The 72,089-nt window shown below is 37.4% G+C and overlaps 1 protein-coding gene across 2 annotated transcripts; it reads right to left on the reverse strand.

Annotated features, from left to right (window-relative positions):
* Positions 1-16,371: 16,371 nt before the first annotated feature.
* Positions 16,372-47,494, reverse strand: LOC756515 (transcription factor Sp9). Of its 2 annotated transcripts, none has more exons than XM_003725900.3 (2): positions 46,527-47,494; positions 16,372-19,071 (listed from the first exon to the last, which is right to left on the reverse strand). In XM_003725900.3, exons 1-2 carry the CDS (start codon positions 46,530-46,532, stop codon positions 17,680-17,682), a joined length of 1,398 nt encoding a protein of 465 aa, XP_003725948.1. In that variant the 5' UTR covers positions 46,533-47,494; the 3' UTR covers positions 16,372-17,679. The 2 variants fall into 2 exon arrangements, with proteins under 2 accessions (XP_003725948.1, XP_011675138.1); XM_011676836.2 differs by lacking the exon at positions 46,527-47,494 and adding an exon at positions 25,592-26,578.
* Positions 47,495-72,089: the final 24,595 nt, after the last annotated feature.

Raw genomic sequence — 72,089 nt, forward strand, 5'->3', positions numbered from 1 at the left:
ATGTGCGTTAAACTATTGTTTGCTATATTTCACAACTCTATCAAAGGAGGATGACTCGTATGAAACAGATTTTTTAAAAAAATACATAGGCCGACATGGGGATACACATAACTAAACACACGTCCATAGACACAAAACAATAATAAATATGGATTTGGTAGATAGCTGATAATTTTATGTAAAAACATTTACATTAAGGTATGTATAAAAAGAAATATATAATATGTAAACATATAAATATATATATATATGTAGGCCTATATGTAATAAATTAAATAATTACATGATGTAGTAACAAGTAGAAAGAAAAATAAGTGAAACATATGATGAAAATAATTGTACTTTAGAGAATAACAAGATAAATAGTGTATCACGGATCAGTGAATGAAAACGTAAGATATCGCGTGAAAGTAGAGATTAAAAGATTGTTGAAAAGACAGTTGAAGCAAATGGTAAGAGGTAGAGAAAAATGGAAAAAGGGAAGGTGAGAAGAACTGAAGAAAATGAAAATAGAGAAGGAAGAATGAGAAGATTAAGAGACGGTCAATGATTTGAAGACGCAGACAAAGCTTGAAAACAACGGAAATAAACTCATCCATAGAGATACGAACGGAAACAATCAAAATTATTCCGATTGAGTTTGAAGTAATGACAGACGAATAGAGTGATAGCATTCAACTTTTTCACTAAGTACAAAATCTTTTTTTTTTTTTTGAGTTAAATTTACTCAGCTTTAATGGGGCCATATCACTCGGGCAATTGCCTAGGGCCAGGCAGTATACTCAGATCCACATCGGTTTAGAATTTACAGAGAAAGATTCGGTGAAATTATCTGTATTTCTACGTTTCCTGTTATGACGTCATACTTCCCGAAGCTGAGGGGGTTTAGTTGCTATAGTTAGTAGAGGATTTAGTTCAGGAGGGGCGGAAAGGGAAAGGGGGGGGGGGGGGACTTTACCTATATTACTGTGGAAAAAATGATGATGTTGACTCACTCGTTTTCGGAAAATCCGGAATATGCTTCGGAATTAAAAATTATGTCAATTATCTTTACTTTCCAATTTGGCTATCTGAGAGGCCACTCGCGGTTAATGTATCTATCACAAGTTACCGATAGTGATGACTATGTATTCAAATTGGCTTTTAGATTTAGTGAACCATGGAAAATTGAACGATTGAAAAGATGAAATTACACAGATAAAATAAAGTTTAAATTAAAAATTGGAACCCCCCCCCCACAAACACAATAAACATTCTCTTTATACAGAGGCGTATATACGGTGGGGGCGGGGGGGGGCACGGAGGCACGAAAATCTGGGGCGTCATATCAAATGGGGAAAAGGGGTGGGGAAAAAGAAAGAGAAAAGAAAAGGAATGTGATGGAGAAAAAAAAGATTCCTTCCCAAGATCAGTTATTTTCATCCTCAGGGACATTAATACATCGTAATATTAATCTTTGAATCTCTATATCTTACAACTTATTAGTTGCATTATTACTGTCTAATACAGACTTTTATTTTATTCTTTTTATTTACATAATATATTCAAGAGCAGGGGTCAAGAGTGGGGTGCAGGTTCACCCCTCCAAACCACCCTTCGGGCATGACAGGGGTGAATGTCCAAGCCCTAAGGCACGGTTACAAACATCGGCTTGATATTTAAAACAAGGGACAGGATTTTATGCCGGTGGCAATACCACATCCGTCCCAATTAAAAATCCTTTGTCTTTCCATCCGGGGATTCTTACAAGACCTCCGTTCACGATTGAACTTTAAGCTTGAGATATGAAGTTCAACAACCATGGCTAGCTTTTCAAGTCAAGGAAATCGTAATTGTATAAGAACGTAACTACTAAACCATTGCATCAAAGTGAAATGTTATGACAGTGTCCAAAATATTTTATTTGTAAATCTTGAAGAAGGAAGGCTTCTTTTTTATTAAACAAAAAATGATATGTTACCAACCATAATGATTAAAACAAACCTAGAATATTCATGTGATTTGGTCCTAGATACTTTAAGTGTTCGGCCATTGTCTGATGGTTGAATCCTAGTCCCCTGTGTCTCAAAAACGTCAAACATGACGACTTTGTTGAACTTTTGTTCTCTGAAAACACAATTTGTAGACAGAGAGACCGAAGAGAAAGAGAAAGAGAGAGAGAGAGAGAGAGAGAGAGTGAGAGAGAGTGAATGGAGGGTGAGGATGAGGAGAAGAGAGAGAGAAACAGGGCGAGAAAGACAAAACAAGAGAGAGAGAGAGAGAGAGAGAGAGAGGGAGAAAGAGAGACAAAGAGGGCGAGATGGAAATGCGAAGAACATGAGATGGGGAATTTATGTCAAATTAAAGTTTAAAATAAAGGAAGCTAATAACATCATAAGAACAGGCTCTTTGTGCATTGAAAGAATGATGGAACGGAAAGTTATGAACACTTGAACAATATGTAATTAAGAATAAATATTTCAGTGTTCATTGTTGGTACAAATTGATGGAAATGTTTGAAATCCTTCAAATGGTTCTATGAATTCGAAACTAGATCAGTCAATCTCCGCAACGGAACCTGACTGAGCGCTATTGGAATATCATCGACTCAAAATAACTTATACGTGCTAGGAATAATGTAGTTTCAAAGTTTTTATTTCAAATTGAAAACAATTGAGAACTGTATGTATTTTGGGACTAAAAAACGTTTCGTTGAAAAAAGCACGCACACACCAACAAATCTGAAAATCTGAAAATGCAATATAGTTATGAATATTTCTAAAAAGTCTATAACTTCAAGTTAAACCAAAAATAATTAAATTATCCAACATGAAGGACAAACCGAATACATGTAAGTTTTCTTTAAATTATTTTCCAAGATACAACCTCGACAGTTGCCAATTTTCAACCATTTCTAACTACGTAATCTATCTACTGTAGAACTTGTTTGCGAGGGTGTGAGCAACATGCTGTAATATCTCGTCAAAATTATGTAATTTATATGATTATCTATAGTTGTACCAGTCCACTTAACCTTATGTTAACTCATGAAGTCTAAGCAGAATACCCCCTCCCCCTTTCATGAGATTGGTTAAGAAGAACCGATTCCGCCCCCTCCACCAAACACGATAGGAGGTTGAGGATAGGGGAAGATGTTCTGGCCGTTAACCCGCTCCCCCAGACGAACTTATTACATTTCCTGGTACATTTCCGATTGACGAATTTGTCCGAATGCATCTTTTAGGGGGGAAGTTTGGCCCAAGTGGTGTTGAAAGCAAGGGATATGTCAATTTTGTGTCATCAATTATGACGATTGTATGCACTTTGCTCATCTCACAAGGTGGAAATCGGTGAAACTTTCGTGCATAAGTTTGACGATGGCGGAGGAGAGGGATACTCTGAATAATTGCTACTTTCAATGTCTGTGTAATGTATCGTATCAGGAATTGTTTATTTGTTATGTCAATCTAATACAAATTCGTTTCTGTTTGGGCCATTATTGTCAACGAAGACGTATTAAAAAATGTTATTTTAAAGAATAATTATTGGATATATGTTGTTGAGGAAAGAATAAATCAAACAAAAATTGTAGAAATGTAACCAAAAGTGCGCAATCATACTGAACATTCATCCAAACTATGTTGAAACTTGTACAGGTACATATACTTTCTGAGGATTAGAGTCATGAGGGGCGGGGGGGGGGGGTCTGGTCTTGCCAGGTGGATTAGAGTTAAGAAGTAGTGTTGTCACCTTATTCTCCCCCCTCTCCCTCTCTGTTTATCCTTCTGTCTTTTCGTCTTTCTGTTTCTCCGTCTTCCCCTTTCATTGTTCTTCTGTATCTTGTATTTACCATTTGATACTTGGGGGATGCCCCGGTGCCCCCGTGACTACGCCAATGTCTATATTTACATGTAGATCACAATCTTGAATAGGAAATCAAATTTCACTGATTTGTTTTGTCTGTGCCTGACAAGCGTTCGAAATCACCGTTTTAGCAACATTTCAAATCAATTTATTTCAATGAAATTCAATTCAATTTAACTGTCCCCGATATGGGATAAACTGGAGGAGTGGCTATTGCCGTAGATACGAATGACGTCATGAATTGTGGTGGACCCCCAAAGATGAGATGGTTGTGTTGAACTTGACGTTGGTTTGAGAAATGTAATAGTAAAAGAAAACCTATATCCTCTTCCTAGAAACTCGTGTAACAAACTATTGTTGTCCAATGATATTTTTAATTCATTAAGATTTATATTTAGCAAGTAAACAGTGCGCAAGTATTACATGAGAGCAATTTTGTATTTTTTGTTTAAACTTTATTCATGCTTGTGCTGCAACTGTAGTTTACATTTCTGATGTGGAGGCTTATAAATATTGCATTGCAGATTGGCAACATAGGATGCGAAAACAGAATGATCAGCTCGACATAGTATATTTATATTTTATTTCCCTTGTATTTAACGTCCCATATTGTGCTCTGGTAAACGATTTCTTTTGGCATGGTAGTGAACATGGTAGGAAAGTAATATTTACCTTGATTATAAAAAATAACAATAAATGTAATTATTTTCTCTATGGATATCAGTGGAGCAAATTTTGAGACGTTTATAAACTGAAAGGATATGATACTTTTAAATGACCGCATTTTTCATGTAAAATGAATATAATTATATAGGCCTACTTTAAATGTGAAAATGGAAATGAACATTCAGTTAGCATTTTATAATAAAGTACATATATATATATGTCACTTAATTAAATACAGTATTGTATCTCATAAACCACAGGCTTGTATTACTTCTAATTTAAACTTTAAATAAAAATTAAAGTAGACCGTATAAATAAAGTTCACCGTATATGAGCCACATATTATGAATGCCATATTTAGTATAAAATGCGATTGGTTGAACGAACAATTCTTATATTATACAAAGGGGAAAGGTTAAAATGTTGATGTTGTTACCTTTTACTTTAAGGTAATGATGATGTTGATGCAGAAGATATCGGATCATAATCGTAATTATATTAGAAGCAAATTATGCTAGACATAGTGACAATCAATTTATCCAGCCAGTAAATCCTCCTTTTTTATGAGTCTACACCCATTATCACTTTTCCTAAATACATTACCTGCCCTCTTCCTAATTGGGCCTAAGTTCACAACCCGACGTTGAAAACGAAATACAGAAAGCAAAATGAAAAAAGAGAAAAAGAGAATATATAAAAACAACTCAGACATAAACGTGAATCGGGGTCATCTACCTGTGCTGCCCTAGTCGAATGAAAATGAGGCATGGACAATAAAAATACGAAGAATCACGTGCTTTCTCGCTTTGTTTTGCGGGGAATACTCGGCCGACGTTGCGGCCTGATTTTACGCTCCTCGTCTAATATTCAAACCAGCTGCTTCGGTCAAGTTGAACAAGCAACCTCCTGTCTCTCTTTCACCCGCCCTCTCTCCCTCCCCCTTTCACTTGTTCACCGTCCGGCCGACCGACCTGCTAGCTGGCAAGTTCACGTCTCTCTCTTCTCCTTCCTTGTTTTGTCTCTCAAATTTTCGCCACAGTAATAAGGCAGGATATTGGTGAATGATTTACAATCGGGGGCTTGGCAATTATTATGATTACTTAAGCGCGAAAACGATGATTGGGAGAAGGGGCAACAGAAGGGAGGGGCGGGGGTGACGGAATGGTTTTAAATTCCAAGTGTGATGGTAGAAGAATCAAAAGAACTTTGTTGAATGATGGGAAGGTAAAACGCTGAATACATTATTTTAGCAACCACATATTTAACTAGATAAAGTGATTATGAAAAAATGTATTTAAAACGTGAAGATCGATAAAAGGTAGATTTATTTAGAAAATAAAATGAAGGGCATGAATAGATAAAATAAATTGCAGTATTGCTTAAATAAATCAATACACATTGTCCTTGAAAATCGCATAGCATTTGAAGAAAGGAAAAGTGCAAGGAGTGGAGGTGGAAGAAAGAAAAAAGAATGGGAAGAGAAATAGGGGGTGGAGGAGAGTGAAAGACAGAGAGGGGATATAAAGAAGAAGGTGAGGGAATTTCGTTTGAGGGGTGAATGAATTAAAAAATGTTTATTTTTTATTTTTTATTCATCCATTCCTACAGTCCCAAACTGTATATCTACTCTTTATTCTGATAACATTACCCCAATACCCAATTTGATTTTATATTAATTTGATACACGAAGTAAATACATCTTTTGTTTTAATTTGATACAAGTGTATATCTAATAACAAACGTTACGTGTATTCCATGTCTCCAGTTGTACTATGATGAACACCCCCTCGTGTACAATGACATGAGAATGGTATGAAGGGGTTCAACGTTATACAGTCTATTATAACATTATAACGAGTAAATGAGCGCAAATGATTAAAGGTGTCGACAGACAAGTGTCAAGTTGAAGTGAGCATTTTGGGCGGGGACGGATTCCATGTTTGGGTAAAACCCCCGTAAACAGTAATTCATTTCCCAGGCCCTCACCACCCCGCCATATAATGAGGAACGGGTGAACCACCTTTAAACCATGCAACCCTATTAACGTGATGGCGTAGCCTAGTAGAAATTAGGAGGTAGGGCAGAGGGGAGGGTCGCACTATTAGCTTGAGATATTTTTTACTATATTTAATACTTTTTTTATTCAGTGTGTGGATGAAATTGCTTCGCGTAAAAAGTAAAGAAAGTAGGAGTATTCGTACAAATATTATGTAGTAGATTTCTCTGATACCTTGAGTAACGAACGGTTAATCTGAACATCACATAACAAATAGACGAAACTTAAAAAAAGACACTGTTGAAAATCCTTACAATTTTTATTTTGTCTGTTCCAAAATCATCCTGATTGCCCCTATTAAAAAGAGAGTCAATAAAAGTCAATCAAACGTAAAACCTTAAAACTTATACAAGTTTCCTTATATTCTAAGTTATGCGATTGGAAGGGATATCCGCTGGATTTGTTTTTTGTTTGTTTTATTTCCAAAAATCATCATAAAAACAATAACACAATATAACAAAATCAAAGACTTATAATGATGAAACGGTTGGATAGTCCTCGGTTGGATAGGCTGGGTCGTTCAGTCATGAACTATACATGCATGTCTTTGTACAGTTGTAAGTTGTAAGTTGTACCATTCTCGTTTGTTTTAACGGAGGCATAATATAATGACGACAACATTCCACCCCTCTCCATGACCATTATACTCTACCTTGCCATGCACCTATACTATTGAAAGTCAAGTGCAAACGAATATGTCACTGCCCTGCCCGCTTTGTGATTCCGTTAATGGTATTTACGGGCTCTTTAGCCTTGGACTCAATTTCAACGATTCTTTTATCGAATTATTTCATTGCATTTTAACTCCTGGAGACCCATAAGTTCTATACGATATAAAGATTTTATCTGAGGTGTAAATAAACGAGTCAAAAGTGGAAACTCCCACTGAAAATGAATGGTATAATTATAAGGCACAATGACAAGTTTTTATGGTACAGTATTTGCAGCCTTAGTGTAGATGACTAGATCGATTTTTTAACTGCACCGACAATTTTGTAAGTATCATTGAAAACGGAAATGTATTCTTCAAAGCCATAATTAACGATGGTAAATACAATGAATAGCTACTCTCGTGCGTATTAGGTCTTTAAATCAGTTGAAAAGTGGCAGAAACAAGAAGATAAAAAGAATGATAATTTGATTTTGTAAAGTGTATGTCTGATCATCATGCCTTCTTCTTATCTATTTTGTAATAATTCATTCGTCTTCTTTTTCTTATTCATTTCACTTCTTTTCTAAGAACACCGTCCTCTGACACCCCCCCCCCGTTTTCTTTTTAGTTTTTTTCTTTCAATCATTCTCTTACAAGTATACAATATAAACATGACGGATACAACCAGTTAATAAATAGTTCTCATGTTGCACTTATAATTACATTAATTTGTTTAAGAGTTCACATTAAACATGACCATATAAGGCTATCTTACACGGAAAAGCATGTAACATATAGAACTTTCAATAAAAAAAGGAATATCTTGTGTTATCGGTTTAAATATCTGGATTCTTTGCTCACTAGAAAATATGTTTTCACCGAACTCAACTTCGAGGGGAGGATATATTGTATGCTTTATTGTGCATTAGTCGTTTCATCTGCCGTATTAAAAAAATATATATATATCATACGGGAAATAAAGGTAAATTTGAATCGAATCAAGATTTTCAATATAAGGATTTAAATAAATTAATTAATAACTGGTGCTAATAACAATGTAATGATGTACACTTTTCTATTCAATTTGACATCAACGGTATCAAATAACAAAATGTCTTGTTTAAAAATAGGCTTATGATTAATGCCTCATCCATCTAACAAAAATCTTCTCTACACAAAATAATACTACAAACCTCCCACAAAAATCTTGTGCTTGTTTTTGGTTCACTATGGACTCCATGCCCGTACAAACATGTTTTATGTCTGCAATTGAGGAAGTATCGAGTTTCTGGGACAGAATGCAATTTCCAGTGGGGGAAACATCGAATCACCCAACTACAAATTTTTCTCTCTTTGAGATACTTTGATAGTGGAGGTCTTGGTGGGTTCACCCTGCTCCTGGTTTCGGTTCAGTGACAATGTGGTATTTAGAATTTCAAGAAATATACATGATTATGAAAGTTTGATACAAGATATTTACAACGTACAATGGAATGTAGTTGCACGGAGATATGGTTAAATCATACACCGTTATATTCAAAACACTCAATGAGCCAAGCGGCAAATTGAATAGAAAGGAAGTTATTTCGTTTTCAGATATTTCAATAAGCTTATATACAAATACATTGAATATAGCATAATCGTATACATTGTATATAGTATAATCGTATATATAATACATTGTATAAAGTATAATCGTATATATAATACATTGTGTATAGTATACTCGTATATTGTATATAGTATACTCGTATATTGTATATAGTATAATCGTATATAATAGTAGATACATACATAGTATTATCACGCATCATTGTGCTCATAATGGCCAGAGATGACACGGATATTCTCTCATCGTTTTGACGCATTCGTAATATAAGTTCTTAGTAACTATACGTTGATATTATATGTGATCTCAAATCTCTATTGTTAAATGTTCATACCGTGATATAAACGCTATGACTTTTTCATTCCCAATTGTATATTTGTCTCGAGAAGCAAATATATATATAATCACCTTTCTCGAACGCACATGTTTAATCAACATTGTATGTGTCAAAAGTAGACCTTCAAAGGATTTGTCCTAATAAATCATCACCTGGTTAATGTATTTCACAAATGTGAGGTTTGATTTCCCTTTGCAAGCCAAACGACCATCCCTCTGAAATCTGATGATACTTCCCGCCAAATTACAACCGGTCCATCTCTCTTTCCTATAATCTCTCATCCCATCCCCCCATGTTCCTCTCTTTTCTCTCCAATTTATCCCCTGACAAGACACCCAGTCTTTATCCTTTTCACAAGGCGTGGACTGGGCTTGTATATGGATCTCCCAACCAATTTATCGAGGTAATTCATTTCTTTTGCATCTGGTCAGTTCGTCGTCTGACAGAAGAGTTCTTGTTCTCGAGTCTTCCTTACCGCGGGCTTTTTTTCTTTATTTTCTTCGCCAGCGCAGACGGTTAAAGTTTTATGCCGAGTCGCCCCGTGGCGCGTTTTTAACGCTCTAGATACCACCAGACGTGCGCGTTCCATTCTACTAACTCATCGGTAAGATGGAGAGGAAGCTGCCAGTATACCCGACAGCCATTTTAGGAATATATTGCTTACTCTAACGCTTTACTTTCTCACCTTTTCCTTAATCTGTTTCTCACTTTTTGCTCGACGTATTATTTGATTAATGAACGTCTTACACGGTCTTACTGTGAAAGGCACGCCTTCCTTGTCATAAAGCTTGTGATGAATTGCACAGTGTGCAACCTGGATGCCATCAATATAACATTTTATAGTCATCAATGAGAAAATATTACTTAATATACTTACAATGCATCATTACAACTACAAATGTCAGATTATTACTGTCTTTATAAAGCCTTCAAAATAAACACATACCTGGAATTACATGTTATGACATTTTAATAGCAAAGTTGTTTTATAAGCTTTAACTTGGTCCTTGTCATCAGAAAAGGCATATGTGATTTCTGCTGGAAATTCCGTGCATTTTTAGTGCAAAAAAAGAACTGATAGAAATGTGAAACTAGTTCGTCACTTTCAGGTACTAGAATAGTACCAGCAACATTATCATATACATATTGTCACGTGGTGTAATGTGTATGATAAACCATTAGATGAAGGTGTATTAATATAGTGTAAATTTTTTTATACGGTCTGACGCTTTCATTATAAAAATTATAGCCTTGGGGAACACCAGCTAGGGTTGTAATGTTAATTTCACCGCTATTACGTATTAAAATATAGTATCAAAATAATTATGTATCAAACGTTTCTTTTTTTGACTGATAATTTGTTTTGACCAATTGTATTATTTGTATGTGTTTGTCCTTAACTAGACGTGAATATGTTATCATTATCGACAAAACCTAATTTACAGAAATGCATGTATATGCAAGCTTATATTACTGTAGTCCATAAAATACGATTCCAATTCATTTCAAATACTTTATCAAGAGAATAAGATGTCCGATCTAGATAGAATAATGACGAAGAGGGACAAGGAAATTCTAGTAAAAAGAGCGAAAATAAAAGGAATGAAGACGGAGAAGAAGAAGAAGAAGAAGAAGAAGAAGAAGAAGAAGAAGAAGAAGAAGAATGATAGGAGGAAAATCGAGAAGGAAGAAGAAGAAAAAAAAGAGAAGGAAAAAGGAAGAAAAATTAAAAATAGAGAAAACAGAGGGAGGAACAAAATCATGGCTGCAAGGGTAACACGATGACAAAGGTAATGATAGGGGAATAATTCAAACTAACCATGGTACGATAGAAAAGCAGCTTGCAATTAGAGGATGTGGAAAAAGGGAGGGAGAGAACGAGAAATATATAAGGAGAGAATTTGGAAGATAGAGAGAGGTAAAATGAAAGGAAAAAACAGGGAAGGAGAGAAACAAGAGTTAAGTATGGAAGAGAAGAAAAGAGTGAAGAAAGCAAAAATGTATGTAGTAGATAACGGTGTTGATGATGATTACTTCGAGAGAGCAAGAGAGAGTGTAAGAAAAAAGAAAGAAAGAAAGAGAAATATATAGAGAGAGGAAGCTGAACTCGACGGATGGTGACATTAAAACGGTGAATAATTTGGAAGGAAAACCCACAAACTCAAATTGACAGAGAGGAAGAACATCAGAGAGAGAGAGGCGAAAGATAAACTGAAGAAAAAAGAAAAGGAAAGTAAAAGAGAAAAACTGATGAGGTAGATGACGGGGTTGATGATGGTTATTTCGCGTGTGAGATCCTCCTTGTTGGCGCTCTAATCACCCTGGGTGGGTATATCAAGTTTGACTTGGGGGCAAGATAGCTTTTCAGGGTGGCACGTAGGGGTGCATCATGGTAAGAAAACAGTTCAGGGATGAGGGATGAGGGGTGCAGATTTACCCATCATTTCTTCCTTTTTTTCTTCATTTTAACTTTCTAATATTTTGTTTTTAATTGTTATTCATGATGAATGGTGTAGGTATTTATCCAATTTATTAATCATCTATAATGTTTTAATACAGTACAATTAAGATACCCCGTCCTTTGCTCATGTTGCATCTAAACTGTTTTGATATTTTAACGTTTTTTTAAATCTAGCTTAAGTTCTTAGCTCATAGCATTAGTTGTCTTATAATTATGTTCTCAAAATGATGGGCACATGGCACATAGCTGTAAAGAGTAATATCGTTTAGCGAATTAATCCATATTGATTTGCATTTCAATTTCAATGCAAGGAATGCCCCTATATTGTGTCAAAAATTTGATATATCATTTAACATTTCGAATTGTTTAATACAAGTATTGTGTTAATATATCAAAGATATTAAAGAAAGATTAGCTTTATTCTTTTAATCCACGTATGTTCTGTATGATTGAGTCTGAAAAAGTAATGTAAGAAAAATATTCACGTTTAATACATTTAAAATCTAGTGTTTCGTGCTCTCTCATCGATATCTTTCTCATTATAATTACAAGGTTCACTGATAAAATGAGAAACATTTTATCTAGCCAGTATTTTTAGGTCTGATTTTAAATCTGCCCTAAGTACCATGCGATAAAGAATCAAATCATATAAATGACATTAGTTTTTAAAAAATATTTAAAAAAGTTCGATCACAGGATGATTGTGCGCATTCATTTCATATACACATCTCACGTATATTACACGTGAAATAGGCCCATCGTCAAGAGTGGAAGGGAGGAGCGAACTCCCGGCCCCCGTCCCTCTCCGCATCTTGGCGGGTGAATTTAGGGCACACGTAAAAGGCGTATAGGCGACATCTCTAACTTGAACTCGGAGAACCTCAATCAAATTAATGTTTTTCCAGAGCCATACAGATGCGAAATGACTTCTCCTTCGTCTTTCTCTCGCTTGGTGGGTGTGTTTGTGCCAGGCCTGGAATTTGTTTTCGGATGGCGAAGTAGAAAAACATATATCTCATTTGCTATTACCCCCCGTATAAGATGTATTTTTATATCGCACCCTGCTGACATGCAAGAACGTCAGATCCTCATTTCACCAAACACATGGGCCCAGCGCGTTAAGAAAATATTTCCTTTAGCTAAAAGAAGTATTAAGATGTGTGCGTGTGTGTTTTTGTGCGTGTGTGCGTGTGCGTGTGTGATTTCACCTGGTTCTTGTGCGTGGAGTCTCTTACATATATCTAAGTTTCTATTAATCTTACGATCTATACGTTTAACTTAACTCTCCATTTCTTTCTAGATTAAAACAAAATTGTGCTGATAATCATTCATTGTCTTTGAATCAACAAATGTCAAAATGTCAAATTAATATGTGTGTTTGAAGATAAATCATCAATTATCAATATACAATTTTCTACATGAAGGTCTGTCTCTTACATCACAGGAATTATGATGAATTCAATCTTTATTCAATCAACCTATCTAATCTGTCCAACTAAACGATGCTGTTATTCTCTTCTTGTTTTTACATCAAATGTTTATGATTAAGGTACCATTTTCTCTTGAAATTTCCCTTATATCTGATATTTAGAAAATTTCTGTATAATAATTACATTCTGAATAATACTATACAAACATAATCATACTCACTTGAAACTTTAAATGTTTGTGATCCATCGTTCTTTATCATTCTTTCTCTCCCTCTTTCATGCCCTTCATCTGTCCATCACTCTATCCAATTCATTTACTTTTCTCTTCATCTCCCCCTCTCAGCGTTACTACACACCCCTTTCTCTCTATATATCTCTTTTTCTCTCCCCTCACCCCCTCACCCTCTCCCTTCCCACACTTAAATCATCTCATTCTACCCTTCCTTTTCTCATCCAACCTCATGATATCAAACAAGCAAATATAAAGGACGCATTGTAACAATTAGCACTTTTTGTTTTTTATCCATGTAGTTTTTTATGTATAATTTCATTTTACTCCGTAAACATATTTTTTCACAACACAGGAAAAAAAAAAGAAACATGACATAATCACCACTCCTTTTCAATACAGCCCCGGTATACCCGTTCAAAACGGCAAAAAAAAATCTCTTTCTTAATTCTAAAGCTTCGGTATATATATCACAATAGACATTTTGTACAACATCAAATCTTATTTTCTAGGTACAATTCCATCATATGATACACCCAAACTTACAAAGAAAAAAAAAAACAAGTGATACATTTCAATATCATAATAATATATTCAACTATTTCACGGCTAATGTACATAAGAACTCTTTTCCCCCTTCTTCCATGTCTTGTCACGCATAGTGGCTTTAAACGCCTTGCGTTCAATGAAACATGTTGCATTATGGTGCAAATAAGTTACATAACATCTGTCCTCTTCATGCTGTACAAGTTTAATCATATATAGATAATTAATATGAGAAGTATGTTCTGGTAATATTTCAGAGTACATCATAATTATGAGGGTCGAAATCACGTTTAGAAGAATAACATCTGCATTAGCTGACGATTTAGCATTCAAGAGACATGATCATCTATTGGTCATCACATGATCTAGCTATTATTATCACGTGATCGTATTTTTGTTATCACAGCAAACTATCTGCTCGTCGGTTCCACACTATCATGTCAACAAAATATGTTATACCCCTTTTTACCAAGTTTTAAAATAAAATCTTATCAAGGCTTACGGCAAGACATCAGATGAAATAAAGTTGTATAATAAATTCAAGTTTATCGTTTACTTATAATGTCGAATACTATGAGGGGAAATGTAAGACAAAAAGGTCTGACTATGAGTAATATCAAATAGGTTTAAGCAACACATTACCTATCTTTAGTAATTTAGTAATTCGATCACAAAAATATGAAACACAGTAGGTTGAAACCGAAATGAATGACAATTTTCTTTACCATGTTTACAGTTCAAAACTTGTTTCAGAAAATGGTAAAAGGTATAGGCCTAAAGATATTGATAACTTTGTAAATGGAATAGATTGTTCCAGCTATCATGGTTTTTTTCAAACGATATTCAGAATCATGGATATCTTGAATATTAAATGTAAGTCGATGCATGTTATAATAACAACATAAAGCTTTTTACGAAATATGGATACCATACATATTGTTTTCTAAATATTGTGCAAAATCAGGCATTCGGAATACACAGATCCATCGTCGTAAGCAAGTAAGGAGATAACAAAATAGATGATCATTAAAGATATATATACGACATCATAGAGGTCATGGAAACAAAAGGGAAAGTGTTTCTAGACATTCAGGGTTACCTTTATTTCATACAAGGAAATGAGTGGCCGGGACTAATGGACGCCATTTGACAACAACAAAATCGAACACCCATTTATCAGACAGGTGACTGTGTGTCAAGTGGCAACGGCTTTTTGATCCAGAAGATATATCCGAAGATACAGCGAGATGAAAGCATTATCGCTAAGCACGTTATTTAATTCCTAGCTTTGGTTGTTGTAGGTGGAGGATGGAGGGAGAAAGGGAGAGAAGAGGAGGTATTGGTGGGAGGATAGGAGTGATATATTGAAATAAAGAAAGCGAGGAGAGAAGGAGAGATTGAGCGAGATGTAAAACAGTTGGAGAGTAGAGAGAAACAGTGGGTGTGTGTGTGTGTGTGTGTGTATGTATGTATGTCTGATAGAGAGGAGTGAGAGGGGGAGAGGGTGAGAGAGAGAAAGAGAGAGAGAGAGAGATGGAAAGAGGAAGAGGGATAGTAAAAAGAGAGATAGACAATTAAATATATATAGAGAGAGGATAACCTACACCAGGTATTTATGATTACAGTCTTCCAAATGTACAACCCGTTGCTTGAACGAATACGGTAGCAACATCTTCGTCGCTTATACAAGCACTAGAAAGTTATATTTCAGAACGCTTTTGAACGTTTTCAATCATTTTTCATTCACCTAATGAAAACGTTTTTAGTGACGTTTCTGTGCTGCTGAACACGACGTAAGCTGCAGCTAGCTACCGTTTCTCAAGCTCTAGCTTCTCGCACTGGGTTAATTTGTTGGAAAGACTTCACCATAAGTCACGTCATGGGTAGCTACTAAACGCGCAATAACCCCTCGCTGTCATCTCGCGTTTTCTCACCCATACATCTTTATTAACTACACCATATTTTTTCTCGCCTGCCATTTTCTAAAAACCCTTTCGTTCCCTCTTGTATCCTTTCTTCTTTCCGCTTCTCTCTTCCCCTTCTCTCCCTTTTCTTCTCATTTCCTTTACGGTTACGCGCGAAAACAGCCGCTCAAGCTCTTCTGACATTTGGAGACTTGTGGACGCGAAGACGCAAGGCATGGCTTTTCGTTTAACCCCCGCCAAATCGAGTCGGCCTACAATAATGCCAGCCTTATCCCCGCGTTTCAGAACAGGGGTTTTAAAAAGGAGCCATTATCGCCATATTGGGAGGGTTGATAATAGCTATTCTTTTTTTGATAGTTTCACTGTCAAGCTACGTATTATCTCTTCTTAAGGCGATCTTCTTGACGGAGAAAAAAACGCGATCGGGAGAGAATGTTAATAGATCCGGTGTTAACCTGGTAAATGATTTTAGATACCCCACAATGAATGATTGCCCATTCTCTTTAGCTGAAGCCCATAACCCTAAGATTCATTGGCGAGCTATATCAGAGGTAATATTCCTAAATCATGTTTTAGACATCCCCGTCTATTACAATATAGAATTATTTAAAAAAAATTCTCTCTCGAACTAATAATAGAGTAGGATGCTTTCTTAAAATCGAAAGCCACGATTTCATACCGTCAATATTCAATCCTTCTAACTTCCTGTTTGTCCTTTTCTCAACATAAAAGGATGTGACTCTTTAAGGTTAAAAAGGAATCCCTTTTACATTTTCATTTAATACATGGGATATCAGAACAACTATTTCACTTCTTTTAAAACATACGAAGTTACAAAGTGGTTAATTTTTTTTCTCTGTTCAAACATTTCAATCAAAACAAGTTTTTGTACGTATACATCAATGCAGAGAAATCTTATGTAAACTGTTGCATGTGAAACAGCGACAGACTAGACTTTCGAAGTGAAGTAGCCTATATTCTTGTTCGAAACATATGGTCATTTTGAAAACAGTGCGTCCAAATTTAGGGAAGAGACTCCTGCTCTTGTAAAACGAATTACAAAAGAAGACTTAACAACTGCATAACGAAATTTGATGAACATTAAATATTAACGACAAAAATCTCTACTGTAAAAGAAGTTTTTGAAATTACATCTGGTGAACATGAATGTCCACCAGAGTACTCAAAATTAGTTACCATGGTGACCGTGTTTGATTGTGCGAGTGCAAAGATTAGAGACCCTCGGGTCAAGTCATGGAGTTGTTGATATTTTTGAGTAGTAGTGACCAGAAACTCCATTGAATATTTGCTATAAAATAGAATTAAATAATAATATTTCAGAATAAAAGATATATATTTATATAAAGAGGAATACCCCCTCCAAAAATGGAAGAAGAAGCAAGAAGCAATTATGAAATAAAATGTGACATAACAGGCTTAGATGTGTGATGAACAATAGCCATTATGGTAAATATGCTAACAGAGAGAGAGAGAGAGATTGTTTGCTTCCTTCCATAAATTTGCCAACGATCAGGTTCAAACAAAAGAATATATTAATTAAATAAGTGGAAGTGGGCGACGCGTGTGGGTGTGGATGTGTGTGTATCACACGTAGAATAATGTGAAGAAATTAAAATATCAAAATCTAAAGATATTTCTTTTAGAATCATCTTCGGAAACAAGAACACACAATGATCCCTCTTTATATATATATATATATATATATATATATATATATATATATTTGTTACAAACTTAACGTATGCTGAGAAGTCTATAACTGGGATGTATTAATGGCATGTGTATCCTACTTGCTTCAAGACTGCGAAGTAATTGATTATTATTTCTCTTTAATACTCTGAGTATCTAAGCTGCAGTGTCATTTTGGGCTTGTTAGGATGAAAAGTTCGAAACATTACATGTTGCTATGGTGATGCTACCTTCAGGGCAGCTGATTGCGGTACGGACATGCTGATAGGTCCGGGTCCGGTAGACACCGGTGACGGTGACCCCTCTGTACCGCTAGGACTCGATTCAGCTTCACTGCTGCCAACGCTCGCTAACTTCTTAATCGGTGACATCTTTCCGGTTTCTCCTGCTGCTTTACTGTCGGCGTTACCACCGTTGTCGTTGCCGCTGTTGTTATTATTGTTCTGATGCGTTTTGACGTGCTTGCTCAGGTGATCGCTTCTCATGAAGCGTTTGTTGCATGTCGGGCACGAGAACCGCTTCTCTCCTGTATGCGTGCGAAGATGACGTTGGAGCTCATCGGACCGAGTGAATCGCTTACCGCAGAAGAGCCAGTTGCAGACGAAGGGACGTTCACCCGTATGCCACCGAAGATGCGCCTTAAGATGCGATGTCTTTCCGTAGATCTTACCGCAACCCGGAATGTGACAACTGTGAACATTTTTCTTTCGTAGCGGTTGGCCGGCTGCGGCTAACCGCTCGTTTTCTTGACAGTTTGGGCAATCGCAGGTTGCCCTGCCGCTGTAACGACGGCCTGCTCTGGACAGTGAAAGCCCGAGTCCGGCTGGTCCAAAGAAAGAGGATCGCATCTCCGTGAGGCTCATGATATCGTAACCTGGAGGTAAGAATGAGTTGTAGCTACTTGGAGGAAACAGTTGTGATGGGCTAAAGAGATGTGGATTTGTGGTCGTAAGGGGTGGGTAGGGTAAAACTGAATGGCTCAGAGCCAATGCGCTGCAGTCTGATGCGCTGCTACAAGTTGGCATCTTGCCAAAATGTGAAGGCAGAGTGCCTGCACTGCTATGAAGGTCCAGCAAACTGGCCTGGGCACCCGGTAAACTCCAGAACGCAGGACTGAAGCCATGAACACCGTTCTCCCGCGATAACATAGACGCTGAAGTTGCTGCTTTCAGCCACGATTCATAAGCAGAATGTCCACAGAGATGCGGGGGCAGGATACCTGCCAAGTGCTCTGTCTCCGAGCTGAACCCGGTTTTGTGTCCATACGGTGACGTGTTCGACTTTGCTGTCTCGGTCGCGATTGGGATTCGAGGTTCTGTCTTCCGTGAAAAGAAGAGTTCTCCAGAAAACGGTGAGGTAAGTGAGCTGCTTGGTGCCAACGGATACGGTAAGGATGCGCCTAGCATGCTTCCGGGTGCCGCCATATGGGCGAACCTTGATGCCGCGTGCTCTGCAGTCAGTCCAGACATGGTTGGTGTCGTCCTTTTGAAGGGGTGGAAACCTTTGGCCTTGGGTGGATCAGGGAAACTCTCTGGACTCCCCTCCGCGACTCGATCACATGTGGCGGCTAACATGGCTAGAGGTGGTCTTCCTTTACGCGACGGTTCCTGCAGGCAAAGATACAAGAGAAACAGGATACATCACAGTTATTAATCAAACTAGCGTTTTAATGGAATTTTGTCGCGACGGGAAGGCAATTATCATTACCCTAATGTTCCCTGCTCCACACCCCCCCCCCCCCCCCGCCATTTCTTCTACTCAACTCTTTCTTCTCTCTCTCTTCCTCGCCATTCCTGAGATAGAAAAGAGAGAGGGTAGAAATACAATTACTCTCGGCAATTTCAGGAGGAATTATTATCATTTGTTTAAATTGATTGTGATCGGGTGCCAGACAAGGAGTCTGAGAGGCGTTAAGCGCATCACCGTGGGAGGCTGGCGGGCAGTGCAACCACGCGATTCGGCCTTCCCTTTGCACGATAGTCGTTTAATATAATTCCGGTCGATAATTTGTGCAAATGGTAATGCTAAAATTGGGAAAAGGTTAACATATAAGCAAATTAATTATATTGTGGAAGAGAAAGGGGTGACAGTTAGAGACCTTGGGATTGATGCCGTTGATAATTTTCGGATTGTTTTTGTTTGTACTTCAATTCTGCTTCTAATCATTATACGATCAATATTACACATCGAAATTATGCCAATCTAACTACAATTATATATATTTTATCAAATCCTTCCCAATCATTAATGAATATATACAGAAATCGATGATATTACTTTCCCTTCTTGTTTCTTCAAATTTTTATTAATAGACTCATTCCTTCTCCTCTGAAAAGGCAACCGTGTGAGCAAACATACAAAGAAAAATAGAATTGTAGCTATTATCAGATGACTAAAATGTTATCTCCTCCAATTCGGTTGTCAAAAGATGCGATATCATTTAAGCGAAGACTATAGTCAACGGATCTTAGTAAAAAGCACAAAAACAGCTTAAGGGGTTTCGCCACACATCTTCGCCGGGGCTTCTTTAATTGAAAAATGATACCACTGTTATGACACCCTATTAGCGTAGAGGCGCCTCCAACTACGGGTACGTCAAACTGCAAAACAAAAAAGAAAATGAAAGGGGAAAAAACAGGGGATAAACGATGTGGAGCCCGAGTTGGCGAACACCCGGGCTCCACGGAACACGAGAGCATCTGTCTTGCCTAAAGACAACCATCGGCAAGCTGGTTGATATAGTCGAAAATATATTTAGCTCTTTTTCTACCGTGTCCCACCACAGGAAGAGAAATGAAGAAAAAGGGGGAAAGAAAGGAGAAGAAATTCTTCATTTATAGGTGCCTTGGAGCTTTGATGAAACTGTATCGGTTGATTTAACACTATTTTCTCTCACCTAATGGAGTTTAGGTGATGCGTTAACGGCGTACGAAGAGCTGTAATTAATTTTGGAAGAGCAAAAATGTTACAATGCCGAGAGAAGAACGGACGGACCATTTATAATATATATGATTTGTGTTAGAAAATGTAAAGTCTAAGTGATAGTCGTGTAAAATATAAAGAGAGTTCAAGTTGTTTCTTACTTTCCATGTTTTTTTCTAAGGGAACAGATAATTATGAGCCATGATAACGGCAGAGCAAAAAAAAACGGTTTTTGAAGAAAAAGTACTCCACTACGATCACCCACCGGACACTTTCGTAAAATTTATACATTATTTTGTCAATACTTTAGACCAAAAATTGAAGAGGCTTTTTTTTTAGACTTCACATGAGTTAAACTAAAATTACACCAACATTTGTTACTAATACGCAAAATGCAACTGGGTACAAGAAATGAACAAAAATTGCCACCGGCTATAAAGAATCTCCTCGTGTCTCCTTATTCTAATCCTTGCTCTCTACTTGCTATAAATGTCAGGATATGATTTCCAATAGTCTTAAATTTAGGGTGCTAATTTGATAAGTGTGAATATAGAAATGTTATATGAACCATTCAAAGCAGAATCTTATCCACCAAAGTTTTGAAGGCGATTTTGAAACTTGTTTCCGGTGATGTTTGGAACTTGATTTACCACGCACGATGACAAATTACAAACAGGGTAGGTTTTATTTTCTTTGATATTATCACAACAGTTAGATCGTTCAGATTGTACAACCGATCGACTTATAGGATTTTTGATTTCATTTTTCTCTTTTACTGTAATGTAGCGAAGAACTCCCCTGAGGCGTATTCAGAACAAACTATGAAATAAGATATTACAGAAATGAAATAATAGATTAAAACTCCACTATATAGTGAAAGCTGATACGGATAACAATATGACGTTATGTTTCTACAGAACTATAAGTACAAAAAAGACAAATGCAAGGGAGATATCTTTGCTGAGAGTTGAAGAGTCCAAGACAAATTTCCTTGCAGTCTTAATTTCATCAAAGTGCAGAAATCGAATACAATTTCAGCAATATTGTAGAAGAAAAAAAAATGTTTAACTTGAAAAGTCTGAATAATCTTGCTTCAGTTTATGCAATACCCAACTAGGGATTTGTGACGACTCTCAAGTTTTTCTTTCTTGTCATGACCTCTGGTACAACGCTTGATCCATGTTGATCGCTCTATATATTCCTAGAGCAACTGAGTAAAAAGTATTGCCATAAAAATAATTTATATGATTTAACACAAAAGACGGGAAACATTTCATGTCTAGACAACATAACTAAATGTTCTTTCGCCTAACAGTGAGAGGACATTGATATTTAAAAAAAAAACTTTATTTAGATTTTGTTTTCCCCTTCATATTATGCGCCTACCTTTAGCATCCCCAGGTCAATTTTACATCTTTCTCGGTTCGACGACACATTATCGATTGACAATTGCTCTACGGTCGAAAATAACATTAATCAATTCCTGACTTTAACCCTCGATCTGAACATTAAAAATATACACTAACTCTAACCCTAAACATTTTAGAAATGCAACCTTATAACCATAAACCAACATATCCTTGATGTGAGAAAAAGGCCCGGTGCAAATGTTGCCGAAACATGCGTCGGACACCCCGTTCTCATGTTCTTATTTATAAAGATAATGAGGTATCTATATAAATGTATTTTGGGGGAAATGTCTCGCTGCAAGATTGGAATCAAGGAAGACCCCGACCTTAAGATGAACCCTGTCTTGCTTTCAAACGCGATGTTGCTGCCTATATCAATCGATCCAGCGATCATACGATCGCCTAACAATCAAGAATGATCGCCAGACAACAGAGCCAAGAAGGTTACAACGGTCGATCATAATTAGTATCGATCTTTGATTCTTTTTCAGAGCGACATCATTATTGTTCTCATCATTTGGGCTTCCATAGGTGGCACCCCCAATTTACCGCAGATGACTGACCCATACATCGTGTGACCTTAGAGTCGACACAACAATATCATGAATATAAAACTTCTTAATTTCATTGCGAAACTTTGCTAATCAACTTCTTGAGATATACAATCCGGAGAGGGTTTGGTTGCGGTGATATGTTTCTCTACATATTAATCAATTATTTTGAGACGTAATTAAAAATGTCTTGTTATGTAACGAAATGACGTTGTTTGTTGATAGAGAAAGACAGCACTACACGGAAAAAGGTACACTCTGATTGCCCGTAATCACAATATAATTTATTACTTTTATTGCCTCCTACACATCTATTTCTAAAGATTTCTTCATCAAGAAATATTCTTCGTGTTATGTTCAGGTTATTTACGTCATTTAAGTAACAAGGATAAAAAGAAAAAAAGAAGAAAGAGGAAATAAAGTAGTAAAAAGGAGGACGAAGAGAGTAGCTGCTTTGATACAAACGATTTGAACAAAAGAAAAAGAAATAATAAAAATAGAAATGTTATGAGTCATAACTAAAGTAGCATAATTATGAGTCAATTGCGAAATCGATGGCGTTCTATGATAATCATGAAGCGGAAAGATGACTTATTTAGTGGGCCTCAAATTTTATATTCGATATTTGAAAGTACCCTGCACGGTACTTTAATTAACATACGAAAGAAATGTTATCAAATCGATGGCATTATCTGGATTGTGATTGCTTAATTAAGATCATCTATTCCGCCTCCTTTTCTTCTACATGATTACTCAATATCTATTCGCAGAATTTAATACATCCAATTTTACATAATCATGAAGAGGATATCATCATATCTTACTTAAGCATGTTTAGAGTGTGATGTTTGTAAACCGATTGGACTCATCTACTTAATGACTGTGTGTTTGAATCAATTTAAATCTCAATTGGCGACAGAAATCCAATACTACTACAAGAGAGAGAGAGAGAGAGAGAAAGAAATGTGAAAAGGACCCTTTACCTGCAGTGAAGAAAAAAACGTTGCTAAGATATGTCAGCGGGCAGAGGCGGAGTAATTACCGGGACAGTGCCCCGCACTCCAGCTTACCAAGTACCGTCGGTATGTAAATATTTGTCCCTTGTGGTGCGGGCTTGAAAACGTTGTGGGCACACGGATTGGGGGATATGCATCCACAACTCGGAATATGACGAAATGTAAAGAAACAGGAAGAAAGTGGGAGAGAAAGGAGGAGAGGAAGCGAATCTGATAGAAAGAAGGAAAGCAAAGAGTTTGTATCGTTTTTCTAAGATTCGATGACTTCTCTGAAGGGGTATGCAAGGACAACAATAGCGCAGGGAAATAATACTAACCACTTTGCGGAAGGGTTTGAAGGAATGGGTGATACTAGGGACAGAGGGGTAAGATGATGGAGAGACGGGAAGAGAGAAAGAGAGGGAGATGGATTTGTAGGTTATGAATTGAAACAGGGAGAGGTAAATAGAGAGATATAGAAATGAAGAAGTTATGAGAAGAGAGAGAGGAGAGAGAGAGATACAAGAGCAATGGATTGACAGATAAAGGGGGAGAAAGCGAGAAAGAGAGAGGGAGAGAGAGAGAACGAGAGAGTGTGTGTGTGTGTGTGAGAGAGAGAGAGAGTGTGTGTGTGTGTATGTGTGTGAGAGAGAGAAAAGGAAGGGTAAATATATATATATATATATATATATATATATATATATATACAGTATATAATTATATATGAGAGAGAGAAAAAGATGTGGTCGTGTGTGTGTGTGTTTATAAGAAGATGACAAGTAATGGATAACAAGAAGAAATTGGGGATAGACAAAAACAACAGATTGAAGATGAAGGGCAAACGGGACATAACGGGTTAGAAAATATAAAAATGATAAGCGAATTACGAGATTTAAAACGTTTGGTATAGTCCTCAAACGAGAGGCACCCTCTTATTTCTTGTTTTAAAACCATAATTCCTACTCATAAATAATTTTGAATAATGTACATGTACTTTACGATGAAAATAATAATCATATACGACAAGAACCAACTCCATTTCGGGACAAGTAATGCATACATTTAGAGCGTGATGGTGTGTAATTCGGACTTAATAGCCCTCAGATTGATCCATAACCAAACCCTTTCATTATTTGCCATTGTAAGTCAAGAAGTGAAGGTATAAAGTATCAAGATAATCTGCAGCTCTGGTATCAGACTTTAAACCACAATTATTAGATCTGCCTGTGTAATTTGTAATAATATGATGGTATGATAAAAGTCCAAATAGTTAACTAAAATGATAGGATGAAGTTAATTAAAAGAAAAAACACCATCATGTGGAAAGATTTTCTAAAGACAGAATAATTGGTATATAATTTTGAATTTCTGTATGCGTTTCCTAAACGCACTTTAAAAGTGAAATAAACAGAACTGAGAAATGTTTCACTTCTAACACACCAAATAACTGGTATACATCTTTCCAACAAAATTATAATCATATATTTCTACAAATTGTTTAGTATAATCTGCAACAACGAGAATAACTCCTAATAGACCTTAACCTTATTTCGTGATAACCATAATCATAATCAAAATAGATATCGTCGTCGTCGCCGTAGCGCCGTCATCATCACGCCCTCCAACAGACGATATTAAGTAAATGAAAGATATTATTATCGATACGGATATTTATTTCAATATCTCACTCTGATAGTCAATACACACAAAGGGAATGAGAAGAAACGCGGGAACGCAGGAATCAATGGAGACACGAAAGAAGGGATAAATCAGAAGTCGAAAAAATAGAAAACAATTAGGAAGTAGAAAAAGACAAGGGGTATATTATTTTCTATTAAATTTTAGAAATGAAAAAGAAATCATTTTGGAAAGTAGAAAGTAATGAAGGAAATCAGAAATAATTGTGATGGTATACGGTGTGACTTCCTTCCTTTCCAATCTTTAAGGGCTAAATTTGACGATTATCTGCTGATTTTTTTGTTAGGCCAAAAGGAAATTACGAGAAGTAACACCAGAGGATCGAAAGTTTCGTTTGTACGAGAAAGTAACGACAAAAGCTTAATATTCTGACAAAAGAAAGTGATAGACTATTTAGCCTTTTCAGAAACATCGGAAACCGACAAAAGGATTCACATGAAACCCATTAGATTGCAATCGAGTAGTAAATTAGAACAAGAAGAGATAGGCAACTTGTCGACAAATAACATGTAAAAGGTTATAATGAACTCGAGGTTTTGTCTTAACGCTCACCTAACTAGATCTTTATACTCGATCAACAATTGAAGAGGAGCGAAAAGCAACAATTCGTGCAGGCTGGCAGCGTCATCATGCAAATCAGACGAAAACGTTGATGCGATACAAGTAGCGGACATCGGCAAGTACCGTTCCGGTGACGACGATGGTCTGGAATGATTTCACGAGCTGCCATGCGAGGCGAGCGAATAGATGGCCATGATGCGGCCATTCACCCCTCCCCGTCCGTTACGCCGGCCTATCCTGTCTGAGTTGCCAGTGCACACGCAGAGCGCTTACTAAACACGGCTGGCTCGCCACCGCATCATAAGCGGGTCTAAAGTATACTGATGTTGCGTCGTCAAGGCAATTGCTATGCAAAAAGGAGGACTTCTACTTCTTGCTCGCCTCTTCTTATCTCAATCTTTTTTCCTAGGAGATGCTTTTTAGCTTGTAGGTGTAGAGTGTTTGGAGAGGGTACTTTTGTTATTCGGTATTTGAGAGGAAGGGCTGAGCGCACCGCGACATGTCACGCATCGTATGTCTAGCCCAGGTTTATTAGGCAAAGTATTGATATAATCAAAATATAGAGATCTAGTCTTTTCAACAGACTCTATATTAATCTATGGAAAACATAACCATAAAATATATCACCTTTGAACAATAAAATCAGACTTACTATAATCCGATTTTATTTCCATATAATTTAAAAGATTCCACTTCCTTCGCTCTCGTCCATTTATTAAAACTTTTATTTCAAACCCAATTAAAATCAAGCACATGAAATGAGTCTGGTGATACAACTAGATTATTAACAAACTAAAAATACTTCGTTCCCGGACGATTAACTCGTAAAATCGATACCTATGTCGAGGGGAGACTAAGGGGAGTACTTTTTACGCCACTTTCTCGCGCTTTTATCGGAACAGGCGAGCCGAGAGAGGGTCATGGCGTCCGACTTGTGACGCCATTCCTGCCATCTCACTTTCTGACCTTTCCAAGAAATTTCCGTGCGCTCTGAGTTTCTTTCTTTCTGCTTAAAATGGAAGTATTAAATGATAAAACTATCTATTTCTCATACTTATTTACTTTGTCATTGACTGCATTGCTACATTATCATGCTCCTTTTAACAATGACTGTTTTTTCTTCTCCAAATCAAAATGAGAGTGGTTAAACTAAAACTAAGTTATAAAATGCACGACAAAGAAATATTTGAGAACTTTCGCCTTTTTCTTTTTTGGGGATTAATATTTTTCTAACCCTTTAAGTTTTAACCTATGCATAGAAAAGGGATATACAGATATTTCCTGATTACAAAAGTGAATTTTACAAAATCAATAAATTAAAGTAAAAAGCGAGAAGAAAAGGAAAAGGAAATTTAAGGTTTTTCATTTTATTACAAGATCAGAGTCATTCGTATACTATGAAGAAACGTTCTTCGGTGCCAAAAGGGTACATTTTCTACAAAAAGGAATGCCAAACCAATGTTTGTTGAACCGGAGTAGATTTAGAAATTTGTGTTCTAATAGTTTGTGCGCTAGAGCTGGAGTGTTTATTTCTTGCAACAAAAGGGTATGTTATTTCCTCCTAGATGAAGTTGTAATCATTGAATAAGATGGAAGATCTGAATGCCCTAGAGTAAAGGTGACTAACCTGGCTTTTTTGTCAGGGTCTAAGGTCGAAATCTTTATCGTAAAGATGAAATGCATTGATATGTTGTGGAGTATAATCGGAATATAATTTGTAAATGTCTTACATTTCTAACATGGCAACAAATGAATATTAGAGAAGTGGCACCCTACAAGACTTCCGAAGAAAGCAGAGAAGACGATCCCAGACGACATTCTGAATGAAGATCATCGCACGGAACATGAACTGTGAAAACATAATCAAAAGTGACATCTGTCCGGCCCTAGTAAGGATCCCTTTCATTGTTCGGAAGACTATTCCCCTGTCACGGACGGTAAACAAGACGAAAAGCCGCATTAGAAGGGGGTTTTGAATCGGTGCTCTGCGTACGCAAGGACAAAGCAGGAGACAATAGAATGGAGGGGAACCACCAGGTCTGGAGGAACGCGCCGACTGAAGCGGGGCTGAGTAGGCCGATCAGAGAGGTTGCGCCTTGAGATTTTGAAAAGCTGGGTATTGTTACCGGGGGAGGAGGAAAAGGGATTACCAACATGGCAACTGTTATTACGCCATTTCGGCCTCGTATTGATTGGCATGTACATAGAGGTGGGTCCGTGTTCCCTTATGCGTATAATATGTGGCGGGTTTCACCCATCCCCATAAAGGTTCGGACAAAACCCCCATTGGATTCTTTTACACTGTCTTCGGCAGTGTTCGGGTTTCGCAACACGGGAAAGTCTCCGCCCGTACTCCAGATCTTTTGTCACGATTGTTCGGGTGCACACCTAGACCAGACCCACCTGAGTTGGTCCAAAAGTACAGCTGACCCCTGAGGTGTCTGGGTTCGGTCTGTATACCCACACAAGGACGTGTCATTACGTAACGGAGCAATCACCTCTGCGACGTGCTCCTAGGTTCACTGCTCAGTGGTGCTAAAAAAGACTGAGAGGATTTCTGCCTCATGCCCACCCTCATTACTAATTAGTCTCTATTGCAGAACGTCTTTACTAATGAGGTTGCTGGGGAAAGGGACAAAAGCCCTGTAATTAGCAAGCAGTATCAATTAAATGTCCGTCCTTTACTCTGGATCAATTAACTAATTAACCAACGTCATTGATACGACAACATGGTGGTACGGAGATTGTGGGCTAATGCCTGTGGAAGGCAGACTGAAAGTTGAGGTAAAACCTCTTGGACATTGGCGTAGCTACTCGGGTGTACAAGGGGTTTGTGCCCCTCGAACGATGAAAAGAGAAAGAATAAAAAACACCAAAGAAAACAATCAAAAGAGAAGAAAAAAAATAAAGGGAGAGGATGAAAGAGATCATTTTTTGGGATCACCTTCCGCACCCCCCCCCCAATCGGTAGCTGGATGAATTCACATTTCCTTTCACCGACGAAGAGCCCCCCCCCCCCCCTCCCCCATGCTAATGCCCCCTCACTTGCTGGACCCTAGCTGGTAAAGTACGTCTTCTGGTCCTGGACTGCCAATCAATCTGGATATCGTCGACTGGGAGAAAAAGTACAGGAGATAGGTCATGCTATCATTGACCGGAGTAAGGTTGCGATAGAATGTACCTTCCCGAATTAAGGCATCCATCCGTCCCCTTTTTGTTATAATGACTCACAAATATGTGATAGATTGATACCCACTTAATCCAAAGTATCAATGATTCCTCGTGTATGTTGCTTGTCTTGAACGTCATTTGTTGGTTTTATTTGCTTGTAAATCTGGAAAAAGACGTGGAACGATATCAAGCGATGTCGTAGTATCTGCTTGTCGTCGTGTCAGAGGTAAATAAGTTGGAAATAGTTGTTTATAATATTTAGTTCCAAATTCTGATATTGTAAAAAAAAAGGGGGATTTATCTTTAAAAAACATGGTTTTACTCACAATGAAATATGAGAATAAAAGAAGAATAAATAACAAATAAATGAAGGAACTACAGATAATATGTATGTTCTTCTGTCTCTTTTTTATGATGCAGATAAATTCTTTTATGTGATCTCTTTTTTGTTTCCGTTGCACAAGTGCGCCTTGAGCAAATGATTTCAAGTGAATTTGGCGCCTTACAAATCTCATAATTATTTTATTATAATAAATTGAGGAAACAAAGTATACCATATTAAAGGTGGGCTAGATGAATAAAAGCATACGAAAAGAAAAAATGTTTTTAAAAATTTGTTTTCTATGACACGACCTACTTTTTTAATGAAGCTAGCAGGGAAATTGAATAATTGTTTTCATAAGGGGCTTTTAAACGTTTCATTTTACAACTTAAACCTGCAAATAAACTAATAAAAGAGAAAATTTAATACGTTTAAAAGTAAGCATTTCATAATTCGCCTACCGATTTTCCAGTGCTTTAAGACATTGCTTCGAAGAATCTTGCCACGTCAAATTGATATTCAATACTTCATTACTGCGAAAAGAGGGGCTCATATGGGCGCAAAATTGAGTACATTTGGCGAAAATATGGGGAGGATGAGGACGATATGAAATCGAACCGAAATTGGAAGATACGACGTGGGCTCGGGGATACAGACGTTTCGGTATGGTCGGGTTATCCCCTCTCCTACAATACTCTTTACAGCGGGGAAAAGAAAGACTATCCCTTCTCGCCAAATATGAAAGTAATAAGAATATAAATTGTAAAGTATACATACATGTACTCTAGTGCTATACCCTACGGCTGTAACACCGCCAATAAGAGACTATCGGGTAGACGCTAAATGAAAAATACTAAGCTTTCTCGTGGGAGTTCGTTTCGCTTTATCCAGCCCTTCAACGAGAAGAAGGAGAGAGAAAGAGAGGGGGAAATATTTGTTTGCGTAACAAAGCTAACAAATATCATTTAATGATGAAGAGTAGTTTTAGGGGATTCTTCTACCGAATAGACAGAAAGATGACACTACTAGCTGGCGGGGTTTGGGAGTTTTCCTTCCGACTCTTTCATTTTTTTGGTTTTTTAGCTTTTGTGGGAATCTCTCTCACCTGTTTTTATGTAATTCAAGACCCGCGCTGCTTTCATGGTTAGATCAATTCGAAGAGTCCGGGAAGTAGCAAAACCGTCTCAGATTTCATTTAGGCTTTCAAAACAATTTTTCATCTTCTCTTTTTTTTTTCTTCTTCAAAGATAAAGTTTATTATATTCCTTACTTGACTCTGTAGGTATAACTTTGCATCCACTTGTGCTGAAGAGCCAAACAAAATCATTAAGAAATTAAACAGCGATGTACACACGAAAGAATGCCGATATTTTGTGAGTACATTTTAAAAGAAGTTTTAGGTCGGACTTCAGGAAGACGATACTCTCAATTTGACAAATTTTGTCCCACTGGGGAGTGAGACGTATCAGTATATCTATCTGAAGGCAACCTGTAGCAATAGATATGTTTTTGTCAAGTAGGAGTGTTATTTCCTGGATTCAGTTCAGGCCTGTAGGTTATGTAGCCACTTACTTATGCCATCAGAAGATCAACGATCCGATTCCCATCAGGGATAGTTCCGTCTGCTGAAAGCCAGAAGGGCAATAACTCGATGTAAAATGTTAAGATTCATAGCACATCTCGCCATCAGCGAACAATTCCAGTGCCAGAATTTGTAAAAGTTTAGTGTGGGTGATAAAATATAGAAATATACACTGTGAAAAGGTTGGGTAATATTTTTTCAACACTTTGCCGAACGTTGTGCCAATAATCAACCTAACCATCTTTTAGGCAATATTTTGCCCAGTGGTATTGGTAAACGTAAGTACCCTACTTCACACGTGTATAATTGTTTCGTATTTTGACCAAAATTTGTGCAAAGATATGACCCTTCAACTGCCCGACTACGGTAGCCAACTTGTTGGGAAAAACTTGACCAGCTGTTGGGCAAAATACGAAAATATTGCCCAATTGATGGTTGGGTTGACTATTGGCAAAGTGTTGGAAAATATTGCCCAACCTTTTCACAGTGTAAGAACAAGTCCAGACAGCTTTGCCAAACTTGAGCTGAGAACGAAATAAAAGAAAGAAAAAAAAGAAGAAAGAAAGATAGAGAGCAAGACGAAGAGATAATGGAATATCGTGCTTGGTGACCTTATGATTATGATCTTCTGAATTCAAGGCCTATATGTCTTTTTATACATTTTATTTGTTTTAATCAAATGTAAATCTAACCATTTTTCGTTTTACAATCTAAAGATTTGTTCGTCAAAGACACTAAATGTATTTCTCAAAATAATTGATCGTGACCTGTCCCCCGAACCCCAAGTAAAATTGTAGAAAGAGAATTTTCCTCTATATTCTGATCTTTCTTATTTCTCTATTCTACTTCATACTAAGTATTCCTGTGACTTCGAAGCTTCTTCATTTGGTAAACTCTTGCAATCTTCTCTCCTTGTTCTCAAAACTAAAGGGACATATCTTCTTCAGTCCCAAAATTTTGGCAGCATGATACGGACAACAGAAAGGGGGGAAAATGGAGAACTTCTGTATAATATGAATAGTCATGAAGAGCCTTAGGTGTATCTGTATGTTTATTCAGCACGTGTTGTAGTTACGAGGTGTACTAGAACGCGCTGATACCCAATTACATGGACATTGTACGTAACTCGATTTTCTCAAATCTCCTGATCATCGATTTTTGCTATCGACTAAAAAGCGAGGTTTCCTGCTCAAATTTCTGACCCAAGAGTGGCGTGCTTGTATGTCTGTGTAACAACCCTGCTGGGGTTTTCCTATGTATCCAATCCTTCTCATCATCGGCTGCAGGACGTGAAAAAAAGCTGTAACATTTCTTTGGGGCACAAAAAAGAAGGACGACCGAGGAAGAATAGTCTTTCTAAACCATTCTCAATTTACCTCCTACCGATTAGGACCGAGTGTCTCGGAGGTTCTTTTTTCTTGCTCCGATGCAGCCCCAGTTTACTTCAAAGGAGGAGCGAAGCTGGTCCAAAGAAGCGAACAGAAATGAAGTCAGGGATTGATGCTCCGGGCGGACAGGAGAGGTTCAGGAATGAAGGTGGATATTTGCGTTTGGCGCCAAAATTCGATCGCAAATTGAAAAAAAAGGAGAAAGACAGAGAGAACGCACTTTATGCAGACAGGACGATCGTCTGCCAGTGTTTCATTTCACCCCCTTGCGCGTTTTACTGTTCTACATAGAAATTGTTTTAAATCTGTTCTAGGGAATCTTGAGCAAAGGAGAGAAAGAGTCGCAGAGAGAGAGAGAGAGAGAGAGCGAAGGAAAAAAAAAAATCGAATATGAAGGGCAGTATGAGCCTGATTACTCATGTCTTATGAAAACAAAGAGGTTCTAATCGTTTCTTTGGGGGTAGGATTATCTGGGAGGGGACGTAAAGTGAGATGGGATTTGGAACGGCGCGAGCCGGGTACTCGCGCGCCTACCAATAAAAGACCCCCAAAACTTCCCCTCAAGAAGTACCTGCCATATAAAGAGAGGCTCGGTGGTGAGTAGGCGTACAGGGAAAAAAGCGAAAGCTCCCCATTTCAGCTTGGTCTCCTCTCTATTTGCTTGAAAGTTTCTCTGCGTAAAACAATGTTTGGGGGATTTATTGAGCGCGAAATTCGAGCTAACCTCAAAGTCAGTGGAGTAATCCACGGCAGATCCAGCTTATGTTGTTTCAAAAGCAATCTATCGTTAGGGAAAACCTGGTTTGATTAAGATGCAAAGCAATTAGTTTGAATGTAAGGCGACAGAGCATCTGCATGTTAGTTAGGGGGAGTTGACTGGCAGGCGATTCACATTCATGTTCAGAAAAATGAGACAGAGATCTGAAGGAGAGGAGAACAGAGAGTGGCAGAGCTGGAGAGAACGGAAAGGGTGAAGAGAAAGGCTCTGGATGATGAAGATGGAAGGGGCATTTTTCATTGGTAGTTAAGAATCCCCTCCTTCCCTTCCCATCCATCCATCTCAGAATTTTCTTTACATCTCTTCCCCTTGTCTATCCATCTCTTTCTCTTCATCCCACCCTCTAGGAGATAGGAAATCTACTTAACCCCCTTTGCGTCGTGGAGGAGGGGGCGTTGCCTCCCAATGTGCTACCCATGGCGTTTTTCTTACCATTTTGGAGTATAAGGGGGTAAATAAAGAAGTTGCAAAGCGGGCTACATCGTACAGAAAAATACTGCCAGGGGCTAGGGATTATTATATTGCGTTTTCATGATAAAAATCGGGCGCGAGCGGGCTAGTGTTCCAATGAATGGGGTAGTTCTCCGCAATTTAGAGTGGCTGACCGACCCCTGGTTGCAGTGGGGTAGTTGACCGGGAGGGTATTGAACGCTATGTGGGTGGATGAAGCGAGTGCGCGCAGGGGCTGGGGGAGGGGGCTGGGTATACGGACTTTGAACCTATTGTCGGGACTGTTACGTATACCCCCTAGACGATGTACTGTATGGGAGTTACGATGAGGGGAATGATTTTTCCGTCAAAATCCAAATTCGCCTCACACAATGCCATCTTCGTTAATATGGAAAGTGTATTTGGATTTTAAAAAAAATATATTAATGAAAATAAAAATGAAAAACGTACAAAGTTAAACCATGGACCTACTAAGGAGGTCCATGGTTAAACTGAATGTGCTTTTCGGGCTAGCTGTCAGTCAAATGCCTCAAAAGTTGAAATGCGATATGAAAGAGAGAACATTGTGAAATGGTTAAACGACTAACAATAAAATGACGTACGCTTCGCGCGTGACCGTCGCTGTTTAAATCCCCGGCTATTTGGAGGAAAGTTTTTTTTAAATCTATTTTTTATATATATTTACAAATAAAAGATGTATAATTCTTCTCTTTTTGGTTTAGTTTTGAATGTACATAGACCTATTTATATTTCTATATTAAACAAATAATGATTGAAAAGTTTTAGGCAAAGCGATGTGTTCCATAAAAACTGTCGTTCGTCTGGGTTATTTCATCTTTTTTCCAAAACGAACGCAAAATACATGGTGTACTATGCATATGAAGTATCGACATATATTCAATTTAATTTTAAGGAATAGACATTTATTTTGTGTTTCTTCGATTGACTGTTCCATTTCAAATAGGCCTATAGAAAAAAAATTGTATGAAGAGGAATTCAGCTTTAATGCTCAGGTGAAGAATTATGAAAGCCTATAGAGTATAATCGGTCGGCTATACATGTCAAGCAACCAATAGTTCTAAGAACACGGATAAAACCAACTTTCTCATTATATCTAGAAGACGGTTACTTTCCCGATTACAACATAGCATAGGGCCCCGAAAAAAGCAATCGAAAAACACCAAGTTTTAATAAATTGTAAAAGCTGTAACGACCGTCTGTTATTTTGTGATCCGACTCTCTCTCTCTCTCTCTCTCTCTCTGTCTTTCTCTCTCTGCCCGCCACCATCAGATCTTATCTATTTGTGGCAAGGCGATAGTCGTCGATCATTGCAGACTACAGTTGCAGTTTGTCGTGATCGACCCACTTCATCATAACCAGCCTTTTTTTTATTCATCGTTTGCTTTATTAGAAGCAGACATAAAGAAAGGAGGAGGATGAGTGCGCGTGTGTGTGTATATGTGTGCGTGTGTGTGTGTGTGAGAGAGAGAGAGAGAGAGTAAAAGAGGGGGGGGGGTCTTGTCATATCATGTTCCGCAAATGTGTCTATCGATCGCCTGCACATTGGAGACAACCATGGTAATACATAAGTAGTGTCAAACCTAAGGAACAAAAGGATCGTGAAAAACATGCGCAGTGTGACATAAATTATGCCCCATACGCAAGAGCTAGCAGATTCTTAGATGATTAAAACCATTAATTATACGTAATGCAGGCATATGTTTTAGAACGTAACGGGGATGAACCTGACAGATTATTATTATTATGAGTTCTTACAGATAAACCGGTCTTACATTAAAAAAAACACCTTCATAACCATCTGAAATACGTAAGCAAGAGGTACACAGCTAACCACGACAATCATTCAAAGTAGTGAACTTTGAGTAGTTGAGTGATAAAATTACAGAGACAAAAGTGGGAATATGCCAAGAAGTGATACAAAATAAGACAATTCTTAAAAGTTCCTTTGATACAGAGAAATGGGAAAGAAAGTGAAATTGTATGAAAGAAAGGATGGACGTAAAGAAATATGAAACATTAGCCAAACAATGTTCAGAAAAGAAATGAGAAAGAGAAATGATAAAGAAACGGAATTTTTGTCGAACTTTAAGACATACAATCTCTCACTGACAGAGAAGCAGAGTCGTAAACATCAGGCAAAAGAGATGAGCAAGCAGAGAGAAAAAATAAGATGAGACAACAAATAACAAAATAAAGAGATTCAAGAAGCAAGTTTTAAAGCAAGAGTTAAAGAGAGAGAGAGAGAGAGAGAGATAGAGAGATAGAGATGATATCAATATGCGATCGAAAATGAACTTGCTCGCGGGGGGTCAAACAAGACAAAACTAACTACATCGTCTCACTTTATCTCCTATGGTGTTCTCAAGTCAACAACCAGTAAATTAAGGCGCCGAAAAAATTTCCCCCTCTCCCGTCGCTCTCTGAAATTCGTAACTGAAAGAAAATAACTTTCCTCTCGAATTTGATGAAGGCGGTGGACCAGCGAACTTGCTTAATTAAAGCTCTCTAGAAATGGCCGGGGTTATCGATTTATCGAGAACATGAATGAATCATGCCCAATTCCTGTCGATAAATCATCACTTTTCCCTCTCCTTTTCTAGGCTTTTATGCATTTGGAACGCTAGATAACACCCTCAAGATATGAAGTGCAGTTATTCCTGGGCCTGTACGGGGGAGTAGCACGAATTTTAATTTCTAGCAGCAATACAACCGGAGGGCGGATTCGCCGCTGTGAAAAATAAACGATCTTGCGAGAAAACAGGAGGCACCGCGCCATGCACGTTGCGATGCAGCAAGCTCGTTGAGGTTGCCCCGCGCGGCAAGGCATAGAAGGAAAGACTCAAATTGAATATGATTCACGAATCGATATTCGGTTATGAAAAATTCATTTTGTGTTAATTCTGCAATATTTCACGATTGTAGCTGCACTTGGATTATTGGTATTCATTTATTACTTTCTCCCAGCTTTCACTTGTGACCAAACCTCGGGAAAAAACGTCTCCCCGGCAATTTCTGGTTGGCTTGATAAATTGTTCGGTGTGAAAACAAATCAATCAAAAATACAATTGCAAATGAAATAGAAGAAGAGATTTAAAACAAGTTCTATGATTATTTCATTTTCTATTAGAAGCTTATGTTTAATACCAGTTCCCACTCAAGATTGGTCCGCCAAACTTTTGTGTGTACGCATATCTATATTAATGATAGCTAAATTAAATTATTGGGATAATTCTATATAACGGTATTAGCTCTTTAATCCCCATGCCCATTATATGTTGACGGCCTTTTATGAATGTACCCGATTAGTTAAATTCTAACCTCAATTCCTAACAGAAAAGGTTAAAGAAATTAGACATATCACGTTTTTATTTAAAATTTAGGCTTTTTCTCTTATATTATTTTTTAAATTCATGTTATATCTTTCCAAATTTGTATTAAAAAAGAAACGGATTGTGTCTCTATTTAAAAAAAAGATGAGCTGTCCCACGCTGCTTCTCCCATAATTTAGGACACAAGGCTTTGATATAATCTACAAACACGCATTAAACACGCTTGTATGAAGGCTTCTTTTAACTCGATGGAATATTCTAGGAGGGAGAAAAAAATCGTTAGAATCAACCAAGCGTCGACACGCGAATACATAAGCACTGATGCGAGACAATAGTGGCTACACCCCCTCCCTGGGTAGGGGTGCTGTCCCGAACAACCCCCAACGCCCTTGGACTCCGACATCACCCCATCTTCAAGAAAAGAAAAGAAAAGGCAGACGAGACAAGGAGAGAAAGAGGTGGATAAGGTTGAAGGAAAGTTACACGAACGTGACTTGATAAATGTCCCCTCAAAAGAAAAAAGAAAATCGATCACCCGTCTGGTTAGTTTGTACAAGGCTATCACCTTGTTGGGTTTTCCATAGAAAGATCGTATTGAATACCTTTCTTTTCTATAGCCCCCCTAATCGATTGATTAATGCTGGATGAGTGACTGACGTGTGTCCATGGGGTCACTGGGAGCCATTAACTGCCCAACAATACGCCCTCAAAAGCTATCACCTCTTGTATTCTTTCAAATGTGAGAAAATCTACGCCGTTATTAAACGGGATAATCATAATTGACGTGCAACGGAACACATTTCGGAAATAATTATCTCTTCCGTAACTTTATAAATGTGTTTCCTTTCATTTCTCCCTTTTAAACACGTCGCAGTTTTTCATCCCTGAATAAAACGTCTGTCCCTTTTCTACAGAAGAATAAAAACGCTGGTATAATAATGATAGATTCGTTAGTGAATTGACCAGTTTGATTGATTTATAATTCATCTCCAGGTATACAGTTAAGTTTTATGTATTTTTATTTACTTCTTTAGGTCATCTACCCTTTCATTTTAAAGAAAAGCAAATTGAATTAAAAAACATTTTCCCCGTCTTAATTTCTGACTTTTAATGATATATTCATGTTTAATAATAAAGACGAATATTCATCTGCTGTGTAATCAAACTACTTCTGAAACCGTCTTACTGGACGAGGGGTCTGCGAAAGGGAAATATTCCACGACGCAATAGAAGAAAAAAATCAGCACGTCTCGGAATTTTTACTGAAAATGAGGCATGGCAATACAAATAAAGTGAAATGTAGATAGTACTGCGTTTTATGTAAAGTTAATCCACTGAATACTGAGTTTTCACATTCCTCATAGGTTTAAGACATAAACCACCCTCTTCCAGTAGGCAAAGGTTTAAGAAGAACGAGCCTTTTAACGTCTGACTGTTTTCGCAGCCATTTGCCTCCCCGAGCTAACATTGGTTTGACCCGCACTCTAACCGCCGCACTCAGCCTTCAGACGAGATGTTTTGAGCGAGGGAAGAAGATGGACAAGGAGAGAAAGGGAGGGAGAGAGGGAGGCGAAGGGAGGCAGCAAGTTAGAAAAAGGGTGAGAGACAGAGAGAAAGGGAGAGAGACAGAGAGAGAGAGAGAGAGAGAGAGAAAGAAATTAAGGCGGAGAGCTTGAAAGCGATGAAGAAAAAAATATGATATTGATTTTAAGGGGAAAATCATTTGCCAAAGAAGATTACATGAATAAATAGATAGCTAGTACATGTTTAGATAGTTGGAATGGGGGATGTAGGCCTAATTGTGTTGGCTTAAAACACGAAGCGCGATATAAGCTTGGTATTGTATACTTTAACGATGTTTTAACATTCCAAATTTCAGCGTCACATCTATTCATATGATTATCATTCTCAAAAGAAAATCTCAAAATCTTTCCTAAAACGTTTTCAAATATTAAACCAAATCAACGTGGCGTGATCCGAAATGCAAAGGCGTAATTACCATAAACCTCAACCTAGCACCTCGCGATCGAACCTCCTGCCAGAAACAAAACGGTGCGAATTTAATAAATATTCCTTTTGATAGGAGGACGAATGCCGGTGAGGTGTAGTCAATTAGAAGTTCGTATTACCCGTGCTGGTGTGTCTATCCCCGTATCATCATATCATTCACCTGTGTGTTTGGTTTAACTTGCTGCTAATGAAATTAAGATGTCACCTCTGATCTTAACTTGTGAACATCCGAAAGTCGATGGGAAGAAACGATTTTCTCTCACCGACCGGTCTCGCGATGGTGGGTGTAAGATGAGATTTGTGGAGAGTGGCATGGAAGGGAGGATGGAGAGTGTAGGAGATATGGAAGATGGGAATGAAAGACAGAGAAATGGACAGGGTGAGAGGGAGAGAGAGAGAGAGAGAGAGAGGATGTGAAGGAGAGAGAAAATGTAATACGCAAGGAAAGAGAGACAAATATAAAGATAGAAAGAGAGGAAGTAGAGAAATAGGATGAAGGTAGAGGTAGAAAGAGGAGAGGAAGACAAAGCGTTAGGGAGAAAGAGAGGGCGAGATATGAATTAAGATGATGACGACGATTATGATGAGGAGGACGATGAGGATGGGGATGATGGTGGTGGTTATGATGATTATGATGGTGATGATAAAATGGGAATTGTGGTGATAGCGATGACGATGAGGATAAACCTGTCTTGATGATGGTCTGACTTAAGGCAAGTCTTATCGTTCAAAATGTATCTTTTAAGAAGAAAAAAAGTTGTTCCTCTCCGGGAGTTATAAGGTCTTTATAATGAAGGAATTGTCCCTGATAACTTCAATATTCCACTTTAGTTCAGCAGTATAATTCATATTAGATGGAATCTATCAGGACCATGAGGGGTGGTCGCCAATTTTAACCCGACAAATTTGCGAGAGAGAGAGAGAGAATAGGAGGTCTGACCCGCAATTGGGGAAAACTTTCTTCCGACTCAAGTTTGTAATGCTTGTCAAAGGAGGTAAAAACTCTCATCATTCATACATCTGCAGCTGCACTTGGTGGTTGAGGGAGGGTATGGGAGGGGTGGGAATGGAAGGGATGAAATCGGGGGGGGGGGCGCCGAAGGTTGGATGACGTTAGCCTTGGTAACCGTCTTTAAAACATCATAGCACCGCTACTCCGAGTGTCCTCCCTACTCCTCATTTCTGACCTAAATCTTACATCGCTTTTCTTGTTTTCGAAGAAGTGTAAACACTTTTACCCCCTTTCCCATCCTTCGATACCTATTCTATCCTAGTATGTATCCCAGTGTATCGATTTGTGACGTGGTACATTATTAGGAGGCTGGACAATAACTTCACAGTAACACGCACCCGCACAAAAAGAGTCAAGATGCTTTTCTTGTGTGAGCGAATACGGGCGAGAAAAGACATTTCATTGTTAGATAAATGCAAAATCATGGGGGTCTCTGCCTCTCTTGCTCTCTCCTTTTCTCTCCTTATTCCAAAAACTTCAATTTTTCCCTTCCTTCAGATCGAGTACGACAAGAAAATTATAACTTGTCAGAATGGTCTGGTTTGTGTTGTAGACGTAGCACACGCGCATCGGCGCGTGTTCGTGTGTGCGTGTTGTTTTATCGACACGTGCGCGCGTCGCCTTGAAACAGCTCGACGGAGATAACACAATAGCCACCTTATCCCAATGGAGAAAAAGTCAGGGTAATATTTTCGGGATTTTTTTTCTTTCTTAAACTCTAGCTAAATTTTGGAGTCAATCGTGTCAACCACAAAAATGACGAGGAGAAAAGAAGAAGAAAAAAAAGAAAGAAAAACGTCTCTCTAAAGGGGTGCATACTAATACAAGGGCACATTATTATGAATTTTGGGGCATTACGGTGAAGTTAAAGAGAACGAAAAGTCGAGATATTAGGGACAAGCGAGACCACCCAGATTATTAGAGGAGCGGAAGCAAACAGAATAGGAGACTATATTTCAAACATAATTATATACATCTGCGTATTTGTAAAACAATAAATCAACAACAAAGAAACGAAATATGAATTTGACCCGGGTTGAACGATCTGCAATAAAACATGGTAATTCTCTTTCAGCCGAATTGATTTATCAAAGAAAGAAAGGGGATAAGATTACGTAGCAGGGATGACCTGAGATGCAATTGGAATTCAAAATACCGCAAACCCAGCTCTGAATAACATTTCCTGTTTATGATTTATATGGCACAGTAATTGCAAAACATAGACGCACTCTGTTTGTTTGAAATCAAATATATTCCGTCATGCTTACATTTTTTCTGAAATTTTGATGTGTCAAAAGTTATCCAACGTCAGAATTCCGAAACAAACACGTAAAGATGTGTTGACCAGGAAATATCATTTTTAACAAATTCGTTCTCATGTACTGTATTTTTAAATACAGTAGTAATGTACACGAAAATATAATTACTTTAATGATTTTTTTAAAACAATCTCGAAGAAAGGTCAAGATATTAGATTGTACCGGTTTCCCTGTCGTTTTCAGTGTGTGACTCTACAGTCTATCCTCATTTTATTCCTTCGGGCCCTTATTTTTACCAAATAATTTGAGACGAGGCTTGCAATAATAGGTGATACTAGTTATTATATTTCTATGAATCTTAATAAGATACACTTTACAACAGATTATTTCAGGGTATTTACCCCTTGTAAAACACATTTTGCAAAATTCGCAAATCACTTATCACACATTTTCATTTAAACAAAATTGTGATGTAAAATAAAACATCTTAGAAGATATTTATATGTTTTACATAATCTTAGCATCTCGAAAATTAAGGTTTGGGAAACATCTAGTACATTTAATCGGTCATATAAAGAGTTTAGACATATATCATTTAAAAAATACTACATTTATTTAGCCACTTATATGGCTTAATGATATAAAATAGGTTTAAAAAGATAATGCTGTCAGAGCGTTTCCTTATTTTGAAATAATTTGTTTATTTAATTTTGGTAAACCTTATGTAATTCTATCATATACTTGAGTATGATGATACGTTAAAGAGTTGACCGTTCTAAAGGAAAATATAATTTAATTGCTTAACACCTACTCCCGATTGTTTTACCTTTTTAAAAAACCGCCATAGTTGTTTTCCTTTATCTGATCATCATTTATGAGTCATTACACCCGATAATTGGAATATGAAAGTGTTAACCAAACTTTGGTTACGCTTTAAAAACTAATTATTTCGTCGTTAATAGATTACCAAGCCGAAGATAGGATGATATTGAGAAAATCATATGGTGAGAAAATACGTTATTATTTACCTAACCCTCAGTCTAGCGAATTAATTTGTTGATGGTATTTTTTCTGCGCTGCTTGCCTCTTTCGTTTAAGCGTGATTTGTTTAAGTAGGATGGTTTTGGATTGATGATAAGTCGGTCAATAAATTGTTGTGATTATCTTTTGGGCTCCTTTTGTTGTGTGCCGCGGGATAAATGTTTGATGCCTTAACCAAATGCTGGAGAAAATAATGGTTCGCTCACACTCCGTGCCCTGTCAACGCCATACGCATTATCAATGCACGAGTGAGTGGCGTTAATCGTCTCAGCATCAAGCATTTTGACCGTAATTAATGAATCTGTAGCCGATAAATGCTAGCTAGCTAGAGACGTGGTCCTGTATTTCACCACGATTCAACCTCAAAGACACTTTTTACATTTCAACTGTTTTTCATCCGTGATTCGTTAGATTTCTCGCTTTTGTGAAGGGGATGGAAATCCCTTTTGAAGTGCGCCGAAAAGTGTGGGGGAGATCATTGTCTCAACGATAGCTCTGCGCCGTCCAACACTAAAATCCTCTCTCTTTCTCTCACCTTTTTCTCAAGCCTCCTTTTTCGCGAAGAATCCGCCATATATTCGGCGACGCCTTTGTGTGTATATCAGAACATATTCGTCTGTCTTTGGTAGAAGTGGTGGAAGGGTGCGAAAGCTAACGCGCTGAGCTCGTGATACGCGAGAGAGATGGATTGGCGGCCTGCCGCTTGTACACGTCCCCTTTAGAGGCGGCTCCTCAGCTCGTTAGTAGCCCGTAAAATGACATTTCTTTCGCTTGTTGTATCTACTCAAACAGAAAGATTCGTTTTGTTTGGTTTGCTCTGTTTGTATTTTGATGGAGGCAATGTAAGTGAAACCAGGTCTACCGTTTTTAATATCATTTGAAGAAGAGAAAAGAATAATGGTGTGTCTATTAAGAAAAGAGGTTTGATTGAAAGATTAACAAAAGATATTCTTAAAAAGAATTTTAGTACGTTGAACTGATAAAGCTAAATATAAGACTTCAATAAGCAAAGTAGTTCTTCTTCACTCAATAAGAAAATACAATATACAATAATGACCAGCAGGCGACATGGTTGAAATATGATACAAAATATACTTTAAAAGAAGGAAGAAAGGAGAAGAAAAATGAACGTCTAACTGATAAGAGTAAATATAAGACTGGAAGAAAAAATATATCTTTTATTTCAAGAAAAGTAAGACAGACTAATACCGAGAGGAAGATATGATTCTAATATGATACGAAAATTGCTCTAGATAAAATGAAAGTGCCACAACACAAACAAAAGATAATATGCCTGGATAAGTGAAAAACCTAAGAAAAAAATCTATCAAAGGATGGAATACAATAAAAATTCCAGGTTTTTTGGGAAAACGTATTAAGATTAGCTTAATCTTTGACGCAATTCCGGTGATCTATCACTTCATAATCCTCTACATTTGTTAACATTACCACAAGCCTTGACAAATATAGACTTCCGAAGCAGTGCGTTTTCTAAAGTCGTGATTAAAGTCTTCATTTCTAAAAAGCGAGTCATTTTCTAAATCCATCTCAAGCAAAGCCGGGCCATTCTTTGACATGTAGTGTATACATTTAATATTTCTTTAAAGAGTAAAAATAAAAGGACAAAAATAAAAAGGAAATGATATACAAACATGTGATGCAATTGTAAAGAAACCAGGTCTGTCGTTGTTATCTTTTTATGAGAAATCATGAGTGTCGATGAGAGGGATAGATTCGTATGCGTCTTTGAACATATTGATTAAAGATTTTCATTATTCTATATATATTTAATTCAAACATATATGTTATTATACATTTACTTTCTCAAATGAAATATACTACCACGTTTGGACAAACTTGACATATTCAACCTAAGACATGCAGTAACATTACTTACACGAAATCAGAGCCTTAATGTATATGATACGTACAGGCCAAAGCATAACGGAAAAATAAGATTCACCATAAAATTCATGTGAATGGAACAAAAATTAAGTAAAGAAGATAAATAAAAACTGATAAAGATATCTTTGAAAATAAAAACATATCATGTTAAAATTCATTAAGAAAATGCCATCTGCTTTGTCTATTGTCGTCTAGATTCTGCTTCTCTAACAAAGGAAGACAATGCGTAGACGCGATGAGGGGTGACTATTATCGATTGCTTCTTGATGACATCATTGATCTGTTATCTACACATATGATTATGTTAACGATCTTCGTGAACATGTTCACATATTTTACGTAACCCGTACCCCCTGAAGAGAGTCCATCAAAACTGTTCCCCAAGCAGATTTTATCACAAATCACACTATTGAATAGTCGGTTTTCTTCCCCCTTTTTCTTCCTATCCTTTTTTTCAAGGTCTCATCAAGAGTTTACACTTTCATGGAAAACACTTTCAGACTACTTTATAGTTTTTATGACGATTTATGACAATATACATGACAAAATTTTTTGTAGCTAGCGGAATTGCCAAAATGTTAATCAAAATCTTGTAAATTTTGCTTCAGTTTGTAGGTGTGTGGACAAATCAATGCATTTATAGATAAAAGATGAAAGAAAAGTGCAGAGACAAAGAACAAATGATGACATGTAGAGAAAGAGAGAAAGAGAGAGAGAGAGAGAGATAGATGTATACCATTTTGCCTTATATAAACTGAAACTAATAGTTATACAAATTAGATGTACTACCCTCTATAATTATTGTTCTCCAAACATTATAGCATCAATACATATACATGTACAATTAACAATCATTGGCTGCTTATCGTTGTACTATTACAACTCCGAACTTCGACAGTAGCGGACCCATGCAGTAAGTTGCATGCAAAACAATGGCAGGTCTGTCAAATCTGCGGATTACTGTCAGAATCATATCATTTATTCTCTGTCAACAACTTATTTTATCCCTCTTGCCAAAATTATCACTACTGTATTAATGCAACAATGGCATGACAATCGCCGGGGGCTTTGAAACTAATTTTTCCTGCGTGTAGTTTTGCTACTGCTTGTGTTGTGCTGTTAATGATCTGAATTCTGAACGATTTCCGACCAGATTAACGGGTGAATCATAACTTTTCACATCGGCCTTTTGGGATCGTGCAAAGAAAAACGCTGTCAGAATGAATTTTGAAAGCTTATCCGAGTGTTGAGCTTAATCGTGCGTTCTGGATGAGCGTAAGGGGTAATTGAGAACATACCCTGTATAGATACATCACACTCGATGCTCTCTTAAAATAGGTCACGATCTTTCAACAGCGTCTCGAAAGCTTCACCAAAAGATTGTTTTTACCTTGTACTGAAGGGCAGAAAATGTTGACTTCTAGCTTACAGGTAGAAAAGCCGCAATTGAATTAACCCACATAATTAAGACGCAAGAAGTAAAAATGTTATGCACGTCTGGATCACTGTGGAAAATTATAACGGACGATCCGATTGAATGAAATTTTTAATCAGAGGCAGGAAATAATTATACATCTGCCATATATGTTTTCAATTATAAAATTTAAGTTACAAACTCTGGAAATTTGGGTTCGATCGACCTTTAACGTGAATTCATCTAGTGATTATCATTCTATGAGCTCTTCAGCTCGTAAACTTAACGTTTCGTATCCATATAACAAAGGCAAATTATCAAAACAAAATGTGCAATAATAATTCGTGAGCTGGTTGGAATGACTAGCTAACTGATGAAGACTTATACAGATATAATTACGACTGATATAAGTCGAGTACAACATTGTTTGAAAATCACGTTTGGAAAATTGCTCAAAGTACCTCACGGTGTAATTTACCTTTTATCGATTTAATCAGGAATTATTATAATTTTGCATAGTAGGATCATCGACTGTATTACTTGTGTTTTACAAAAGGAATCAAACATTTTTATACTATAATTAGTTTATCCGAAATCCTAGATGTAAAGTGAATGTGATTTTTATAATCGGGGCTCTCCGTCTAATTATTAATGTTAGCTACAGCGTAGTTGGTTATTTCACAACAAATTATATTCTTGTCTCAATATCTAATTAATGTCTGATCGTTACTTTCGTATGCATGGTATTTGAGTCACAGGCTATTAAGAAGGTTATACTGATCCTTTGCCAAAGGAACAGAGTATTATTGGAAAATCCAGAGACAAACAAGTGTTATGAAGACAATTTTACATTATTGTTGACTACTGCAATCGGCGTAGTAACATTAAATAAATTATTTAGGAGTTAATTGAGTAAACCTCTTCTCGTTGAATATATTTACATACAAACAGCATAGCAAGCAAAAGATAACGTTAATTTTATGCTTGAAAGTTAATTTGTAAAACAGACAAAAAAGTGAAACACAGTCTTTAAATGCCAGAAAAACTCAGATTCCTACCAAGCATCGATTGAAAAATATTATTAAACCGGAATACAAACATACATCTTTTCACCTGGCGCTTTATCAAGACATACACAGTCGTGTTTGATTTGTTTCTAGAGAGAGTAATCAATGGACAATGATTAAACAAGAATAATAAATTAATAACTTGTGTTTTTTAAGAAATGAGAAGATTGACGTACCTGCATCTATTGATGAAATCCGGTGAGTAAATGTTCTTTTCTTCCTGGAATGTTTTTCTTGTTTAATTACTCAGAAATCCAAGACAAATCATGGTCCATGGAGGAAGGTGAAGTACAAAATCAGTCTCAGTTTTATGAGTCCTTGGTTAAAAAATGAATGGAATGATGCTTGCACGAGGATATCTTCGAAACCTCCCGATGGTGGCCCCTTGACCGCCGGAGATTCGACGGTGAGCTGACAGAGTGTGACGGGCTTACTCCGGCGAAATCGATGCTTAGCGTTCCGTATGAGAGCACGGTAGAAAAGGAGTGATGTAACGTTGGTCGCCGAAAGATTTGTTCGACGGAGTCATTAGCAAGGCTTGTTGTAACATCAGCGGGCAGGCGGTGGCGGTGGGAAGCTGTCAAAAAACTAAGCGTGCGAGCCCTCGACAAACCGCGACAATCAATGAGTGTGTTTATCAGCCGGTATTCAGGTCGTTATCAACACAACTTTTTTTTTCTCTTCCCCCCTCTCTCGCCTTCTCTTTCTGTCTCTCTCCCTCTATCCACCTCTGCTGGTAGGCTGGGATTGGTTTGTTGTGAGTTACTACTGATGTCCACTCAGAATGAGAGAGAGCCCCCTCTTTCAACCAACCAGACAGCCCGTTTGATCAGAGGTCAGAACACTTTCTTGTTCTCCATTGAAACGGGGCAGGGCTACGTCCTGATGAGGTGGCGTGAGATTCAGTGGAGCGCGGCAAAATGGTCTAGGCCAAAAATTCGACACACATAACATGCACTCCTCCTGCGAAATGTCGTCTGCTCATTTCAGCGAGCGTTCTCCGTGTCTCACTGCGCCGCGGCAGGGTTGGGCTGTGGCGGCGTATTGTGAGGGTGGATGACGGCTTGTGACGAATTCGTTCAAATGAATTCTGAACTGGCTGTTGAAGTAGAGACCCACGTCACAGGTTCATGTCATGTCCAGGCACCAGCATATGTATACGCGACCCCCTTCAAACACAGAGGCATTTTTATGAACACTGCCCCCTCTCACTTTTTTTCTGCTTCAAATACTCTATCACGTGTTTTAGTTTAGGAGGGGTATTGTACCTCAATTTCGACACCTCGTTGTATCATTTAAAGCATTTGCCTTTCCTTTGTTATTCTTTTCCCCTCGAACTTGATGCTGGATATAGATATTGCGATTGAAACTTTTTTCTATCTGCTCTTTTTCCCCCTAGTTTTGATACAATGGTTATTTTGCTATCATATAATCGGATTTAAAATGGTACTTTCATTTTGGGAATAAAGGAAGATATCGTTTCATATCAACAATACTGGATAATATATACAGCATGTGCATGTACCAACTTTATTTTCTTCTTGTTTAAATAAATAAGGATCCGTAACTTGAACAAAAATTGAATCATTTCACAAGGACTCGTTGTTTTTTTAATCTGAGTTCATAGCAACTCAACTTCCATGAAACTGGAAATAAAATTTAACGCTGCTTCATAAAAAAAATGATGTCGTTTGGTATGTAAAGACATTGGGTCATTGCAACATTTATTGTGAACCGGGACTTTCTAAAGAAACATCGACAATTTACTAAAAAAATTACTTGATCCGTGTCCTTAGTCAATATCTTTCAGTAAACTTTAATTATGTATTTCTATTGATAGAGTATGAACATTTTCATGGTGTTTTTCTGGTCCGTTTAATATCACGATCAGGTTAATGCAGAATGCAGGATTGTTCATCAAATAGGAGAAAATAATTACAAACCAATTGTGATTTCTGTGAGAATAACATTGTGAAGATGACGATGTACGGACAATGTAAATGGTGACCAGCACGTAAGGCAAGGAATATTTCAGTAGTACAAAAAGCAGGAAAAAGGTCAATCCAGGACCACAGAGTTAATTATAGTTATGGTATGATTTAGTTGGAGTGTAGTAGCCGGAGACGTAATAGCAGTAGTAGTAGTAGTAGTAGTAGTAGTAGTAGTAGTAGTAGTAGTAGAGTAGTAGTAGTAGTAGTAGTAGTAGTAGTAGTAGTAGTAGTAGTAGTGGTAGTAATAGTAGTAGTAGAAGTAATAGTAGTAATTGTAGTAGTAGTAATAGTATTAGTATTAGTAGTAGTAGTAGTAGTAGTAGTAGTAGTAGTAGAAGTTGTTGTTATTGGTGATAATGTCGTTGTATTGTAGAAGTGATGGCAGTAGTAACAGTATCAACGGAAATAGCAGTAGTATTATTAGCTCTAGTCTAAGTCATAAATCGGTGTCGTTGTCCGTGTCGTCTTCGTAGTCGTATGTGGAGGAGGATGAGAATTAATCATTACAGTGGCAGCGGTGGGATATCGATGACATCCCATGCTGTTATGCAACATTCAAACATATAGGAACTGATATCAATTATTTATGACGTAGTAATGGAGTAATAATCTGTAATCTGTTTTATATCAATAATGAAAATAGTAACTTTGCTTTCACTAAAACAATATTGTAAACACTAGTTAGTTATCTATATCTGTTGCGTGAAGATAATCATTGACATACAAAAGGGTCGCGTGAAGAAGTGAGAAATAAAATAATTGTTTGTGTTTCTTTTCATAACTTACAAATTATCTTTTGATAATTGTTGATGCGTTCAGTTGCTCTTACGTGACGATATAGGCTAAATATGGGCAAAGATAAAGTTTGGAAAAATGCTAGAGAGCCGAACACAAAGGTTGAAAACCTCAAATAATATGAGAACACTTGTTCTCGATTATGGCCGAAGTAGCGGGATAATGCACTAGTACTTCGATACACTCAAGAGACTATCGATCAAAGTATTATGAGCTCATCGTCTGCACACACTCGAAGAGTTTTCTTTGGAAGGAAAAGATAGAAATATGAGGAGGCAGTGTGATTTGCAAAGTAAACGTCGAATTTAGCAGGTAGCTTCAGACGATGCAAGAACTTCTAGCCGGAAAACGCGGAGTGTTATCTGTGGGGGGATGACGAGGATTGTTTGTGATTAGGAGGTATAACAGCTAAGAAAATGGGAAGAAAAATGTTGCGGGTAAATGGAGAGGAGATTTCGGTTGTCTTCCTAAGACAAAGATGGAGGAGTGTTAAACTTGTCAGTCAAGTTATACCCAGAAGACTGGGGTTTATTGTCGCGAAATCCTCAGCCGCCGGAGCGAATTTTCTCTCATGGTCCCATGGCAAAGTGTAGCCAGCTTCGCCTTGTTCGCAAAAAAAAGCGTTGCTTCTTCGACTAGACTGATGGGTTCCTTCGGCTTAACCCACAGTCACTCGGAGATGTGAGAGAGCGGGTAGATGTGTGTGAGTAGAGGGCTTCGGGAGAGAGAGGGTTAATGTTTTCCTCTGAGTGACGGCAATGCGAGAAGAGAAAAATGCAGAAGCCGACACACCTCAAGGATCGGGTAAGCGGATAGCCCTCACGCTTTAGAAAAGAGCGCCAAGATTTGCATACTCACAGGCTTGGGTGTCGTTGGGGGGAAAAATATGCTTTTAAGGGGTTGTCTTCACGTGAACTTCAAAATCAACACACAGGTGCAGAGTTTCAAGGGGATGTATAGAAGGAGGCTGGAATGGGGGGAAAGTCGAGTCGACCAAAGCACGCAGAAAGTGAGAGGGATTTTCTGAAGTAATTTCTTCCCTCTCCCTCTCTTTCCCTTCCTCGCTCTCTTACGCTCAATCTCCGTTCTGTCTCGAAGTCGTCTGCATTGGAAAACAGATGGGTAAAAGCGCGCCTTTTTGTCGGGGGTAAAATGACGAGTTAGTCGAAGGCGATACGTTTTTTGAATATCAATAGCGGAAGACTGCGTGCGGGGGAGGGATATGGTTACCGGAAAAATATGATGGATGAGATTCTCCAAATGTATATCTTGCATCTCATCCAGAATTGTGAAATAGATGATGATCAGATGTTTTTTTTTACTTTTCATTTCTGTTGCTCATAATGCAGCTTATAAAAAAAATGGTAACTTTAATTACGGATTTGGGCACAAAAGACGCCCCCATCAACTCATTACGAAAATTGCGAAAATTCATAATAATAATTGAAACTTTATATTGATGACAAAGTAATCATTTATCTTACATAAATAACTGTCATTCAAACCTGTCATGTGTTGTCTTATATCGATATCAATGGTGTTTATATTTTTACAATACATATAGGCCCATTAACAAGCGTGACGCTAAAGACATTTACGGTAACAGAAAATAGACGGAAACTCAGAGTAATATTTGACAATTTATTTCCGAAAAAAGTATTGACTAAGGTTGACGTACATGGGGACTCACTAAAATGTAGGTTCAAATAATTAATTTAAAAATCAAGTCATATTAATTTATATTCCTAGAGTACTTAAAACATGATATGATTTTTACATGCCTAAGATTCAATGAGGACAATAATTATGCAACTTTGATATATTGTATTTTAAATAAAAATCGTAATTAACGTCAACGTAAAAGAATAGTCTATACCTTAGTTGGTGACCCGTATGTATTTTGTTAACTAATTTTAACTCCTGTTATTTGTGAAAATTATTTTACAGCTCGCTGAAAGTTTTCTGTAGGCTAAGCTGTCACTTGAGATCCATTACATAACATTCAAAATTCTAGCGACGGCCCTGTCCCCTCCCTCGGAAACAACATCGTGCAGCCCCTGCTGAATATATGTTTTTCCTCTTTTCATCAATATCACCTTTAACAGCACCTTAAGATACAAAATAACGGCGGTGGTGGGCGTAACTACGTCAGTGCAAATGAGCCACGTTCCTGCCGAGATGCATGCTGAACATGCATTATACACTTCTGCCTCACTCCTCCCTGCCACAATCAACAACATCCGATAATTTATTAATTAAAATCCCGATGAGAAAACCGTATAACTAGGGCTCATCTCGTGTTTTCTGGCGTTCCTGAGAAGAAACGTGCATATCTGGAATTGTGATAATACTTATTTTTACAACGTCGATGAGAAGCAAGGAGAACTTTGGATGGGGAAGGGGGTGGGGTGTATGCTATTTTTGTTGATGCACTGGACTAAAACATCTTAAGTGAGATTCTGATGCCTGAAAAGACTCATTCCCATGTCAAGTCTTTATTTTGATGTGGACAGGATGGATAAAGAGAGAGAGAGAGAGAGAGAGAGAGAGAGAGAGGAGAGAGAGAGAAGGGAGGAGGCGGTGCGTGCAAAGAGTGGAAGGAAGGAGTGTCGAGCGAGGAAGAGGGACATATATATATATATAGAGAGAGAGAGAGAGAGAGAGAGAGAGAGAGAGAGAAAGAAAAAAAGAATGAATGAACATAAAGGAATAGAGAGTAAAAGTGACAAAAATGGGCACGTATTTTTGTGGTTTAAGATGACGAAGAAGCGGGAAGTGAAGAAGGGAATACAAGAGAGAAAGATATATATATATATATTGAGATAGAGAGGGAGAGAGAGAGAGAGAGAGAGAGAGAGAGAGAGAGAGAGAGAGAGAGAGAGAGAGAGAGAGAGAGAGAGAGAGAGAGAGAGAGAGGGGGTGGGGTGATTGAGGGGAGAAAAGTAGGGGTGGACTAATACCCTTGTCGAACTCTCCTATTTTAAGCTGCGGAGAATACCCTATCGAAGGGGTTGGATGTTTCGATGTGTAAGACGGATGCGATGAGTACGCAGATATGGAAAGACAATTAGGGGAAGGAGAATGAGGGTGAGATCAGGAGATGGGGATATTGTCAAGGCGTTTTCCAAACGAGCTAAAAACCTGCTGTAATATCACCATAGCAACTGCATCATAGTAATTTTCAATTGTAATCTTATTGTAATGAACAGTTAATGGCTTACTTTGGTGGAACACATTTTGAGAGCATTGCGAGGTTATTGATGATGCAAATTCCTTCTATTGTAACATGAATAATGTATTAAACGCTGGTTTTGTTTTCGCTGCTGGTGTTGTTGATGATAAAGATGAAAACTATGATAATTATGACGACGATGAAGGCAGTGGCGTTCTTTTTGTTGTAGTTATTGGTGAAGATGATGATGATGAAATTATGAAAACATTTCTGATGCTAAGGTTTATATTGAGTATGATGATAATAATGGTGATAACGACGATGATTATGACGATAAAATGATGAGGATTACGACGATGAGGATGATGATAGGATGATGAGGATGATTTTGATTATGATTCATGACTCAAGTTGCAGAAATATTTTAACGACTCCCATCCATAATCAAATCATAACAGTTTTCATGATGGATATGAAAACACAATTAAAAGAGATTATAACGTCTTTACATGAGTATAATACATTGGATGATTGACTTAATACATTCATGTAATGTATATGGTGTGTACAATCCATTATGAATGTTGTAAATGATTATGTTTGTGATGCGGTTAATGATGTATAATTAGAGGATGGGGGTAGGCTGGAGGACTTTTAAGATGCAGTTAAATAACCTTGACACACTTCCTATTGAAACTTTGCACTATGTACCACTGCGATTTGCTGTTAACGCCCCTTTGAAGGGTTTGTAGCCCCAAAAGTTTGATGGCAAAATTTCACTTAAATTGTATCATAATGTAAAAAGAGGATGTCATTTAAAACACATTTCTGCAAGGATTTAAAAAAAAAAGATATGTTTGAAGTCGAATATTGATGAAAGAATACACAATTTAGGTATTCTGCGTACAACTGAAAACCCAAATCATGTATTCTTTTATCAATATTTATCTTCAAACACATTTTTTTTTTTTTTTTTTTTTGGGGGGGGGGATCTTTAGAGGGGCTTTATTGTCAATCACATCAGATGACTAATATGATTATGATGCCGATGTACAGCATTTATATGGCGCCATATTTCTGTTTAAAAAAATTGGGATAGGGAATCTCAAGCAAATCAAAATATTTTATTTAAAAATGTACAAAAGGTTCTCATCACCTTTTTCAATATTTTTTTTTTTTTTTACTTCAAAGAGAATAATTATTATCCCCTTTTTCGTTGAGTAACTGCAATTTATTACTTTGTATTTCTCTTCGATGTAAATAACTATATTTTTCTAATTCGGCGAGAAATCCTGTGTAAAAATGTTACCACTGAATCTAAATTTGTGATAACCGTGTCATTATAGGCGCCAACCTTTAAATTCGTGCTTGGCACATGAGCGTGTATGTCGTTACACCGACATCACCTCAAATCATAATTTCTGCGATCCCTTGCATATCGCTCATCGTCGCCCGATGCAGTGGCGACGGAATTAAGTTTGGCAGTCTCTGTAATTCAACTACTCAGGAATGCCGATGGAACTTGCATACGCAGACGACATCGAATCCTACATAATTATTCCAAAATTATCGGCCAACATGAGCCCACGTACGCATTTTTTTTCTCCTAACGAGGCTGTCGCGTTTGAGATGTATGAAAATAATATCTAACAGATTGATGTTTCTAACGAGTATCTATAGATTCATTATTGATCATTCAAATCTTATAGTTGTTTTTGCCTTTTTTATTTGTTATTTTCTTCATTCCATAATCGGTGGGAGGATGTCGCCTATTTCTTTTTTTAATAGACACTTTCATGTGAATCGAAGGGTGTTACTTTGACCCTTTCATAATGTTGCAAATTGTAAAGCATTACGAGGGTGCTTCACAAGAGAGAATTATTAAGTACAACTCCGCTCTCATTCTCTCTCTCTCTCTCTCTCGTCTCAGCCACATTCTGAGCATTTCTTAGAGCTTCTCCTCCCACCCTCTTCTATCTCTTTCTCTCTCTCTCTTTCTTTCTCTCTCCTCCCCCCTCTCTCTCTCTCTCTCTCTCTCTCTCACATACATACGCACGCATACACACTCACAACACACCCACATACGCTTCTCTTTCGTTCTCATACCGTAATTAATTAAGTTATGTCTCCCTACCAGCTCTCTCTCTCTCTCTCTCTTGCTCTTTCTTTCTTTCTCTTTTATTGATATCTGTCTCTCTTTCTCTCTTCCGTAAATGTATATAACTATAATTCAATGAACTGAGCGCCTGAGCGAGTGGAAAGGGTGGGCCCTGATATCCGTCTACAAAGAACACAAGAAAATGTATAGAGTTTGGAGAAATGTGACTGTAATCGACTCCAGCACATTTTTAATGGGTATGTTGGAATGAAGAAAATCTTTTGAGTAGACTAACCTTATTTGAACATTACAATTTGTATACGCATAGATCTAGTTTATTTTCTGAATAGATTAACCGTTAGCATTCTACCCTGGGCAAAAAGCCAACACTTCTTAAAATGAACAGTATACAATGGTAAACTGTACGAATTTGAACTAGTTCATCATGTTTAATGTGTATTATTTAATAAAACTTGCATTATTTCCAAACTAAGGGCAAAAGGAACGATAGTATTAACGGCTTATCACATTTTAGATGAAAATACAAAACATTATATCACATAGGGTCTGCGTTTGTCCAATTACGTCAAACGATTATTAGTTATATCTCGAATGATCACGGAATCGTTATTTAAAAATTAAAACAAATTCATATTTTCTTTTATATTTTCTTTTTTTTTCCTATTCTAATTTTTCTATAGGTATATAAATTTGTCACAAATATATTATAATGAAATGAGACCACTAATAATGAATCTGCAGCTGCTGTAATCTTTCCCAGGTACCCCCCTCCCCATACGTTAAAAACTGTGTGATTGTAAGCGCGTGTGGGTGTGTGTGTATGTGCGTGTGATCGCGTGTGTATGTGTGTGGAGGGCCTTTTCAAGCTTGTTTTGTTGTTGTTCAGATTCAGATCTTTTGCCCATTTTCAAATCATTATGTGTACCAAATTGGCAATTTTTGTACTGATTCTCATTGTTCCATAGTTTTACATACTTTTTCAAAAATTCCTACTTTCTTATTAGTTACCCGATTCTGCTCAAACTTTTTTTGATTGGTTTGTCTGATTTTGCTGCTTTCATTGAAAGTAAGATATTTTTGGAGTGGACTTGGGCTTTATGATGTGTTAGTTTAAGTATTAAAAGATTGTAAGATTTTCAAACACATAATTCATGCGTAATACGCAACCTAATGATATTAACGAAAATGAAAGCGTTTAAACTGAGCGTAGATGTAATCTATAATCATAAGAAACTTAGAAAAATCCGACCGACTGGTTATTCGTTAGCGTGTTCAAGAGAGACATTCGTTCCTTCAAGGTATTTTTTTTTTCTTTCTGAAGTGCGCTTAGGAAACGCTCATCATGTGAATGTTTTTTTTTTAATGGCTGCAATAATATTCCTCTTCTTCTCATTCTGTTTCTCATTCCGTTTGTTTTGATTACATTTTAATCGATTTTATATCATAGCCCTGAATAGGAAAAATTTGATTAACGCTCAAACGAATGAGTCATACAAAGTAAAGTGAAATGACTTCCACCCCTTTTCTTCCAAAAATATTTTCGAATTCCTTCTTTTTTCAAGGTCAGTGACATGAATTACCGAAAGTACTTTTACTAAAAAAGTTTAACATGACCTTTCAAACGCGGATAGAAATAACTATGACGCGAGACCTGAATAGAAGGCATGAGACCAGTGGCTAACCCATAGAGGTCGTGACCTAACCCCTATTGTAATGGTCAGTACCGGTGACCGACAAGAGGAGGTCGTTGACCATGTTTGCTGGTCAGTGGACAAGTACAAGTTCATATACATCTTGATTTCGGTATTCGGTGACCGGCGCGGTATTCGAGGTGCAGAAATAGATTTAGTTTGGTATTTTTTTTGCGATAGAGTATAGTGTCAGGATTTAGTTGATGAAATGTTGTCATTTATTCGAGGGCGGTTATATTTCCTTTCAATCTGACTCTCTCTTATGACATCATCATTAAATAATTACAAAATTATCGACAGATCAGGATTTAACTTTATTTGTTTAAAACTTTTTTTAAACCAACCTACATATACCCTTTTGTTTTTAACCTCTTTTCTTTTCCTACCTCTATTCGAATATATAAAAACGTAAATTTATTACGTATTCATTTATATATTTATTTAGTCTGTGTGTAGCTAATTGCCTCACATAACAATGTTTTTAAATTTGAATAAGATCAATGAATTTCTATTCGTTTTTATACATTTGTTAAGTACTTTCCATTTACTACTCCTAAAACATTAAAATGCATGGTGAATATTCTTTGTGATACTATAGACACTATTACTTGTAAAATATGAGACTATTTGAATTGCGCATGACTCTCAAACCGCTTGAAAAAGGCATACTGGAGAAGAAGAAAACAAAATCATCCATCGTTTAATGTCCTTCTATAAAAATTAACCGCCATCATTTATTGTTCCAAATATGTATGTTGCATGTTGTTGTAATGTCTCGTCAACGCTAATTAGAGTCTGTCCGCAACATTCGAATGTACCAGGTCAATCGCCCGGTCCGGACACCACATTAGCACGCTTCGGATCACGTTCGTTTCGGGCGTACCCATCGCGGTCCCACATCTCTTGAATATGTATCAAAGTTTACCATCAGTCAAGGCCAGCGCATCTGCAAAATGCTGTTGGAGCTCATAGCGATGTCATACCACACAAATTAGATCTCATCCACCAGATTGGGTGATGATTTGCAAAACGCTTTTAGCGACCACCTCAAAAAGTGAAAGTCAGGTCTTGATCGCCCATCATCATCTTGCCTTCAGACCCGGGAATAATGGAGGGAGAGGTAATATTAGTCTCGCAAACAATTTTGAAAGCAAGGTCAGAACCGCGTTAATCGAACGCCTATAGTTCTTGCCTTTTATAGACGCAGAGGACAATTCGTGGGCGCGAACGACCTTATGTCCTAGCAGACGACACTTTGATGGCGCGAATTAGTGTAAGCACAAATTTTGAGTGTCGTGTCTGATGACAGGTTGAGAAGATTGTAGTTAAGCTTGGCCTAAATTTGGTTGTCACCTACGCTAATTACCATTGCAACTGAATCGCCTTGATGGTTTAGATGAACATGCCTTTATTCAGGCCAACAATGTGGATGAAGAGTAGTGACGATGTGCCATGTTGGGAAAATGTCACCGAAGTTGAAATGAACTTTTCATATATTATGTCATTATTGCATAAACTGCTTTAAAAAATGAATCAATTGTTCTTGAATTCGATGGGTGTAGGAGATGCATAACACTAATTATGAATTCATAAGGGCCGATGACTCCTTACAACAAAATATAAGAAAAAAAAGAAGAAAAAATTGAACTGGCTTTTAGATCCGATACAAATAAAAAAGAAGTTTGGTTTTTACTTTTTCAGAGCACTTCATCAAAACATGGAATAATGTACATGTACACGGAATCCAATTTCTCCAGAGTATGATTTATGGGCGCCACGTTGCAACGATTCGACGAATGTACTTTCATGTTGACTTTAGCACTCTGTTTGACCTGGCACAGTTAACACTTGCATATAAAGGGAAATGGGGAGGGAGAATAGTTGGAAGGGGGGGGGGGGGAGAGAGAGAGAGAGAGAGAGAATTTTGAAATTTGAAGTTTATTTGTTCAGCATTTAATGGGGGAGGGGGGTTCTTCATTTGAATAAATGTGATTAACATATGGGGAAGTAGTGTCGCCAGAGAATATGAAGATCCTTATCCACTGATTGGCTGAATCTTTCGGTCACGTGCGCACATTTTGTACTTCTACTGTGTAGATATGATTGAATAATGGAACGAAAACTGCATCCATAATTCAAACACAAGTGTAGACAGTCGCGATAGGTTTTTTAATACCCCCATTTACAATATCTCATCATGAAAGAAAATGAAGGGGAAAAATGAAACAAACAAGACGCTGAAATATAAGTTGAGTTCTGGTTGGATCAAGGTATTCGTGCAAGTTTCTTAACAAAAATTAGATAAAATCTATAGTATTGTGTATGTTAAAATTGACGAACCTCTCTAATAAAATCATATCCTATGTTTTAATTTTCCACAAGACCACATAGTAATCGTAATTGTTTTCCTTATTATTGAAAATTGTTTTTATAATGGAAGTAATGGAAATAAAATGGTAATTGCAAAGACCACTTTGTATCCACTGTGAAATAACCAGACTAATAAATTGAAAGCCGGGAATCTAAAATGAATGAATGAAAGCGGGTAAAGTAAATAAATTGATATTTTAAAAGTGATATAGTTCACACCCATCATGTATAATGAAGCTCATGTTAACCACTCATTTAACATGATTAAAGGATAGCAAACCAAAGCATATCAATGAAATTGAAATTATTATCACTTTAATTCAAATCAAATCAAATCAAATTAAATCAATTAATTCAAACCATAAATGGAGGTCATATTTTCCCCCTCAATCGCCCTTTTACCTCTCATACAACCCAAACATACTGTCACAACTGTTTTATCGTGTTTTGTGCTTTAAATCGATTATGTCCTTCTGTCCAACCACATCCACCGCCATTAAAAGCCGTCAATCCTTTCCTCCAAATCAAATTTAAAAGCCAAAGCAAACAGATTATGACTAAAAGACAAACGTTATTAAACATGGGCCCATTTGTCATCGCAGTTAGCATGTCACGCGGACTCGCGCGCGGGACTTTGCGCGGCGATTCTAATTAGCAAGCGAATCTCGACAGCGAGCGACTTAAATTACCCAAAGATACCTCCTAATTCCTCAGAAAAGGGAGATCGATATGGAGGGTTTTAACTTATCCTTTGAAATGTCGATGCTTGGTCTGAAGTCCCGTCACAAGTGTTATCATTTTCCGATTATTAGATTTCCGCCGAGGAAGAAGTTTGATTGTTTCCACAAGCCTTTTCTGCTTGAAATAAATCGAAATGTTGACGGATTCATCTCATTCAGAAAGCTGCTTGATTACACATCAGTTGTGATCATAGTAACTATTAAAACTGAACACGAAAATAATTTGTCGAATTTGTCACGCTCAAGGAGAAATGGTATGATAAGTACAGCATCCATTCAATCATATATTATGTCACGAGGCGAGGGAAAATATGTGAAAGTGTTATTTTCTGTTAAGAGCTATGTAGAAGGTATTTCGGAAAACATGTTAAACGATTATAGTAGGTACATTTGTGAAGGCTCTTGATTATCTAGTCTCGGGTTCATTTTATATATCTATCTATTTATCAGGATTTATACAAAATCATATCAATGTCTTCTGTTCACTACCTCGTAAACCGAGTTTGTATTTATATCATTCGTCTCTTCACTTTCAAACGGAAATATTTTTGTTCTTCCTTTCCTAAAAAGTATCGAAGCTACATTTTTTCCAGGTATATCCATTCCTCAAACCTCGGTTTTCAATGATACCGTTTCCCCCTGATACCTGAGTGAGATACGGAGCTAGCTTACAGGGGTATCATCAGGCATATCTTCCCGCTTGCAAGTCTATTTTGACACCTGATGAAGTTACACGACTTTAAAAGGTAAAAACAAGTATCTCGGCCCTCATGTTGTGTCTCTTGTCTAGTGTTCGACTTATACTCAACGAAGCTTGAAACTGTCAAAGGTATAACAGGTATATCTATTCCTGGGTTCGAACCTCTATCTTCACAATTCTATTTCACTTGTTCCCTGACTGTGTTTTCAAAGATATAATCAGGTACACCTTTTCGGTCTCGCCTCTATTTTCATACCCGATGAAGTTACACGACTATAAAAGGTATAAACAAGTATATCTGCCCTCATTGTGTGTCTCTTTTCTAGTGTTCTACTGATATTATACCTAAGGATGCTTCAAAAGTATGGAAGGTATAGCGGGTATATCTATTCCTGTGTTATAATCTTTAATTTCATGAATCTGTTGTTTACCTGATGCCTGACTGAGGTACATAGAGTTCGGAGATGTCACCACGTATACATTTCCGTCTCTATTTTCGTACGTGATGAAGCTGCGCAACTATGGCAGCTATCACCGGCTATGCTTTCTCGTTCGTTCGTGATTCTATTCTGCTCTGTACCTGGGGAAGTTAAAGCCTTTCGTCCTTCACCAAAGCTCACCGTTATGACAGGTAGCAACATAAGATTCGAAATATTACCGACTATGACACGACATGGAGTGACAGAAGGGCTTGACTAGACTCGAAGGTAAACATGACGAATATACTCCCACAATCGACACAAGATATACGCGTATAGGCCTCTATACAACGTCCATGAATTTGAATATGTACACAATATAGAATAGAGTGACATTCCATAATAGAAAGGAGACTTTCTTATGTTGTTTTGTTAAAGTGAAAGCAAGCTAAAATAGAAAAAATTGTTAAATAAACAAATTGCAATGTGTCTCTACATAGGTGACCACAAGTATTACAACATTGTTTACCTTTTAAGTTGTAAATTTTTGTAAAATGCATGTTTTTAATAAAGTTTGTAATAAATTGCAATGTGTCTCTACATAGGTGACCACAAGTATTACAACATTGTTTACTTTTTAAGTCGTACTTTGTTATAAAATTTATGTTTTTAATAAAGTTTTTTTTTTGCGAAAAGTAGGAAAAAACTAAAGATGCCCGTCTACCATTTTTACTCTGGGTGTTTACTCTGGGCTGTAATGCCCCAAAGTACATCACATGTAGTTTTCTGTAAAAGTATTTGCTATGGGCCGAAGTTATCCAAAAGGGGGCGGTTCACTGAAATGCCTTTTTTTCTTAAAAATATTAACCTTGACCTTGGATTGACTGGAAGCCTTGATTAAATCAAATATAGAGTACTTGAGACTTTTGACTCATAATCCTTGGTGAAACTTGACTAATCTTCTGCTATTACAGCCAAAACACAGTTTCTAAGTAAGAAAATGTTTCCGAACCACACAGAGGGGGGGGGGGGGGGGTCAGTTTAAACACACTCCATCTTATTCTGTGTTGTTTTTTTCTTCTTTTGTTTTTCTGGGTTTTTTTTCAAACGTCGATTTGACCGGCACAGCATTGCCTTTTGACGGTATTTCATTTCCCACACAGGCAGATATGGAGAAGCTGCCTGGCTGCGTAGCGATATCTTTAACCACCTTTCAGACTGAGGACAAGTGGACCTGGCTCCCTTTAAGGGCCAGATTCATTTTAAGGCTGTTCTCTTTTCACCCTCTTGGTCACTTCCAATAAAGGTACGAGTGGCCGCGAAGCGAGACGTCTATGAGTAAACCAGGCCTGTAGTGTCGGCGGAGAGTGATCTAACGTGACGGGGTAGAGACAAACCACGTCCACCGGCAAGAAGTTCAAGGATAAGAATTGTGAGAAGGAATTACCATCATTGTTCATGTAAAGAGAGAGAGGGGCAGAGAGAGAGAGATAGATAGAGAGAGAGAATGAATGAAAGACAGAGGAGAGAGGAAGGGGGAGAGAGAAAGAGAACAGGAAAGAGAAAAGAGAGAGCTAGAGAGATAAAGATGATACAAAGGTAAGAAACACAGTGAAAGCTCGAGAAAGAGAGAGAGAGAATGAACGAAAGACAGAGGAGAGAGGAAGGGGAGAGAGAAAGAGAACAGGAAAGAGAAAAGAGAGAACTAGAGAGCTAGAGAGATAAAGATGATACAAAGGTAAGAAACACAGTGAAAGCTCGAGAAAGAGAGAGAGAGAGAGAGAGAGAGAGTGAGAGAGAGTGAGAGAGAGGGGGGGCACCTCAATTACAAACATCGATTTCAGTCGTGATACAGATTTAGAGAGATAGGAGGAAATGTAGAAAGTGGTAGAGCATAAATAGTAAAAACGGGGTAAACAGGAAGAAATGGGAGGTGCCCCCACGCGCAGATATCTCACGCACACACACTCCCTCTCTCATAAACACAGACCAGACAAACGCATGAAAAGGGGAAAGAGTGGGAGGGAGAGAGAGAGAGAGAGAGAGAGAGAGAGAGAGAGAGATGGAGAAAGAAAGTGTATGTGTGAGATGGAGGGTCAGGCGCTCTGACAAACATACATAAGATTTTGAATTTAAGTGAGGGGTAATGATTATGGAGGGCGAGTTTTTGAACGATAGATCCGCCAGCCCTCAACACAATATGACCTTCCTTGTATTTGTATGCAATGCGGTCTTGAGTCAAGTTTAATTACAAGATCGCATACGTTACCACCAGGGTCCACATCCAGAGACTCAACACTAGATTAGAACACTGTCATCATCTGGGATTGCCTCCCAAGAAAGTATAAGGGGTGAAAGTGATGGGAAGAGGCGATGGAACTGGGACGAGAGACAGTATGAATGGGTCTGCCAGCCCACGCCACACCAAGAAACGACCTTGCTTTTGTTTCTGGCGTAATTAGGTTTTAAGTCAGTATTAATCAACGAGCCTCGTTTAGGTTTTTGCTTGTAAAAAAAATGCAGGAGAATGCGGTCATGGTCTCAGTGATGTTCTAGGCGTGATAACCAGGAGTTCTAATAACTGAGGAGTCAATGGGCTTCCCTATAAGGAGAACTGGAGTAAGAAGTACAAGGGTGCCCAGTGCCACTGACAGTTCACGTATAGCGCGTATAAGGTGTTCCAAAAGAAATTGTTGAAACGCAAATTTAATACCCACCAGAGGCAGAGATATATGTACGTACTACCACTGAACATAATTGTATAAGTCGAAAGGCCATCGAAAATATCACGGCACCGGTATTGGAATAACGAGAGGAGATGACCGGGCTTTGATACATTTGTTCTTGTTTTGTAAAAAGAGTTTTTGTTTTTATTGAAATCATAGTATACACATGGATGCACTATTGGATATAATGGTTATATATCGGACACAAAAATAAATATAATATTGCGAGAAAACATTGACAGCAGTAAAGTAAATGTGGTAAATTCTAATTGCCATCACGAAAGAAAAAGGAAATCCGAGATGGGAGAAAACAAAAAAGAAGTCCGATGAAAGGAAGTTTCGTTTACCCTAATTTCACGAGACCTTGACTAGTGTAATGACCTTCTTTTTTTGTTGGTACAAAAACAATAATTACAAATTAAAGAACATAGGCAAAATAATAGATTTTAATGTGTATGGACGACAGGGGGATAGTATACGTTAATTTAAGGTTTATCACTCATATTTGTTTTAATGCTGATGTCGCTTCGGACAAAATGGACTTTCCATGACAAATGGTGATAGCACTACCATCTTGATGGTAAAGTGGATCGTTGGGTGACACATATACCAGGTAGTCTATATCTTACAATTATGTTTGGAATCAGCGTAGAGTCATGAATAAAGTTTTAAAGTGGGCGGATCTCTTCATTTCAAATATTTGTTTTGTTTATGTAAACAATTACATAAAGGGACAAACACAGATTGTATTTGTTTTGCTTATCCCACACATCACTGCGACATGAATTTAAAAAAAATTACAAATTGCATAAAGATGAATTTTTATAATACGGATTTATTAAAGGGTACGGTTTGCTGAAAGGTATAGCAGTCACGTAGTCAAGAGGCACACCATTATTTTATTATTATTATTATTTTATTATTATTATTTTGTCATATTTTGTTTTATAAATATGAATTTCTCAAGAAAACTGAATGAGGAAGGGAGGTGGAGTTTCGCACTATTCTACTATAGAATATTTTGTTACATAAATATGAATTTCCCAAGAAACCCCAAAACGAAGAAGGTAAATGGAGTTTCGCACTACTCTACTATAAAATAATTTAAAATGAAGAAGAACAAAAATTGGGACCCATTTCTAGGAAAAATAATTTTTTAGAATAGTCTTTTATTATTGTACGGTGTTCTTCACGTTTTTCTTTATATAAGACACTAATATACTTTTACTCGAACTGAATAAATCTAGCAAAATTGTTCAATCTCAGTGTTCTATCTCTCTCTTTCTCTCCCATCCATGCTATATATGTGTTCTTCTCCCTGTCTCTTTTTTTCTCTCACTTTTTTCCTCCTTCTCTTTTTAGGACTCTGTCTATCCAACTCAGAGGGCAGATCACCGGACTTTTTAAATGAGGGAGGGGCACAGTTTTCTGGCAACAACGGTTATCACATATTCAGCTCCTTATTTACAAAAGAAATAAGGTGTGACAAGCAAAAGAAAAAAGGTAATTTCATTCACAAGTACAGCCTCTTGGGTCTAAAAGGCCCATTTTCCTTTGGTGTGCTTGATGTGTGTCATATTGGATTACAAAAGGGGGCGCGGGCCGGTTGTGCCCCTAAATCCGCCGCCCTACCACCGTTGTTTCCCCTCTATTCCCTTCCTCTCCATTCCCTTCTCTCTGAACATCAGGTGACGAGATGAGGAGATATAACCAATCATCTCGCATCATCTTCAAGCTTTGCTCCTAATTGGAGGCGATTTCTGACGACAAGGTAGATGACTTTTTCAGACCCACTCTCTTGCCCTTTTCTTGTTTCCCCTTATCCCTCTCTCCCTCTCACTCTCTGAGTCTACCTGCGTTATGTATCTGGCTTTTCCAGCGCCGAAATTGGCTAACAAGCGGTAACGATGCATACCGAGGCGGTTACGCGGACATCTTAAGGTGGTGAAGTATTTTCGTTGTTGTCTTTATATGCAGTCACTATAGAAGTTTTATGTTCTGAGGAACGTATATATCCCAAAGTAAAAATGAATTAAGTAAATAAATAAATAAATGATAAATATATGAATAAATACATGTCTAATGAACAAAACAATACATAAATATATGAATAAATAAATGCATAACATAAAATAAAAGATACATGGGTGAATAAATTAATAAATATATAACTAACCAGAGAACACATATATACAGGCGCGTACGCAGGATTTTTTCAAGGGGGGGGGGGGGGGGTTAACATTTATAAATCGGGCCGAAAATTTCGCAACGACTCAGCCAGCCGCTGAATAAGCGGGGGGGGGGGGGGGGGTAAGAGGTCACTTTTTTTTTTTTTTGGTTCCAAAAAAATCGTAACGACTCAGCCGATCGCTGAATAAGCGGGGGGGGGGGGGGGGGGGGGGGGGGGGGTAAAAGGACACTTTTTTTTTTTTTTTGGTATCGAAATTTGAAAATTTGACATTTTGCTCCGTTGGGGGGGGGGGTAAGGTCATCTTTTGAGGTCAGCCATGGGAATATTTTTTTTTTTTTTTTTTTTTTTTAATAAAAAAAAAAAAAAAAAATCCAAAAGGGGGGGGGGGAGGGTTTTAGGGAAATTTAGGGGGGTTTACACACACAAAAATACCAAAGGGGGGGGGGGGGTTAAAAAAATCTCAAAACAATATTTTTGCTGCTATGTCACGCAAATCTTAGGAATCTACATAACATGTGTATTGTTACTATGAGTAACATCAGGATCAAACAAACCAGACTATTCTTCACGTATGTCATCGTCACTGTTGTTTGAATAAGCGGACATTAATTGTTATAGATACCAGGATAAGTGTGCCTTTTACATCATTACTTTTGATATTTTGAGTCGCTCTTCGACAAGTAAAGGTGTGAAAGGTATCAATTTTAAAGTCAAAGCAGGCAATACATGCCTTTATACTATCCAAACTATTTGTAGTTAGAGTCTGACGTCTCTTAAGGCAAATTTAATTAAGTCGAAAAGAAAATGACTTGCAAAACAAGAAATATTAGAATGGATGTGTCATTTACATCTACCCCTGAAAGCTCTCATAACCTGACGAGTGCTTAAACTGTGTCTATACTAGTATATAAAAGGAAATAATACAAAATACATGGATACAATAGTTAATGATTCACTAAACGCAAGGCAACTATTTAATTCAAAGTCAAAGTAACATTTATTCTCTTCCTTTTCCTTTTTTTTTTATCATTATAAAGAAATAATCAACTTACATAATGGTTTAAATAATTTTAGAATATAGTAACAGTTTTTTAAAAACGGAATAATTGTGTAAATCTCAATGGGTCTGTGTCATGTACGCATTATAAAACATTGCAATACTACATACTAAGTACCCAAATCCACATGTCTTTAACATTTAAAGAAGAAAAGAACGTCGAAATCACCGACTTACGTGAGAATTGTATCACCTTCGGGTCCAACCAGGGAAAGATTCGGTAACCTCACGACCTTCAAGGCAGTGCCAGTGACTTGCTTGTTATAGACGCCATGTGGTGGAATGCTGATGGTATGCGATCCGATCGTGTGTTAGCCTTATAATGCCCAATTTTCACAGCAATAATGTCGCTTCTATTTTGGAATATGCCCATTTATCCATCTGTTTTGTCCTCCTACTTGAGCCCGTAGAAGCTTTTAGGTGGCGTGTTAAACGTGTACATCCACATCGCTGCAATGTTTAACGATTTATAAGGACAAAAAGGGATGGTTTTGCTTAATCTGCAATTTGTATGTAATATGTAATGAATACAGATCGTGTTTCCAATCGAGTTTCATTTTGAAATGGCAGATGAGAAACAATACATCATTTCCTGTAAAGCCATCAGAGCTTACCTTTAAGTAGTCACAATTGTCTGATAGTGATGACAAGTTGGTTTGAACGTAAAGTTTGTTAGATAAGAAAGAAAATGCAATATGATCCTATATCTGGACTACTGTACATTTTTCTCCCATACATGTACATGTACCTGTGTATAAGCATTGCCTCAAGTTGCAAGAACACCAGCTAATAATTCGTTTGTGGATTTTGCGTCTCAAAAGCAAAAACAAGTTGGCGACCGTTACTGTTCCTCATACTCTTCCAATTACATTTTAAAACCCATCCTTGATTGAAATGCACGAAATGCATCTACTAGTAAGAATCGAACGTTGTTAAATATACGGATAGATATTTGATATTTCATCCTTTACAAAAGGAAGGACATGAATGTTAGCTTTCTTTATAGTTAGTTTAAGGAAGAAAAGTTAACCCTTTTCGACTATACCGTCGTCTGTATTTCGCCAAATTAAAAGAGCTTGAATATCGAGTTCAATCACAATTGTTTATATGTTCAAGTTTGTTTCAAATGACATTGCTTGTTCCATATTTTGTTGCATCAATCCCAGTTATTTCAATGATATATCGACTTCGTATCTACCAAGCAAGGTGGTCAATGTGACCTAATACGTAATCATTAAATCTCTCCCTTCTCTCTTCGTCTAATTGATTTCGATAAATCTATTTTATAAGCATTGTTTTGGGCTGCCATATTTTCTGGCAATTTGCTTACAATGGCAGTGCTTCACCCTCAAATAATTTCATGAAGTTTAATTGAAGATCATAATTCGACAATATATTTTGTATTAATATAATAATTGTTATGTATATTTGCTTATTTATTGTAGAATTACTTTAAAGTATTTTATGTTGTTATTTTACCGAAAATTGTCAATATTTATATGGACTGCAGAAGAAAATAAATCAAATCCAATAAATATCTACTTCAAACTAGATTCTTTCATGGTTTGACCGGTGGTCAGTATGTTGCACGGTCTGGACATTTGAAATTGCAGTATGTGGTCAGTTAAAAGGTTCAAAACTTAGCAAACACTCGCTCCACACCTTGTCCTTTAGTCTGACCGATTGTGTTAAACCTTTATTAAGAATAAGTCGAATTGATAGGTGTTCAGTATGTGCAGAAAACATGCAATATGGATGGTTGGAACTGCAGTACTCCAGACAGTTGTCAGATATAGGTCAAAACTTATTGAGCGCTAGTTCGCGAGACCTTCTCTCTTCATTCGTGGGACCCTGTGAAGGTCAGTTTCTGTTGGATAGTCGGAACCGCACTAGTCCAGACTAATGTCATTTATCGGTCAAAACTTTTTAGCGCGCATTCTATCAAACTTATCTCTCTATCATGTATATTATGTGCTTCGGACTGTCAGAAGTAATCCAAAGTGGGGTCAGTTAATAAAGCAAACATATACGAAGCGCTAAGTCTATCTCTTCATTAATGTGAACTAACGGGGTTAAGCTGGGCATGCTAATGCACTTAACATCTCTGTAATACTTGACTTTGTCATCATCATTAGGTGAGTTGTGGTTGGGAGGGACATGGGGAGGGAACGACCGTCTCCTGGCCTTGTTCTTGGCCCGTCGTACCCTGCCCCTTTCCCTCGCCCTCCATCCTCACAATCGCCTGTCTCCTTGCGGTCGGCCAGCCATTAATATGAATCATCATTTGAGCTCGAACAGAGGAGGAGAAAAATGATCTGTGAAACTCCTTACAAAAGTCGTGTGGAAAAGTGTCCCTTTCTTTAAGATGCGTCCTAGTCTGGGTCCGCTCTGAACAACTAAAATGTGACTTTCCGATGAATTTCATCGATTTTTTTTTACTACGATTACAATTTAACATGGTGAATTGTCATTTCGCATGAGACATAAAGGAAACTGTCCAGATGATCTTATTACATGTCTCATTGGAGTTTCCATAGAAATTGTTGTCTCTTTTTATTTTTCTCAATTGGCTGTAGAAAGTAAAACTATGTTTTTTTAACGCGGAATTCTTTATGTCCTCCCCATTGCAAATATGGAATGATATTAAATGATTTAAAGGCACACTGCCATACTTGTAGCTACTTGCTCCCTCTATATAGAAAACTTCCCGAATCGGTGCCTGTTGGTCCCCATGATCCTCTTTTTCTTATGTTAAATGAGAGCTGAGTTAATGAGATAGCCACCTGTCACAGTGACCTCGATGGCTCTCTGTGTGGTCTAATCCCTTCTGGCCCAGTAGTGGTGACGATCTTTAAAACAAATTAATGTATAAAGCTAAGCAAGTAACCAAAAAAGTGTTCGGAATATAACTTCAAATGAAGGTTTGAACTTTTTGTATTAAGATAGTTTGAGCCTCTGCTGTTTCGAGAAGAAAAAAAAGTCGGACAAACGTTACTTAATCCTGCACTGGGCCTAACTCTGCAATGTTCTATTATTAAAAACATAAAACATTCAAACTCAGTAATGGAACTTGCACTGATTTCATTTGAAACTGGTTCTCCCTGTGACGTAGTCTTCTAGGATGTCTCATAACTTAGCGAACCACCGCGATTGTGGTCCAACCCCACCGTAGGAAAGGCCCCCAAGATGTCACAACAACAACTCGGAATGATTAATAACCATTATTCCCAAACACCAACAAGTAAGTCCCCATTACTAACCAGCAGCCTTGGACCCTGAACATGATTTCGTCAAAAGTTTGTTGATGGATTTTCCCGCCGCTTATCGCGAGGAAGGAAATCAGTCGTGTAAACTCGATATTTTTTTTAAAGGTTAATCGTAATGCTCTTTGACAAACCAAAGAGGTAAGGCGCTGAAATATCAAGCCTAATGTTGTATAAAATATGACCCTGGTAATAACGTTTCAGAGTACATGACTACCCACACTTCGTGCTTCCGGACAGATTGCTTACCTGGGCAGTTGATTTCAAACAGCAATTTGAAGAAGTTTACATGCAAATATCTTATCGACTCTTAAAGACTTAAGTTGTATAATAATACAAATGTAATGATGATTAGTGCTAATTTGATTTGTTTCGTTAAATCCAAAGGCAAAAAGTAACGGATCTATTTTGTTTTTAGCGTCCGGACACTCCCACCACCAAATCACACTACATTGTCTGCATAAGCACATTGTGGTCATCATCAGAACCACTGTATCGCCATATTGAGAATTTGAAGAAGAAAAACAATTCACATGATTCACTCACAGTCAGACATACACTATTTACATAATACATTCACATACAGGAGTGCGATACAATTTCGAAACATTTATGTACATAACATACTGTGGTAATAGAGCTAATCACAAATATTGCAAACGAGGTTTTCAGACATTTTCACAATACTATATTTATGGTGTAGACATACTGTGGACGACACTATTCCCATACTGTGTAACATACTGTGGTCATTAAAGAACCACAGTGTCACGTCATTAATGATTCAAAGCTTCATTGCATTTGTATTTATTATGTTAACACACTGTGTTTATTCCCACTCACAGTGTGTGGCGTTCTGTGGTCATAAATAGAAACCACAGAGCCGTTTCAGATGATTTGAATCATTTTCATATTAAAAAATCATGACAAATTTTGAACACGCTTTGTACACATGGTGTGGAATAGTGTAGTCAAACATAGAATCATAGCGTCGCCGTGTACATATTGTATTCATTTTTAGACACTTTCATATCTAATGTGACAGTGTGCTGTTTGACCACACTCTTTCACTCATTTCTCTCCGTACTGTTACAGTACCAGTTACAGTTACATGAGCTTTTTTCTGAGGCAAATAAGATGATTACACATTGGCATCGTATGGGATCTTGTTTGTTTTATTGTGTTATACTTTATGTTGAATGTCCTCGTTTCAATGGTTAACTACCAATGAATGGTGGATATTGCAACACACTACAAGCACCCTTCTCAACGTAAACCTCGTTTCCCCTTCAAAGAAAACACAATCGCTTTCATCAAACAATGATACATAAGATTATGGCTTGTATGATTAATAGTTAGTTGAGCTATCAACCGCCCAGTTGTACCCATCCTTTCCCCCTTTTGAGCCTTAAAGTAACCTTATTCTCACCCCTCCGCCTTTCAAGTATTGACATTGATTGAAGAGCACAAGACAACCCGTTATGTGGTTGGGGTTGCTCCATGCAAGATCTATACAACAGTCGGTTATAGGGATAAGACTAAAGGAAAGTGAGGCAACAAGAGAAAGTGATGCATCAGCAAAAGACAACATGATTTGAGGAAGAACGATGTCTTTTAAGTAATTGTATAACCATTGCAGGCTGGCGGGTAGACGGAGACAAAATTTAACACCTCAATCGGTAACCGTCGCCCTGAAATAATCTAATTATTAATTTTTATATTTCACAAGTCCATGATGGCCAAAATTTATGGTACAGGTGTATAATAATATTGCTCGTACGCTCCGATTGAAAACAAAATGTTTCGCCGTTTTATTGATGGTGTAATAGTGACACAAATTTAAGAAAACTTAAGTTTAAGAAAAAGCTTGAAAGACATACACACCAAAGTAAGAGTTCTTTAGTTAGCTCTGTTAGTTAGCTCTTTAGTTAGCTTCCTGCTATATCAAACATTACTTAAAAGATGGAAATGAGTCTGGCATACCAAGATAATATAAGTCTTTTTTTTCAACCTGCAGAAACCTGACTATTTTATTACGTACCCTATACAACAACGAAATGAAATTTGCTTAATATCATGAGTAAAAACAAATGCAAGGACACTTAATGAGGGGGAGAAGGTCGATATCAAGTGAAGCAAGTTCTTGTGTTTGTTTTGCTAAGGAGTTATCCAATACCATTCCCCATGTAAAATTAGCAACAACTAAAGCATAGATTTAGTTATTTCGGATAAGCTGTCAAAGGAAATGGGAGGAATATAAGACAAATGAAGATAAGGGGCTGGTTAAATGGCAGGAATATGACTTGCCTTTATGTGTCATCTCGATTCTATACGACTCTCGTCTGCTGTTGGCTGTCAAGAAAACATTGCTCTGATTAGCAAACCTGCTTCATGTCATTAGCAACTGCTAATCGTTTGTCATGTACACGTAGAAGAATAACATTCTCTCCTAGAAGGAGGCTTAGAGGTTCTAACCCTCTCTTCCCCCCCCCCCAAATGACCCCC

Source organism: Strongylocentrotus purpuratus, unplaced genomic scaffold (assembly GCF_000002235.5).
Source record: "Strongylocentrotus purpuratus isolate Spur 01 unplaced genomic scaffold, Spur_5.0 spur5_scaffold_7, whole genome shotgun sequence".
Taxonomy (NCBI): Eukaryota; Metazoa; Echinodermata; class Echinoidea; order Camarodonta; family Strongylocentrotidae; genus Strongylocentrotus; species Strongylocentrotus purpuratus.